The sequence below is a fragment of the Podarcis bocagei genome, assembly GCF_964188305.1.
Source record: "Podarcis bocagei genome assembly, chromosome: 6".
Classification (NCBI taxonomy): Eukaryota; Metazoa; Chordata; class Lepidosauria; order Squamata; family Lacertidae; genus Podarcis; species Podarcis bocagei.
The window spans coordinates 43,437,245-43,509,333 of NC_138130.1; the positions used below are offsets into that span (position 1 = coordinate 43,437,245).

General features: G+C 41.7%; 2 protein-coding genes and 2 long non-coding RNA genes across 9 annotated transcripts in view; 3 read left to right on the forward strand and 1 right to left on the reverse strand.

Moving 5' to 3' along the window:
* Window positions 1-5,223, forward strand: part of PTCHD1 (patched domain containing 1) — a 55,286-nt gene extending 50,063 nt beyond the window's left edge. Inside the window, exon 3 of the mRNA XM_081199420.1 lies at window positions 1,227-5,223. Within this exon, the coding sequence (XP_081055546.1) occupies window positions 1,227-2,881 (1,655 nt within the window). The 3' untranslated portion in view covers window positions 2,882-5,223. The remainder of the gene's footprint in view (window positions 1-1,226) is intronic.
* Window positions 5,224-14,675: 9,452 nt separating this feature from the next.
* On the forward strand, window positions 14,676-44,403 carry LOC308589909. 2 transcript variants are annotated; one of them, XR_014009536.1, is made up of 5 exons: window positions 14,676-15,561; window positions 16,072-16,141; window positions 17,044-17,162; window positions 21,495-21,551; window positions 44,210-44,403. It is a non-coding gene; the product is annotated as an uncharacterized lncRNA (long non-coding RNA). The 2 variants fall into 2 exon arrangements; XR_014009537.1 differs by having other exon boundaries at window positions 14,693-15,561; window positions 17,062-17,199; window positions 44,210-44,398.
* Window positions 44,404-61,797: 17,394 nt separating this feature from the next.
* On the reverse strand, window positions 61,798-68,784 carry LOC308589911. 2 transcript variants are annotated; one of them, XR_014009538.1, is made up of 4 exons: window positions 68,363-68,784; window positions 66,227-66,379; window positions 62,869-63,021; window positions 61,798-62,552 (listed from the first exon to the last, which is right to left on the reverse strand). It is a non-coding gene; the product is annotated as an uncharacterized lncRNA (long non-coding RNA). The 2 variants fall into 2 exon arrangements; XR_014009539.1 differs by having other exon boundaries at window positions 67,942-68,784.
* A 147-nt stretch (window positions 68,785-68,931) lies between these two features.
* PRDX4 (peroxiredoxin 4) overlaps window positions 68,932-72,089 on the forward strand; it is a 6,964-nt gene continuing 3,806 nt past the window's right edge. For 2 of the 4 annotated variants that reach the window (XR_014009535.1, XM_081199472.1), the window contains exons 1-2: window positions 68,932-69,330; window positions 71,364-71,481. Coding sequence is in view for 3 of the 4 variants with exons in the window: in XM_081199472.1 (XP_081055598.1) it covers window positions 69,063-69,330; window positions 71,364-71,481 (386 nt within the window). In the remaining variant the exon portion in view is untranslated. The remainder of the gene's footprint in view (window positions 69,331-71,363; window positions 71,482-72,089) is intronic. The other 2 variants (XM_081199471.1, XM_081199470.1) reach the window with 2 other exon arrangements.

The following is a 72,089-nucleotide window of genomic DNA, read 5'->3' on the forward strand; positions in this document are numbered from 1 at the left end:
ATTACTGCTGTTTTTGGATTTCCTCTGTTTTGTCTTACATTATTTTTAACTGTATTGTACCTAGATACTTTTTATGTTTAAATTGCTTGTGTGAGCTGTTATGAAAGGGGTTTGCCCTGAAAGGTAGCACATATACAGGAAGGAAGGAAGAAAGGAAACATTTAATTTTATTGATATGAAAAAAGCATTTGATAGAGTTGAATAAGAAGCTTCCAAATCTTTTCATTTTCATATCTAGATAAGAATGATATATAAGTCACTAGCTGCCAGAATTTTGATCAGTAATAGGCTTTTAGATGGCTGTCTTCTTCTCTGTTTATTATTAAAGTTTGCTGTAGAAAATTTCTGCAATAGCTGGCAAATAAAAGATTTAATGAGGATTAAGACTTAACAGTAAATTGTCAAACATAGCCATCCATGCTGTCTGCCACTTTACAAATGATAGCAGTATCTCAAGTTACAAAATGAGAGTGTCAAGCAATTTTTTTAAAAATCCCCTGCCCCACAAAATGTGTGTGTGTGTGTGTGACTGTCATACTCCCATAGTGTTATTCATTGGAAATATGACAAGGGTTAGGAACTTGCTTTAAAGACACCCACAGGTAGCTTAAATTCTCGAGACTACATGGACTTTGCTATTCACTACAAAAGCAGGGAAAGAACCATCTGCATTCCAACTGCACACACAGAGCTTTCTCTGATAATACTTAAAATTAAGCAGATTTGCAGGGCTTGTATTGATTTGCATAATTTAGTCTGACCACAATATTGGAGTTTCCCTGCCACAAGCAAACAATGGGGGAGGAAAGGAAATCATCTTCTGTGCCATTACACACACCCTGTGTTGTGTCTTTTATAAAATAGACTTCATAGGTAAGCTCAGTGTTTTACTTCCATATCAGTTAAAGTTCCCTTAACTTTGATAACTCATGAAGACATGGCATGAAAAATGCATAAATTAGTTTTTATTTGAATAACTGTCCTCACTAACATAATTCTTCCTGGTGACAACTGTGGCTTCCTCCTGGCACAGCACATTACCAGCCCTGATTGATATAGTTCCATTGTGTGTGTGTGATTATTATTTCTAAAAACCCTTGATGAAAACCACACCCATATGCACATATAAATGAATGCCACCTTGGGACACATTCCCATTTACTGGTTTGTCCTCCCTTCCTGACATTATGATGGCATTTGAACTGTCGCTTTCTCCTTTATTTCAGGGCATGGATTATATGGAACTTTTGAAATGTTGTCCTCCTGGAGGAAAACGAGGGAAGACCAACACGTGAAAGAGAGAACTGCCGCCGTGTTTGCAGACTCCATGCTCTCCTTTTCTCTCACCACTGCCATGTACCTGGTCACTTTTGGGATAGGTGCCAGCCCCTTCACTAACATTGAAGCAGCCAGGCTCTTCTGCTGCAATTCCTGTATTGCAATTTTCTTCAACTACCTCTATGTACTCTCCTTTTATGGTTCCAGCCTCGTGTTTACTGGCTACATAGAAAACAACTACCAGCATAGTATCTTCTGCAGAAAGGTACCAAAGCCAGACGTCTTGCAAGAGAAGCCTGCCTGGTATAGGTTTCTTCTGACAGCCAAATTCAGTGAGGACACGGCAGAGTCAGAGGAGACAAACAGCTACGAAAGCCACCTCTTGGTGTGTTTCCTCAAGCGTTATTACTGTGACTGGATAACGAACACGTATGTCAAGCCTTTTGTAGTTCTCTTTTACCTTATTTATATTTCCTTTGCCTTAATGGGCTACCTGCAGGTCAACGAAGAGTCAGACATTAGTAACATTGTAGCAACTGCGACACGAACCATGGAGTATACTGCTGCTCAGCAGAAATACTTCAGTAATTACAGTCCAGTCATTGGGTTTTATATCTATGAATCCATCGAATACTGGAACATGACCGTCCAAGATGACATGCTAGAGTACACCAAGGGGTTTGTGAGGATATCGTGGTTTGAGAGCTACTTAAATTACCTTAGAAAACTCAACATATCGACGGGTTTACCCAAAAAGAATTTCACAGATATGCTGAGGAACTCCTTTCTGAAAGCTCCCCCGTTTGCCCATTTTTCAGAGGATATCATTTTCTCCAAGAAGTACAACAATGAAGTCGACATTGTGGCCTCTCGAATGTTCTTGGTGGCCAAGACCATGGATACCAAACGGGAAGAGCTTTACCATCTCTTGGAAACCTTAAGAAAGCTCTCCCTCAAATCCAAGGTCAAGTTCATTGTCTTCAACCCTTCGTTTGTCTACATGGATCGTTACGCCTCGTACATGGGGGCCCCCTTGCAGAACTCCTGTATCAGTGCTTTATTCCTCCTCTTCTTCTCTGCGTTCCTGGTGGCAGACTCTCTCATCAATGTGTGGCTCACGCTCACCGTTGCCTCAGTCGAATTTGGAGTTATAGGTTTTATGACCTTGTGGAAAGTAGAGCTGGACTGCATTTCTGTGCTGTGCTTAATTTATGGGATTAATTACACTGTTGACAACTGTGCACCTCTCTTGTCAACGTTCATCCTGGGCAAAGATGTCACGAGAACTAAATGGGTGAAGAATGCCCTGGAGGTGCATGGGGTAGCTATTTTACAGAGCTACCTCTGCTACATTGTTGGTCTGATTCCTCTCGCAGCTGTGCCTTCAAATCTGACCCGTACACTGTTCAGGTGCTTGTTTTTGATAGCATTAGTCACCTTCTTTCATTGCTTTGCCATTTTACCTGTGATACTGACTTTTCTGCCACCATCCAAGAAAAAGAGGAAAGACAAGAAAACTCCTGAGAACCGGGAGGAAATCGAATGTGTTGAAATGGTGGATATGGATAGCACCCGAGTGGTTGACCAAATTACAACAGTCTGACTTAGTTGGTTTGTTTTTCTTTTTAAAAACAAAACAAAAAAAAGCCACCCTAGATCTTACCAAGAGAAGAAAATCATATTGATTATATAAAGAATGGTGTTTGGATGTCTGTTTTCAAATTAAAACCAGGAGCATCCAAAGCAGTGTGTGAAGGGGGGGGGGAATAGCTATACATTGATTGGCCTTCACATAAAAAGTACAGTGAAATTTACATTCACCCAATACAAAGAGAGTGTCAGTTTGGGCTGCTGCCTGAGATAAGAGAGTAGAAGAGTTGGGTTGGTGACTAAATAGCAAACTGCTTGTGTTTGTCCTCCAGATGTTCCTGCCCTTGTGGCAAAATCCCAGCACATTGAAAGGTCAACTGTCAAGGCTGAAGGAGCCGTTAAGTGTACGTTTTGGACATCAAGGCTATAGGAAACTTTCAATACAGCAATAACTCAAGTCAGTGAGTCAGCTATTATGGATCTTAGCCATCACATCTAACTTCCCTTTTTGTTGCTTCCTTCCCCCCCCCTCCCTCCGCCGCCTTTTCTGAATGGAAATGCATATGCAAGTTTGTTAAACAACAACAACCACAAAAGGCCAAGAAGATTTTTTTTAAAAAAAATACATACGCAAGGGTAAAATACAGCAATCACTGTCAATGTAGGGTCATGTTGCAGTTGCCTTCTTTTCTGAATCAAGAGATGTTTTAAAATGTAATCAACCCCCAGTATATTTTTTAAGATAACATGATTTTGTAGCATTTCTTTTTTTTTTTCTTTTTAAAGAAAACAGGGAAATAATGATATGTATACAACACAGAGACAATTCTTGTTCTCTGATCCAGCTCCGCTTTCTGAATGTGTTTGTCTCATTTAGGAGACCTGGTTTACTGATGCTAGATTTTGTAGCACTCTCTTAAATATGCTAGGGGGTCTAGTGGCAGAATAGATAAGGGATATATTAAGACCTTCACCACCAAAATCCATGAAATAAGCCTCCGATGCCTAAATTTCATCAAGCAAATGTGAATGTTAGGGCTCTTTTTCAAATAAGAGCCTTCGCTCCAGGCCATTCACTAGTAATACACACGATGAGGTTCAATGAGCACCTTTACGCAACGTGTAATGTGGGCTACGACCCTCTGTCAGTAATTTCCATTTCAGTAATCTCGACTGTAGACCATGAGTCACGGAAATTAGTGGGGCTACTTTCAAAGAAGTGGCTTTTTTGAACTCTCAGTATTGCATCAAGTTTATGTTAAGAGCAGATGTCCTGATAATAATGGAAAACAATGGATGCCACCCCTGCCCTTAATAAATAAAGAAATAAATTTGATACAGAAAACAAGAGACAGGTAGAAACCAATTTAACAGACAAGTTATTAACATTATTGCAATGATCTATGCCAGAGGAGTTTTTAAGATATTTGTGTCTCTTTCCCTATCTTAGCTAAAGCAATGCTACTGCCCCTTACAAGCTTTAATGAAAGTGTTAGAAACCAAATCTTAGGATGCTGCTTTAGCTTCCATGGCACAGGGAAATATCCTGTGGATAGTAACCTGCAAGCCCCACCCACCCACCCACCCAGTCATCAACATTATTGCACTGGGATTGGGCAGGCAGCACCGGGCAGCCAACCTTCCAGTCTTACCCTATGATCTTCTTATAGATCTGTTTCTTAGCCCTGCACCTGCCCTGAAAAAACAACAATACCTTTTGGTCATTGGAGCTGTGCAAAAGCTGTGCTAGAACCCTTATGCGACGGTACCAGTGCAGATCCAACACCGAGAATGAGTTTTGACCTCAAGATCAGGGCAAGGAGTGTATTTGCCCTCTTCTGTTGGCACTGGGTCATTTAGGCCAGTTCCTATGGGCTAGTGTAGAGAATGGATTGGGCTATTAATGCCACAGCCAAGAAAGTGAACCAATGGTCTGGCTTCCACAAATAATCTTTCAATAATAAAGAATATTTTTGTTAGAGGGAAAAGTTAGAATGAGCTTCTGTGTTCAGATATTATATACAGTATATAAGCATTCTGATTTCCCCCATGGAATCTGTCAAGGACTTAAAAGAGTGCACAAATTATCTCCCATACGTCTAGCTAACAAAAGTGGTCTCTCCTCAATCACAGATGTTTCCGATTGCCTGCAGTTTGGACAAACTTGGAGGATAAGCACACGAAGCATTTGCTGAAACAAACTAGTGATTTGGTGAAGTCTCTTTTGTTCATTTCCAGATATCCATCCAAGCCATTCTTGCTGCTCCGCTTTGATGGAGGAGCTTCTTTTGTTGCTGTTCAGCTGTTGGGTATCTGTATGTATGCGCAAGTTAAGATGTTTTGTTTCAGTGTAAAGTATTTTGTCATTCTTGCCAGCTTGAGAGGTGCTCAAGCAGGAGACATTTGCATCCCTGCCAAACCTTTTTCCTTCCTAAAATGGAAATCACACACAGGCACACAAAGTACCATAATGCCCAGGTTTGGCAAGCTGCTGTGAGCACAAACACTCTGATTAATATACAGTAGAAACTGGAAGTTGCAATGTACCTTCCTTCTTGCTATGTACCTGCAATGTACCTTCCTTCTATGATTCATCAGCTGCATACAGCAGTGGTTTTCAACCAGTGTGCCGTAGCACCCCAGGGTGCCTTTAATGATGGTCAGGGGTGTCATGGGCAACACTGGCCTCTGTCCCTCTTTCTTTCCTTCCTTCCCTCCTCTGATGCCCTCTCGTGTCACCGCCTCCCAAAAGCTCACACAGCTGCTTGTTGCAGCAGCCCTGGCTACTAGCTCCCCAGGCAAATGGTGCCTCAGGGGCTGGCCAGGAGGTGCGTCCCAAGCCCCTGTGATGAGGTGTGAGGAGACACCTCTCTTTGGGGCAGAGGGGGCAACTCCTCTGAGGGACGGCAGCAGTGACTGCCCGGAGGACTGTCAAGGAGAGGGGAGAGGAGAGGAGGCTGAGGAAACATTCCACAAGGGAGGGTGTCCGAAAAAGAGTGAGAGGCTGCCAGCTCTGCAGGAAAGGGGTGACATAACTCCTGAGTCCCACAGGGTTGCCACAGAAAGAATGTACTTGGTCAAGGGAGCCATGGACTCAAAAAGGTTGAAAATCTTTGGCATGCAGTTTAATCCTGAGCTGCAGGTGTGTGTGTGTGTGTGTGTGTGTGTGTGTGTGTGTGTAGTCTGCATAATTTGGACAGGGAATTATAAACCATGGAGGTCAGTGGGGAATGAAATGCAGAAAAGTACAAGCAGTACGGCGCTAATTCACAAAATAGATATTAATACTACATACATTGTGGCTTCGTTATAAGTATGTGCTGAAAATTCTTTGTCTTGGATTAGTCCACAAGTGAGCGCATTAACCCTCATGAAGTAGTGAACTTTGACGGTTTCACATTGCAGTCCCCCTTTGAAGGTTGTTTGTTCCAGGCTAGACACTGAAAGTCACTTACTGAAGTCCTAGGAGGTTGAAATGTTCCCCTGCTGGCTTTTGAACTTATCATTTCTGATGTCAGATTTGTATCCTTTGATTCTTTTGCATAGCGACCAGAGTATTTGTCTTATTTAGAATGCAGAAGGGCATGGCTGATAGATGATGTCATATATAATACTGAAGATGAGCAGTTGAATGAACCCCTGATGTTATGGATGGCGTTATTAGGTCCTGTAATACCCTTGTCTGAGTAGGCATGGAGACAAAGCTGACATCTGGGTCTGCCATGCGTTAGTCCCTTTGTCGGTGTCTGTATCTTTCCTTTGTGACCTGTTGCTGTTGGTGGATCTACTTTGGAGCATAGAAGCTACTTTAAAGAGGCAAGCAAATTCTTCGTTCACAAATTCACCCCAACAGAAACTGAAGCCCTATGGCACAATTTAATTTACAGTAAGATAAATATATTTCTTTTGCTGAAAATTTTAAATTATTTCCATCGCATAGAAAGTGATTTTGTTCTTCCTACCCCAGGTTATGGTCTAGCAGAATCTTTTATCTGAAAATCTGTACACTTGTTTCAATTATTTTTCCATACTTGCTTTTAAGCTGGATTCTAAATTTGCCTTCCAGATACGCAGCAGAATAAATCCATTTCAAAGACATGGACATTTAAATCTCACTGGAATTAATGAGGCTTTAAAGTAGCAACTCTGTGTTGGATTGTGGCCACTGATCTTAGATCTTCTATGGCACATCATTACATTTTCAAAATATCACCCACTTACCCTAAGTGCTAATCACTTAAAAGGCAGTTACAGTAAGCTTTTAAGTTTACTCTATTATAATTCCTTTAACCAAAAAACTCATTTAAAAACATTACAACACCCATTTAATAACTGATTGGTCAGAGCAGATTTTACTCCAGGGTGGCAGAATTACCGGTAGCTTAATTTACTTGGCCTAGCAAGTTCATTCACACTGGTATTCCTGGAGATATTATTCCCTATAGTGGCTTTGTGCAAATTCATTCTCAATTTACAAGTGATCTGAGTCTAGGGAGAAATGAAGGAAGAAAAACTGGAGCAATTGGAACAATTTCACTGCAAATGATCCATATCCAAAACTTACGCCCAGCATTTTATTGGAAACAATGCAAATTAGATGAAGACTAGAGTTCAAAAACCTGAAGAAGATCTATCCAGCAAAGAAAAACCCTAAATGCCAACCACCTTATTAAATGAGGCCAGGCCTGTAAAAGCTTAAGGACTACTAAATGGTTTGATGTTACACGGAAAGGTGCCAATGTCTCTTAGCATCCTATGAGGCTTCATATGACAGTGCTTGGTGCAGCAGCAGTAGGGTTTTTTAAGTGCTGTTTTCTGTTCTTCTGCATGCTTATTCTCCTGCCAATAGATAACCCCTGCTGAAGTCAATGACTTGTTTCCATCGTGAAAGCAGAGACAAAACTAGTTTTGTTTTGGCTGGGGAATTCAGGGAAGTCAGAATTCACTTAGGAAACCCATCTTCAAACAACAAAAACTAAGCACCATGTTCAACCATATTTGGGGGGAGGATCATAGCTCAGTGGTAGATCAACTGCTTTGCTTGCTGAAGGTCCCAGGTTCAAGCCTCAGCATCTCCAGATAGGACTGGGAGAGAATGCTGCCTGAAATCCTGGAGACCAACTAGACAGTGCTGAGCTAGATGGATCAATGGTCTGACTCAGTTTAAGGCAGCTTCCTACGTTCCTGCATTAAAATTAAATACTATGGGAGGGGGATCCTGGAGGTAGCATACTCACTGCTCTCTAAAAGAAACTATTATTTCCCTGTATATGTGGAAGGTGGAAGGCCATACTGATTATTTATGTTACATGGGAGTGGCTGCCAAGAATGCAAGGTGAGCATCACTTTAGGGTATGGCTGCATAGTGTTTATTGATGGGTTGATTCATTGCTGGAATATATGACCATATCATCCTCTACATAAGCTTGATACAACTTATAGTAGGGATAGCCTCAAAGCCACAAATAACTTCTCCCTGTATCTTTATTTAAAACTTTTCTTTTTCAGTCTTCCAATGCATCTGCATTGCTCCGAGTGGCTTGCAGCAGCTAAAATACAACAAACCCATAATAAAACAACAAGGTATAGCCATGTGTTGGGATTTAGGGGGGGGCAGTGATTTCTATGTTTTTTTGTCATCAGTGCTGTTTCCATTCTGCTGCAGTTTGGCTTCTGCTAAAACCTACGTTGTTCATTTAACCATCTGCTATGACCGAAACTAACATAATGAATTATGTAATTAATTTGAATGATTTTCAATGGAATGAAAACACCTAAAACAATGCAGTAAATAATTTAATTATGACCAACAAGCATTCAAATTTCTGCACCTGTTTCCATTTCTGATCTGACAGAATTTTCCAGCATTCCTAGCCATGCATCAGTAGAATATGAACACAAAGACCACAAAATCATTTCATCAGCAGACTGCCTTTTGACTTCAGACGTACACATCTTATAGAAACCATTTTAAAACTACAAAATGCTTTTCTAAACAGAAATGCCTTGTGCTATTTTCAAAGCTATTTGAGGCTGTGGCACAGAGAATTCCAGAGGACTCAAGCCACTTCTGGGACTGGCCTTATGATTGCACACACACACCCCAGTCTTCTCAAGCATTGGGGAATTTGACCACCTGCCAGATTCACTCTCTCCTCTTTTAAATAGGGGTCACAGCCCAGCCCTGAGCTTCAAAGTTCCCTCACGGGGCCTTCTCTTCCCACCCAAAATGTTGTACCAACAGAGCCAGGCACTTATCCCCCATTATGTTCCAGCTTGGAAGGAGCAAGAGTCTCCAAGATACTCTCTAGATTCTGAAGCTGTGGCTTGGAATTTGAAGCACCAGAAGGTGCGTCTTCCAGGACCTCAACTCAACTTCTCCAACCTGTCCTTTGTTGTAAAAAGCTGTGCTCAGCCCCTGGCAATACTAACTAATGAGAGCACAGTTGAGAAAACTGCAGTGGTATTGCTGATCCCTCAAGCAGAAACTAAAGGTTAACCTTGCGAATTCCATTATTGACTGGAATACATAAGCTCTATATTCATACAACTATTGTTAATTCTGAGCAGTGAAGAAAACGAATCTCGGCTGCAGGAGTAATGAACCAGCAAGTAGGAAACATCAGCAAAACTTTGATGGGGTTTCCAAAAAGAAAAGGTATCATTTAGAGGCCACAGAGCATGAAAGCAGAAAACAACTGCCAGGTAAATTGAGAGGAGGAAAGTGATCATGTTATTTTCTAAGGGGAGGTGTTGTTTTTCCAGGACTTAGAGCAGAAACATTTCCACCTCTAGCATTGCCCATCATCTTCCATTATGTCAGTCTAGCTAGTCAACATAGCATGCTAATTTCTCATTATTTTTAAATAGCCATATTGGCTGCAAGTTCATCTCATCTCTAGTGACTGTACTAAAGCATTCGGGTTGGAAATGATGCCTACAATCCAGGCAAAGTTGTTGGAATAGAATTAAAGTAGTTAGTCCCAACACCACCAGTTTCTTTTTGCCTTTCATTCATGCGAAGGAAGTTGCATAAAATGAAGTTGTTCAGTAACGTGCCTGCCTTTTGCAATTGGGTTTTGTTCAGCCTGTTGTTTAGGGTGAAAATGTGTTTTCGTTTAGAAACAGATCCTTTTTAATTCAATGTCTCTGCAGGACAGGTTCCAGGGAACCTTGGGCAAGATGCCCTCTGGGGTCCCCCGCCTCATTTTCCACACTATCAGAGGGAGTAGCAATTCTGCATCCACTTCCTTCCCCACCTCATTCTGGCAGAATGCAGGTGGCAGCTACTGCTGCTCCCCTCCACCACTGCTAGCTGCTCACCTGGTGATCCAGCAGCAATGACTGGTAGGAATACCGCCAGCTGCTGTTGCCCAGAAACAGAGAGCAGACAGCATTGGCGGCTGCTACCCACTGCTGCCAATCATTCACCTGCTCAAATGGATGCAGTGGTACTGGAAACTAGAAGATGCAAGATCCACTTGCCTACCTATTCCTCCTTTCCACACAACTGCGGCTGCTGGCCCATCACTGGCTCATCCAATCAGTCTTCAGTTCTTGCTTGGCCAACTAGATTGGTGGGTGAATGATGGGTATCTCTCCAGGGAGGAAAAGGGACCACTGGTCCTATTTCTCTTATGTTGAGAGAAGAGGAAAGAAACCACAGTAACCAAGCAATTGGTGGCATGGCACAGCACTAACAGCAGTGTGTTCCCCAAGAGGACTTGATCCAATCACTCCAGGCAGTGACAAGCAAAAGCCAGTACAGACAACAAGAGGGGGGTGGGCACACCTTCTTCTGTGTGAAGGAGGTGACCACCACCACTGTTCCAGGTGGCAGTGCTAAGGATGGAGAACCATAACCAACCAGAAGGACCTAGTCCCACTGCTCAAGAGAAAAAGCATCTGCACCACAGTGGTCATGGGTTGACAGTGGGCCCTCCTTAAATGCTAAGGCCTCAGTATCTGCCGAGTGATGCAGACCCCTTGGTGTTAGTCCTGCTCCTCTCTTGCAGTGAAGTAGCAGGAAACAAATATGAAAATAATATTTAATTTTAAGGTCTAGATTTCAGAAGGGTTGACTGATAGCATTGTTTGTAGCGGACTGGCCTTCCATTTGCTCAGTCAAGTGTAGAAGTAATCACAGGAAGCTCTCAGTTTTCAGTATGACTAGAAATGGAAGACAACGACAGTGGTACCTCAGTTTATGAACTAAATTTATTCTGGAAGTCCATTCTTAAACCAAAACCATTCTTAAATCGAGGTGCACTTTCCCTAATGAGGCCTCCTGCCACCGGTGCCCTTCCACCGTTCAGATTCTGTTCTTAGACTGAGGTAAAGTTTGCAAACCGGGACACTACCGGTTTTGCAGAGTTCGTAAACCGAATCGTTCATAAACAGGGCTGTTCTTAAACCAAGGTCACTATAAATTGTTGAACACATGAAGCCCTTTTACAGCGATGTGGTGTGAACTTGACAAAGAAGAACTGAATGCAACATACAGTATGTTCCACTAATAAATCTAGTTTTGCCCTTCAGAAGGGAATGAAGGCTGGCTATTTTTAAACTTTGGCTTCAACCATAATAGAATATTCTAGTCAAACATATGTAGGAAAGTATTTTCATTGTAGTCATGTACTAGAGTCTCTTCATTTCCTCCTACATCCCTGATCACTTCCTTCTAATATCTAAAAAGAATGGCACCAAGATTGAGTCTACTGGGGAACCATACCAATAGCTATGGAAGTCCTACTCCTTTGTCTTAAGTGTGCAGTGACAGACTGCACTTGGTCAGTGATGAGAGACAGGCATGTTCTTGCTTTCCTCTAAGGCTTCTAGGATTCTTCCATAAGGTAGAATTCTGCCATCAGTGCAAGTGTTTCTCTTTACCAGATGGAACTATCTCCCTTTTCCTGCCCCCGCGCACTGTTATGGGGTTCTCCAGACCCTCCCAGGCAGATTTGGGGAGGGCGTGGGGACACATGGGGCAGGGAGAGGCAGAAAATCCTGTTGTTTCAGTGGGGCTCTTTGCACCAGTTTCCACTACCACAACAGCTTAGTTGAATCCAGCCTTGATGACTCAAAACAGTGCAAGACTGAGCCCTGATCACTTATCCAGGAAGTAACAGTGTTTGGGTAATGGAAGCATAGGTGCAGCCCTCCAGTCAACCATGCAAATAACAGACATGGGTGTAAATCAGAAGCGTTTGTTAATTGTATCAACAGAGTGGCCATGGAGCTGTACACTCCAGCTCCATCCTTTCCATCTCCAACCTTCCCATGTGGCCCTGAGTGGGGGGGGGGGAGGACTATAACTGTTTTGACAAACCGCCATGCAATCTCTCATCAGATCTTTCCATTCAACATGGGGAGGTGGGGTGGAAGGTGCAGGGTTTGCCTGCAGAGCCCTGCCACAGATACAGTTAAACAAATATCTGAATAGGGCTCTGGAATCTCTGCAAAGGGGTGTCGTTCTTGGAAAACACTCGTTTTCAAGGTGTTGGAGAGGACCTGAGCCCTGATAACAATTAAGCCCTGCCTTTCTTTTGGACAAGTTTGGCTCTTCGGGGTTTCCTTGGGCATTGTTTTTTTTAACAAGCTAGAGACATGATTCATCAGCGATTGTCTTTTGTGTGTTTTTAGGTGGTTTGTGAGACTGTGACAAAAATAATACATTAACGATCCAAGGTTTCACAGAAGCTTCCATCACAGGCACTTCCATGGTGCAAGTTGTTGCATTCATGACCCTCCTATGTGGGAGAACTTTTGATCTTACCTCCAATGTGTAATCAGTTGTGATTAGAGTAATTTATGAATTGATGATGAATCACATAAGTCAGTAATGAGCTACAGGTAGCGTGCAGAGTCCTGGTAATGTTCACCCACTTCCAACATTGCTTTCCCTTTGCCTTCACCCTGTGAATGCCTTCACTGGTCACAGCACACCAATAGTGGGCGGCATGGTGGGGCACCTCTGGTCACCTAGTCAACAGCTGTGTCATTGCTGCTTACCAACATGTAAAGGGCAAAGTGGCAGTGAGGTTGGCAAAGAGCAAACGCACTGGCAGGACCATCAGATTGGCTCCCACAGCGCATTCGTACCATGCTGGCCTTGCTGCCTCATCTCTTCCCCTTTGCCTTCCAGTAAGTAGCACTGATGTGACTGACCAATGATCAGGGGAGCAGGGGCACCTCACCACACCATCTGCTACTGTAGTACACAGTGTGTGAACTGATTTTAATTGAGAAACTTTTCAAAAACCACCATAGAAGAAGAACCATGGTCCTTTGTTACAAAAAGTTTTTTAAAAAGCTTAAACTGTGGAACATGGCATCACCAGCCAGCCACAATTCATAGTCCAAACATTGATTGCCTGACACATGTTGCCTGTAGTTAATTATGATACCAGTCTAGAACTTGACACTGAATTGACCTGAATAGGTTGTCTTTATTTACTGCAATCCTCAACAGCTTACTCTGATTAGTCATACGATTCTGATACATAGGTGTGTTTTTGGTGTGTGTGTGTCTTTTGAAGGTGATAGGCTTCTAAAAGAAGAGGTGAAATCCCACAGATGAGCTGGTCAGAAACGAGGAGCTCTTACTTGAAAAGAAAACTAGTTTATTAAATGGCCAGATTTGGTGAATCCAGTTTATTTTAAATCAAAGTACACTTTTAGAACCTTGACAGTTGACCTTCCATGGGTAAGAATGTTGAACTGTTTGGGGAATCATGGGCTCCTTTTAGTGGCTGATTGTATCCCTCCTCCTCATGCTCTGTGAAACTAAAACCCAACAGCATATTCAGATGTGGGCTGCCCTAGCATAGAGCACCTGGTCCATGTTTGTGGACATGGTGACAATGACCAAATAGTGTATAGTTAAATTTGCTTTGCAAAGCTCAGACTGAACCTAGCAACTATCATGTGCTCTCTTTGCTAAATTCATACCCATGAGTAGCTCTGGATGCTATTACGTTGGGCAGATCCAGGAATGCAGTTTTAACATGTGATTCAAGTACATGTGCAATGTATGTGCATCAAATATATACATTGCCAAGCTTTCTATGAGCATGAAGGGGAGGAAGGGAATCTCAGGTGACTAAGCAATGTAATGAAATGAGTTGTTGTTATCGCTGTTATTTTATTTTGCTTTGAAAGTTTTGTGGGTTTCTCAGCCACTGAGGAGGAAATCGTCTTCTAAGAAAGAAATGTGTTTGTAAGCCTGGTGTTGATTTTATCTCTTGAAAGAAAAACTCTCTTCTCTCTTTCTCTCTCTTCCTCTCTTTGTTTTCCTTGCAAAATTCCCAGAGTTCAGCCACTATGGTTTAATGGCTCCCCTAACACTCTTTTGCAATTGTAAGCACTCAGGGGTTTCACTGAAAAGGGTGGCTGGATGCAGCTTCAGGACTAATTGTATCCTACAAAGTTATGTAATTATGCACCAACAGCTGAAGGGACACAATTTTAAGTCAACCTATTGTGACAGACACTGTGTAATGTCATACAATCAAATGCAATGTTTAGTAAACATAAACCTCTTTGTCATTTTGTATTTATTTATACAGGTTTAAAAAAAATAAAGCACACATTTAAAAAAATGTGTTTTTTTGGTATATTTGTATTGGTTTATATCAATTTTATACGAAGAACTGTACAACTGTAGGAAATTGTTGCAGTCCCACTGGACAGCCCATTTAAGCACACATCAATGGGAATAAATAGGTTTATGCCCAAGAATAACATACAGCTTTTTCTGCTGTGCCGTTCCCCCAGCTTCATTCCTTTATTGGCCCATGTACCAAGTATGGATTTTCTAGCATGGATTTTTGCTGGCATCTCCATTCAGACTTTGGGAGGGGGGCAGATTTCATCTTCCCATCCCTCTGTCCCCTGTTGATTTTCAGGGTGTTTAGTCATTTAGAACATTTATTCAATACCTTTCTTTAAAAGCCAATCATTTTGGATTTTTAATACTGGGGGGGGGGGCACTTTCAGAGTGAAGGGGCTTCATGATTGCCAATCAGCACTATGTACAGCCAGCGATGAAGCTTTATTATCATAGTATGAGCCAACCAACATTTTACAGTCAGCTTCTCTGTATACAGGAAGGGATTTCTGCTCCCATTTCTGCTTGATCTAACATAAACCAAGCTTGATTGAATTTCTAGATGTTCATAGGCACTAGAGGTTCATAGCAGACTCATCTATAAGATGTGTAACATCTGAGCCAAGTTCTGGAATTTCAGCTCACCCAAAGGTTTCACCAGAAGTGGTGACACCAGATTGGCGCTGCCCACGCCATATCAGCCTTGCTGTCTCCTCACTCCTCCACCAAGGAGGCTAGCATTGAAATTCCATCCTACAGGCCCGGACACTTCTGAACTTAATTGTTCTGCCCTCGTAGCAATTCGTAATAATAATATTCAAGATATTCCCTGCCTTACAGGTACCTAAGATGCTGTTGTTTCTTGCTCCTGCCAAGTACCTGCTCTATGGTACACTATGGATGGAATTGTAGGTTTTGAAAGAAGCAAAAGACCATCAGGTTCAAAGCTTTGCCATTGTGCAGAGAAAACCATCTATCCAATTCAGCCCTGTCCCAAGCAACCTTTTCAATGGAAGATGAAGTATAATAGAAGCTGGACACAGCTGCTTCAGATACAAATGTGATCCAAAGCCACACGCTGCAAGGTAAGATTGTGCTTTTTGTGTGTGTGTTTACCATCAACTAGACCTAGAAATAAATTCCAAACGTTACATTCAGATCATAAGTGTAAGCAAAACCCATGCCACTCAAATCTTTTTTCTAGAGGCACTGGATGTCTAGAGAAATGGGAAGAATTCTGAAGAGCATATATGTGGAAATTTACTGGCCCAGAGAAACCTCTCTTCAGCAGTAATTCTTTCTGAAATTGCTTCTCCTTGACAATTCTCTGGTGATATTTTTTTCCGTGGGGGGGTGTGTGGTCTGGGAAGAGTCATCCTGACCTGTAAGCAATGATACCCCTCAAATCTAAGGAAGGTTTCTCTGAAAATCCAAGCTCAAAGCTGAAAGTATATGTCTTTCCTCCACTCACATTTCACTTGGTGTGCAGCACTAAAGCCACATGTTTTTACTGGGTTGATTGATCTGTTAATATTTGGGGACCGGGGAATTCTCTCTCAGAATTTAATGTTTATAATCATGGAACTTTCTTCCAGCCAACCCATTCAATGTTTCCTTGATATGTCCAACTGGCATGGTTTTCAGGAAGTCTATTAGAAGACAAAGGTAAGAACTGGCTTCTTAAATCAGATCATAATTATACAATTGGATAAGAACAATTGGGCAATTTTATTTTTTTTAAGTGGGGAGGGAAGACATCCTGAAGAGATGAATTATGATACTGTACCTATTTTTAATATGGAACTATTGTTCTGGCACACCAAGATAGAAAGCAAAAAAACAACAACAGGAGATCTGGGTGATTTATTTGGTTCTTAAAAGTTAATTCAGCACACTTCTTTCTTGTGGGCTTATGAAAGTCCTCTCTGCGGGCACAAAATGGTTTGAGGGAGAATTTTAGGATTTGTGCGGATGGACCTAAGAAACAGCTGCTGTAGCAGCATGGTCTCTACCAGCCCTTGCTTATTTGTAGGACAAAATCTGCATGAGGCTAATGCATTTCTAGGCTGTTAAACCTCCTACCTATGCCTTCTATGCTATCAAAAATTAAGTGATAACCATGTTTTGGTCTATCACAATGCTCTCAGAAAAGATGGATATGTGAGTGTTCTTAATGCAAACATGCATAGCAGAAAAACCTATCAGGCAGTGCCACATCCCAAGATGTTGGACTATACTTCTCACCCTCCCTGACCATTGGCATGCTGGCTAGGGAGGATGGGAGCTGGAGTCCAGCAGCCTCTGGAGGACCACAGGCTCTCCATTCCTGTCTTGGACATGTGGGAAACAGTTCCAAGCTCACTTACAGGAGGAAGGTAGCAATGTCTCCCCTTGCCCAGTTTTCTGCTGAAGCATCCCTATGGCATTAGAATTTGCATTTCTCAGAGGCAACAGGGACTTCTTTTCAGAAAGTGCAACATGCATAAGTTGTATCTTAAGAATTACCAGTCAGTGTCAACAGTGACCATGTCCCTGAAACAAATCATAACAACCTGTTATTCTGACAGGCATTTGTCTTTTAAAAGGAGGATAGCATTGAAAGAGCAACATAATCAGAGTGGTGTTTCCAGCTACCCCACCCTTTGCTTTTGGGAGCCTTATAAGAAGCTGCTGCAGGAGAGAGACGGTGAGCAACATCATGGGTGGGTGCTTCTAGGGCTAAGGTAAAACTGTAACGTCCCCTTGTTATTTTTGCTATTGGGTGCTGTATGGTGTTTAAATAATCTTGGTATATTCATAGTATTGAAATGTGACTTTTTGTATGTTGTTATATTTTTATTTTTCTGTGTAATTATGAATTTTTTACTATGTTATTATTTCGTTATGTTATTACGAAATTGTTCTTCTGGTGTTTCTTTGTTTTAAGCTGCTTTGAGCATGATTTGTTTTGTGGAACAGTGGCATACAAATGAAATGAATGAATGAACTGAAAGACGACACGAATATCTGTGAAATGGAGACCCTTGATATTGCCAGTCATTCATCAACAAGTAATTTTTATGACATTACCAAAGGGATTTAAGGGCTCTAAATACAAACTGAGCAGCAAACCGAATACACATTTTCCCGCTGCCTTATAAAATTCCCTCCATGTTGCCGCTTTCTGCTGCTGCAATATTAGTAGCAGAATCCAGCAACAGCCTATCTGTATTTTTCGGGAGACTGTCAGAATGGGAAGAGATTGGAGGTCAGTGTCAGGAGTATATGAGATTGGAAGAGTGCTGCATTTTGCAAGCCTTTTCTGGTGGTAGCATTCTCTCGGTTTCTGTCAATGCGGAGTTCTGCAGTGTATTTTAATAAGCAGTGCTTATCCTCTACTGCAGGCTTGTCGTGTGCATGTGATACGCCAGCCATTTACTCTCACCCACTGGGTGCCTGATAAGCACCCATTTGTGGTGGCTGCAAATCATCAAGCACGTGGGAGCTCCCCTGCCGGCAAACAACAAGAATGAAAGCATCCGTTTTCCTCCTTCAGGGATGCTTAACAGATAACATGTAAATAAAGTCCTCTTTTATTTCTTTTTGATACAATTCTGTAGCTTTACACTCCCATTCTTGAGGAAAGCCCAGAACAGGGTGCACAGGGACACAGAGGGAGAGGAGAGGGAGGCAAAGTTCTGTTGCGCAAGCAGAAATCCTTGCACCAGCAGAAGCACTTAGCTGGATATCATCCGTTAAAACCAATGGACTTAACTTACTTAAGTTCATTGAATGCAGTTAGTCTACTCTGAATATGATTAAGGTTGCATATCACCCAATAATAATAAAACAGTAAAAAAATAAATACAACAAGAGTCACATACGTTTTTTAAAAAACTCTGTCAGGTAAGATGTCTGCCTGAGTAACAAAGATATAATAATAAAACCCAAGAGCATAGGTACAAACATTTTTTCAGTGCAACTTCTGTGAAGACTCTCACATGCTTCCCAGCTAGTATTGCCTTGGCCCCCTGCCATTAATAAATGGAGAAGAGCTTCCCTAAATGGATCTTATGGAGTAGATAGGCTGGTCTGGAAGGAGAAGCTCCTAAAGAGCTGAGGTCATTGTTCTTGGCACAAACTTTCATATTTTGGGGGGCTTTATAGCAAAAGCCTAACATTAATCAACAACAGAATACACACGCACACCCAAAAGAATTTCTCCGCGTTTAGCCAGTTCATAATCTGATCTTCACACCTTCATATTTCATGTATCATTGATAGTTGGGGTACAGCAACAATGATTACAACCATAATTCTGTTGTTATCTATATAACTAAGCAGGTTAATGAGTTCCACCCAGCTATGCAGACTGAATGTGCACTTTGTCAATTTGGCAGTCAGCATCAGTTTCCCACTGACAGGTGACTTCTAGTTTGAGACTAACTGTTTCCATTAGAAAATAACTAGGGCCAAAATCCAATGCATATCTAATCCCATTGAAACCAACACACCGAACTCTGCGTAGATTGCCTGGATTGTGGCATAATATAATATTTAGAAAAATACAGTTCAAAGAAGAAGAAGAATTGTTCACTGGATGGATGTGCATTAGCAATAGTTTCTCTCATGTCTTCCATGCAAGCAAATCTGTGAGTTTATAATAAATTCCATCAGAGCCGAACAAATAATTCATTCTGAATAATTCATCTGATGAGTTTATCCTTTTTTCCTTTGTAAAATATCTACAAGCAGATCTGTTTCCCCCAATTGTATTTATTGCTCCAAATTAGTCATCTTTTTCTGATTCCAGAAAACATATTACAATTTAATTGTAATTATTCTCTGCAAGCTTTTCGTATTCATTTGGCATAAACATCCATTACAGTGCAAAGGATTTGAGTCAAACTTTGGCAATCATATGAATTTGGGCTACCAAGTTCAGCAGCTATTTAAATCAATGTTGGGTGGGGAGAGAAATCAACCAACTATTTGGAAATTTTAATTTACTGTTGTTGAGAACTGCCAGCCAAGACTGAGAATATCCCAGTCGTAAACACATCCCAGCTATGACTCAAAGAACTGCTCTTGGATCTTGATCCATAATCACCTGTACTTCTTTGATCTTGACCCAGACTCACCCCTGCCAAGGGGAAATGCACAAATCTCCCCTGTGGTGAGATAAATCACCTGTCTAGCAATTCATCTCCTTGCAGGGCAAATGCATCAACTCCCAATTTACACAAGAGATGGAGGAGAGCTTTGTTCGATCCATATTTTTACGTGAACCAACCTAATTCACCAACCTAATTCACATCTTTAGGACAAAAATACATGGATTAGAATTAAAGGATCAAAAATCCTTTAGGTTTTGCACTTCTTCAGATTCGTAAGGCAGTTCTCGGCTCAAAGAACATACTAAAATGCGTTAAAAATATGGGCAGTTGGGTCAAAATGTGTTTGGAAATGCATATATTGAGATAAAATTCATACTTAATTGATACACATAATTTTCATGTGGACTTTTTATTTTTAAAAAGTAGGTTAATACAGAAATGGCCTAGAATTAAATTAGAAATTGGCAGAGACCAGACCATTCATGCCTACATTGGTTCATATAAACCCATGAAATTTCATTGATTGATTGATGAGGCTGTTTGTATCCCACCTTGCGACCTAGGATCTCTGGGCAATTCACAATAAAATCACTAAAAAAAATGTATCATATTCCACTGATTTTTCCCCTAGAAAAAATACAATTAAAAAAACATATCAGTATCAGTGGTACAAATATCCAAAGACCTGAACCAAAAGCCAGATTTGTACCTGGCATCAGAACACCAGTACTATTGGTACTAACAAAAAATAATAATTGTTGGGGGATTAGTGAAGACGGTTATTCGTTTTCCTTATTTTAAAAGGAAAATAAATAAATAAATAAATAAATAAATAACCCTATTATGGCCTACTGAAATATTTTAAATTTCAGTAGGCCATAATAGGGTTCTTATTTATTTATTTATTTATTCATTCATTCATTCATTATTTATTTATTTATTTATTTATTATTTGAAATATAAATACATAAATAAATAAATAAATAAATAAATAAGAACCCTATTATGGCCTACTGAAATTTAAAATATTTCAGTAGGCCATAATAGGGTTCTTATTTTATTTATTTATTTATGCATGCATGCATGCATGTATTTATATTTCAAATAATTTTTTATGCCTCTTTTATATGGAAAACACATATTTCTCTCAAAGTGGTTTACAACTTAAAATATCAAATATGGCATTACAAAGTATCAAAATAGTACATTGCAGATGAAAGTCAGATACAAAATACACATGCAAAGCACCATAATTAAAAAGAAAACAAAATACAGTGGTAACTCGGGTTACATACGCTTCAGGTTACATACGCTTCAGGTTACATACGCTTCAGGTTACAGACTCCGCTAACCCAGAAACAGTACCTCGGGTTAAGAACTTTGCTTCAGGATGAGAACAGAAATAGTGCACCGGCGGCATGGCAGCAGCAGGAGGCCCCATTAGCTAAAGTGGTGCTTCAGGTTAAGAACAGTTTCAGGTTAAGAACGGACCTCCAGAACGAATTAAGTTCTTAACCCGAGGTACCACTGTATTCTCTTAAATGCAAAAAGCACGATCGATAAAACTCATATGCAAAAATATAATAAAACTCTACAACATTGTTAGCAACTAATCAAATTAACTGAAATAGAAGTTGCACCCACACTTTCTCTTCCCCCCCCCCCCATAGCCATTCCCAAATACAGCCTTAGCAGTTCTCCACGTGCAAAGCATTCCCACCAAGCATACAGGTAAGCCTCAGCCAACATGGTGTTCCAAATGGGGAATAGTTTTCCATTTTTGACATTTGTATACAGAAACTTACCTGTGCATAGGAGCTTACCTATGTTCCTAACAGAGCATGGTTCCCCTTTTAAATTTTTGTAAACAGAAACTTACATGATCTTGCTCCTCCATTAACTCACGTCTCTCTTTGGCACAGGAGAATTAACAGCAGACAATCTGTGGGTGTGCAAGGAACACTCAACACAACTGCACTGTAAGTTTCCTCTCAAATGCTTTTATTCTTTCATGTTATTCTATAACTTGTCGCTTTACTGCAGTTTTTTCGGTGTATTCATTGCACATGGTTTGATTTGTATATGCGCCCTTCATAAAATAACAAAAATACACATTTTGTGTAAATATATATGATGACAGTCCTCTGGAAGCCTTGCAATTTTATTTATTTAGATATTTCTATACAACCCTTCACCATATGGTCACAGGGAGGATGTGTCTAACATATTAAAACACACCTATACTTCCCCTGCCCCTAAATCCAGTTAAAACATCAGTACAAAGTAAACACAGCATAAAATAAAATAATAGCTTAAGACAGCAACAGGTGCAATACAAACTGAGCTCCACATACTATCCCTCCCCACTTCCTGGCAGAATTGTTATATCTTCTCACTATTCCTAAAGGATTGTAACGCTGAAGTGAGAGGCACCTATGTAGAGCAATTGTCCCAAAGTTTCAAAGCCACCACTGAAAGGTGCTAATACGGCTTTGACAGTCCTCTGTACAGTAGGACACGTGGTCTCCTAAGCAGACACCTTCTCCTGAACAGGATGGGTTTTTTAAAAGGAAGCAGGACCCTTCAAATACAGACACTGTAGAATCAGAGCCCATTTGGCTTCGCATCATGGCTAATTCAGCCCTTCACAGGACAGTTCACTGAGCATACAAACAAAATTTAGACAAAGTTCGGCATAACGATACTGAATTAACCAAAGGCCATTACAAAGCCTTTTGTGACTGACACACTCTCAGCAAGCAGTTTTAGTCATGTGTCTTGGCCATTGTAGTGTGCTTTGGTTTTTCACCGCAAAATAAGGCCTAGTTCACAGGGAATTGTAAATAGGAATTATAATTAATGTTTGAGAAGTGCTTCGAAATCTTAGATGAAAAGTGCTAAACCTGAATAAAATATGAAGCAATTCTACGAGCTTTTTAAAATGCACAGCGTATTTCCCCCCCAAGAGGACAATAAAAACTAGTTTGATTTAGGTCCTTTTGGAAATAGCTATTTACACAGAATAGTTGATCATCCTGGGCTAAGAATTGCGATATGGAAGACTAAAAGAAAAAAAGAACCATCAGATCCTATGGGTCTGTTTCAGCTGTAGTGGCACAAACAGAGGGTGTTTTTCCCCACCCGCAATGCTGTGGCTGAAGCAGCAATACAAAACATGGCAGGCAACCCAAGGGAAACCTATTTATTATTTTTTTAAAAAAGAAAATGCTACTTCCAGAGGCAACCCCAGCTAACATAAGGCAAGATGAAGCAGCATTCAGAGCTGGCAGACTATGAGTATCATTTAGGGCAGCACCATCAAACGTAGACACCAACTCTGGGCTTGTCTACACTTCCACTTGTCCCGTCTGTAGAAAGCATGGGTCTGAGTGGCTTTCTGGGCACACTTCCAAGTGGTTTTGCCTTTGCCCCACAGTTTTCCCCTGAATAAACTTGCTCTTTAGCACTAAGTCGGAGTAAACGTCAATCCAGAAAAAAGACGGGTTTTCCAGGGGGGAAAGGCAGGGCAAGCAGAGGTGTGGATTAGCCATCTGACTCGGGAAGCACAATCTACTGTCATATTCTCATGCAAGCCACCCCACTGAAAATAATACAAGGAAAGCTGAGGGGAAAGTGCTTGCATATTTTCCTTTCACTTCAGTTAGGCCTGTGTGGGACACCTTCCCAGAGGTTTATGGTCCTTTGGTGTCAAAAAGGTCACTAATTCAGGCCTAGTTGACAAAATCGGGAGGTTTTACTTGTAGTAACCTGCTCTGGCTACACCAATTGAATTCAGCCCAGGGAGCCTTGAAGCTCCTTGGCCAGGGAGCACTCTCCAGTGGTGACTGGTGATACTTTGCTGCAAAATTCCTACCCTGCAGTGCTAGGGCTTTAAATAGTCTTGCTGTACCATTAATTTGAACACTAATTCCTTGAACTTGTCAGAGTGCTTTCTATGGAATATTTTCTTGGGGGGAAATGTAGCTGTCCCAGGAAAATATCACCCTTGAAAGGTGGCCAGACCCCATTGCCTAGAACAGTTCAACTGGCCTTTTACAAGGAAGAGGCAGTGCTGCCAGTCTCTCAGGTGCCACCTTGCTGCCATGTTTACATTTGTCTCAGGGCACCACAAACCTCAAGGGAGCAACAGCCGCTGTGTGCAAGGGGAAAGGCATGGTCTGAGGTCAAGCTTGAGGGCTGCCCTAGGGTAAAATGGATGACTGCCTGCGGCTGAGCTATGATTCTACTGCTACTGCGGTAAGCCATGCTGGCCTCATTGAAAACAATGGCTTGTATCCAACATTAGTCATACACAAAGAAGAACCACTGAAATTTAAAGATGTGACTAGCTTAGGTCCTGTAATGTAGGTGGGTCTACTGTGAGTAGAACTGTTGGGCACAATCCAATGGGTTTAATTACCGGTAATCTCTACTATGTGTTGAGTTCAGCAGTGAGCAGCAAAGTGGTTCACTAGCAAAATTGCCAGTCACTACTGAGTCCCTTGGACTTGCCGATCAGAAGGTTGGCGGTTCAAATCCCCGCGATGGGGTGAGCTCCCATTGCTCGGTCCCTGCTCCTGCCAACATAGCAGTTCGAAAGCACGTCAAAGTGCAAGTAGATAAATAGGTATCAGGTGGGAAGGTAAACGGTGTTTCCGTGCGCTGCTCTGGTTCGCCAGAAGCGGCTTAGTCATGCTGGCCACATTACCTGGAAGCTGTACGCTGGCTCCCTCGGCCAGTAAAGCGAGATGAGCGGCGCAACCCCAGAGTCGTCCGTGACTGGACCTAACAGTCAGGGGTCCCTTTACCTTTATCTTTACTATGAAGCAACCAAGGACACAAAAGAACACCAACTCACTCCTTCATACAAGTACAAGGGTGCTGACTGGCTAGCTCCCCTGGCTCAGGCACAGGCTGTTAACATCCACTGGGGCAACTATCCAGTCAACAAATAGACACCTGTATGCAGTGCCTCTTGCCTCTAGGGCTACCTCCCAATATGTGAAGAAATTACCCTCCCTCTTGATCACCACAGAGAATGCTCTGGCAGGCCACCTCAGCAGTAACCACCAGCTGGAATGTGACTGTTGTCTTTTCTCGGTACAATTAAAATTCCTGACGTGCTTCTGTAGGTGTGCTGCGAGTTAATTATATTCAAACCTAAATGCAACTGAGACAGAGTAGGGTTCTCTCACCACCGCCCCTGCCATACACACATCAATAAAAAAATAATGTTTGAGAGTTAATTCATAGGTAACATGGATTTCACTGAGGGCTCAGGTCTGTCTGATCCATTCACCCATGCAATAAAAGCATTTAGAAGTAACAGGGATGATGCTGTTGTTAGCAGCCAATATGTTCTTTGCTGTGCAGTTTTAACAAAATCACCTTACCCTGAATAAGACTGATGAGTAATTTGGGTTGGCTCTGCACCTAAAGAGGCATTACATGGTTTTATATTTGCTTAGTCATTTTGCCCTTCATTTCTCATTTAAGGACTTGCTTTAGTCTCTTGTAAAACCAGGAAGGAAAATGTATGAAAAGAAGCTGACACATTCTACAATGCTTGTGTTTTTCTTAACTGCTAGAAAAGCAGCGCTCAAACCCGGTCATTCTGAATAGTCATTTAAAATATTACAACCTTGATCACCAACAGCAGAGTTGGGTAACCTGTGCCTTTTCAAATGATGGACTGCAACAGCCTTTTCCAGCCTATTGCCCTCAGACACTGCTGAACTCCAGCTCCCATTAGTCCAAGCTGGTAATGCAAAGAATAAGTGATGATAGGATTGTAGTCCAATAATATCTGAAAGCCACCAGGCTGGGAAAGGCTGAAAGCTCCTCTCCCAAGTAGATCATGTGGTGACAATCAGCACATGTATACTCCTGCCAGGCAGCAGATCCACTACGCCTACAGAGAATCCTGGGTTCTCAGCACCCTTAATAAACTACATTTCCCAGGATTCATTGGGGGAAGCCATGACTCTTAAAGTGGTAAAAGGGTGCTTTATAAATGTATGGTGTAGGTGTGACCCAAGAGTAAGAGGAAGGACAACTCACACCTCCTCTCCTCATCACTTGTTCAGAACAGGCTGGCCCAATCATTAGGCAGAGTGAGATGGCCATCTCTAGCAGCTGTTTTGGGGTGTCATGAAAGGGCAGCAAATTATTAGTTATTTAATTTGCCATTTTTGTCTTTTGCTCCCAGAGAAGGATTTTCTGTCCGAGGTGCCATCATAGCCAGGCACACTTAAATACCATGCACCTTGGCTTGAGGAAGGGGAACGCCATGTGTGGCTCCACCTCGAACAGCAACATTTCTTAGGAGCAAGCAATGGTATTCTCAACGACACCCTCTTGTCACCTTCATTAAAATTAATAAGGCTCTAGGGGCTTATTTTAGAGATCACAATGGTCACACAGAGCACAGAATATTTAGCTGTAGCAAAAAGAAATGTAAAAAGTAATACTTTATCAGAAGACAACTGACTGGTGTTCAAGAGATGGCTTTGCATATTCAGGTCTGAGATATTTATTCATGAATTCTAGATGAATTGTTATGCTACCGAAAAGCACTTTCTGTCATTTAACAGAGCCTCCAGAATCTTATCACTCATTCTTTCAAAGTCAGAAATCCTGATGTTTGTTTATTTTAGTGGGGTTTTCTTTTTCTTTTTTCAAACTTATTTATGTAATAAGTTCGCCAGACATAAAATGAAAAGAGCACTTAACGCGAAAGATAAGAAATTACACTGGTAGACAGAATTCAGTGCATAACAACATAACGGCACCTAAGCAATCACTGTGGCCAACTTGGTTATAATTAGACTTTGCATTTAAGAAAACTTTTTTTTTTTAATTTAGTAGTCTTTCCATGTGATGTTTAGTACCTCATAATGTCATTTTTTAAATGTGGTTTATAAAATCAAATCACTATTATTGAGAGGGTTGGGTTTTTTTTCAGTAAGCAAACTTATTTTTTATTTATTGCAAGCAGCCCTTGTTGTGAGTACAAAGACGCTCAGCTTTCAGTTCTTCACAGTCTTAAGGATGATCTCTGATGGCTCTTTAATTAGTGTGCTCTTTTGATGCACAGGTGTGAGAGATTGTAATGGCACTAATGTGTTTTTGTCATAGTCTAGAACAGAGCTAGCCCAAGGCATTTTGTTGTCTGAGGCAGGCATAGGCAAACTCGGCCCTCCAGATGTTTTGGGACTACAACTCCCATCATCCCTGACCACTGGTCCTGTTAGCTAGGGATGATGGAAGTTGTAGGCCAAAAACATCTGGAGGGCCGACTTTGCCTATGCCTGGTCTGAGGTGAAGGACAATGCAACAAACCCACATGCACACATACTATGAGCAGAAGTTGAACAGGCTAACTGGCAAACTTATTTCAAATGTGGCTGTAAACACACTATACTTTCAAAGCACATTTCACCCCTCAAAGATCTCTGGTCATTGTCATTTGTTAAGTGCTGCAGAGAATTGTAACTCCATGAGTGTGGCTCTCTATAGAGCAGGTTGAATGGCACATCAAGTTGTCCAACACCTCACTTCTGCTGCTCCCCATCTCCCAGCACCTGCTGCAGAAAAGTAGGGCCATCACACATACGTGGGATTTTCATAGCAGCTTATCATAGCAGACATTCTCGCTACAGATGCCCAAGCTTCACAAATCATAGTGGAAGACAGGTAATCAGAGGTTTGAATTGGTCAATCCAGTTGTAGGGAGTTCCAAAAGTGGAACTGGTACAACAGGGGTTTACTATGTGTATAACAACTGTTTGTTTATGTCAGTGTTTCCCAACCTTTTTTGGGCAAAGGCACACTTGTTTGATGAAAGAAATCTCGAGGCACACCACCATTACAGCCCCGTGACGTCAGCGCGCAGCGTCACGCCGGGAGGGACGCACGAAAGTGTAAGTTTCAATTTTTTTCCCTCCCCCTTGCCGGGGAACCTCCAAGCTTTGGGGGTGGGGGGGAGGAGGCAGCAAAGCGAGGCAGGAAGGAGAGCGCGGCTTGGCTGGGTGAGCTTTGGCAGGGGCAGGGAATGAGAGCCGCGAGGCGGGCGCTGCGGACGGAGGCGCTGCCCGCCGAGCTCGCAGGCAGCCAGGCAGGCAGACGGCGAGAGCCCCGCACTGGGCGGCCTCTCCTCGCCGCCGCCGCCCCGCCTCTCGCCGCCCGACTCGCCCGCCTCCCTCCAGGCAACATCTCGCGGCACACTAGTGTGCCGCGGAACAGTGGTTGGGAAACACTGGTTTATGTCTCTTGATGCTGCACTTGCTTTTGCAGCTAAGGTTACCTAAAAATGGGGGATTGATGTTAGGATTTTTATCTCACCAGCTGCTCAGCGAGTAGCACAATGGTTGTTTATATCATGTGAGTGTCTGAGCGTGAGACAGGAAGTCTCAGCACAGTCTCAGTACTGTGGAAAGTTGCTTTCACTTCTGTGTGAGATGTGTTCTTCTGTACTGCTGCTCAGAGAGAGCAGACATGCTGATGGAGTCTCTGTATATAGACTGTAAATAAAGTAGTTTAGAGCTACTGATTGTCTTTTTCTTCTGCAATGAGATGCCAGAAGACGAGTGTGCTCCTCTCAGGTGAGAGGGGTCGCTTATCACCGGTCTCTCTGGACTGAGGAAAATTTACAGCCAGAGGGTGACCATCAGAGAGATGCTTGGGAAGGTGGCAGCCTTTCTGGGCGTTTTTCCAACAGACCACATGGGTAAAAAAATTGAGTAGAACTGCCAACTAGATTTTTGGCATCTTGGTTTACTATAAACAGAGCTGGCCCATCTAGTAGGCAGAGTGAGGATGCACCCAAAATTGACACCAATGGCAGCGCCAAATGCAGCAGAGCAGGTGGTAGCAGGAGCAGATAGGTGGGGGTAACAGCAATGGCAGCAGAAGGAACAAGCAACTCTTCCCGTTTTGCCTCAAGCGGTGAACTGTAATGTGCTGCCCCTGACTATACAATATTGATTCTGCATACTGATGAAGTACTTAAGGTTAAGTCTCACTTCTTGTTCACGCTGCCTGCTATGCCCTGATGTCGGAATTCTGCAGATCAATGAAACTCTGATGTGCCAAGTTACAGCAGACAAGCTAGATGTTTAACATCACACCAAAGTTAGTCCCCCTCCCCCTTCCAATTTCCTTCTGTCGCTGCAGTTGTTTACATTAGAAATATTTTGCTGAAATTGGATTTTTATGAGAAATCTTACTGTGCTACTAATCTTTCATTGCTATCAGATTGGTTTCATGGACATTTCATGGGCATCCAGTGAGTCACACTCTTTACTAGACAGCCGGCCATCTCCATATCATTGCTGGGTTTGATTTAAGGTATAGTTCCATGCAGAACATATTGCAGAAGTCAAATGGTGAGGTGATAAAAAGTATGAATGATGACAGCAATCCTGCATCCTAAAGTACGATCTGCAGTCTTTGTGCCAGGAAAGAAACGCCTTGTCGGACACAAATGAAATGCGCTTCCTCATATCTCAAGTGACTAAGGAGGCCCAGCTTCCTGAGACTGTCCAAAAGTCGCAAACCTAAGATATTTTCTTCCAGAAACCCTATAATTTCAAAAATAATATGAACTCGCAACTGAAAAAGTTGCCACACGTACAGTAAAGAGTGAAACTTCCTTTCTTTTTTTCTCTTCTTTTGTGCCAATGACATAATATTGTAATTAGGCCCTGCTCCAATTCCTTACCCGGTTGAGCTCTTGTAAGATTATGAACACAAAACAAGTCTAGATTTCAAAGCCACATTTTAGCCACAAACATACTCCACATATTGGCACAGTTTGCCACACAAAAAGCTATGCCAAACCATGACTTAGAAGAAATGAGTGGGCTCCTGAAGAAGAGGCTGTGGGTCTTTTGCTCCATCCCTGTCATTCTGCTGCTATGCTGAGCTAATCCATCCACATGGTGTGAGGATAAATAAGGTAAAAAATGGAATGGTGCTGTCCAACTGGAAAAAGGAAGGAGTGAGAAACCTGAATGGTTTGGGTTCAATTCCTGCTCACAAGACAAAAAGCTCAGTTGAGAACTCTGTCCCAGCTATGTCTCTGTCCTAACAACTGCCACACAGTTCCTTTGTGGTTTTCTTACACCATTCTAATTCAACATTGGGCAAACAAGGCAGTCATTTTATAACAGGAACTAGTCAGAACCCTTGTTCAGTCTGACAATCAACAGTTGTATCAATTATCCCTGTCATTTATTCATCTCCAGCTATGAATGATTAAAGACAGAACAATATTCCAGGGCCAAAATAATGCATGACTAAAACTGTGAATATAAATAAGTAAAACCTATTCATCTCTTCATGAACACAAATCTCTCAGAGAGGACTACAAATTAAAAGGATGTCCTTGAATGTCAAAATGTGTGTGCTTATTTCAGAGTTAAATAAAAGAACAAGAACGCATAGAATTAACTTGGTTCTTGGGGCATCATTTCACTTTTTAACTTACACTGCTGTAATCCCAGTAGAGCTGGTGGGGCTCTCCCATCTGCTTCAATGGTCAGTGAGTGCCATATTAAGTCACTATTCAAACATTTAATTAAATTCATTTTACAGGCATGGGCAAAGTCGGCCCTCCAGATGTTTTTGGCCTACAACTCCCATGATCCCTAGCTAACAGGACCAGTGGTCAGGGATGATGGGAGTTGTAGTCCCAAAACATCTGGAGGGCCGAGTTTGCCTATGCCTGATTTAGCATTTCCTATTTTGAGGTGGAATAAAAACAACACAGCAACACTTCCAAGTATCATCTGCACCTACTTTACTGATATCTTGCACAGATCATAGTAACAGATGAAGCTGCCTTATAGCAACTCAGACCATTAGTTCATCTGGCTCAGTACTGTTAACACTGACTGACAGCAGCTCTCCAGTTTTGAGAGATGAGCCTTTCCTAGCCTTCATGGCTGGGTGGGTTTGGACCCTCATCTCCCAGGTCCTAGTTCAACACACTCTAACCACTACATCACACTGACTCTCTCTAAACATTTCTGCAAGCAATTTCTGTAGTATTATACAACTTTTGAAGGATCGTTGTGTTTCAGTTCATGTATTGGTTCAAGGAGTGTGAATTAGTTCGTTCCTCATTAAAATGCAAGCAAAATTGAATTTCTCCCCATCCCTAGATTGTACCTGAGACTTTCTGCATGCAAAGCACACACTCAACCAGTTGTTCCCCTAGGATGGCACAGGGAAATTGGGAAGCGGCAGCCAAGGAGCTAGACACAGTTAAAACCTCTTCCCAAGCCAGAGTTATTGCAGCAGACAATTGCGCCTAGCCTTCAATTCACACCATCTCAGTTCCTGAACAGGGAGTTGTAATAAAAGGCATTTTTCTCTTTTCTGGGCAAGAAAAGTCACAGCTATCGCATTTATTGTGCTTTCACAAGGGGCAAATGAAAGCTTTCCATCACAGTGATTCAATTTCAGAACAAACACTTTCTGTTCTTTGACAGTATTTCTTAACCCTTTCTTGGGTTTTCAGATCTAAGGAGAGATCAATAAAGGTAAGCAACAAGTCATCTGTCACATATAAATACAGAGACAGAACACAAACAAAACATGTCCTTCCTGAAGGCTTCCCATAGAGAGGAGGGTGTTGGGCTCATATACCTGTAAGCTATAGCAGATCACAGCAATGTTTACATGTGTGTAAGCATAAAAGCTGTAGTACACAATAAAATCACAGTATGAAATGGGCATCATTTTTAATGTATTTTTAATCTTTTGTTGGAATCTGCCCAGAGTGGCTAGGGAAACCCAGCCAGATGGCCAGGGTATAAATAATAAATTCGTTGTTGTTGTTGTTGTTGTTGTTGTTGTTGTTGTTATTCCCCTATGCAAGTACTAGTGGCACCACATGGAAGTATCCCCACAGGTCTCAATATTTCTCCACCACCAATATGGCAGGTGCATGTGAAAGGAATGTACTACGAGACTGGCTAGGTCTATACACAGCCCCCTCTACTTTATTAAGACCTCCACCTTAGTGGTTTCAAGCCATTCAAGAACCTGGTGAAAGACATGCGAAGTCCTCTCTTCCCCATAATGCCATGGTGTGCAGCTTGCTTGCTGTAGTACAGTGGTACCTCAGGTTACAGACGCTTCAGGTTACAGACTCCGCTAACACAGAAATAGTACCTCAGGTTGAGAACTTTGCTTCAGGATGAGAACAGAAATTGCGCGGCAGCAGTGGGAAGCCCCATTAGCTAAAATGGTACCTCAGGTTAAGATCGGTTTCAGCTTAAGAACGGACCTCTGGAACGAATTAAGTTCTTAACCCGAGGTACCACTGTAGAGGGAAAGATGAGAACTGTTGAGTCCGGTAGGGATGCCTTTGCTTACAGGCCCTGTACCTTTATGTGGGAAAAGATGAAGCTCAAAGCAGTAGCGGACAGCGTGTTTGAGCACCACCACTCCCCTGACCTCTAGTCAATTGCATCATTGCTACTTACCGGGAGCTAAAGAAGGATATTGTGAGCAGCAGCAAGGTTGGCATGGTGCAAACACACCGGAGAAGCCAGCCTGGTGCAGTTGCACCATGCCAACCACACTGCTACCTCCCCTCTCTTTACCTCTCAGTAAACAGCAGAGACATGACTGATCCAAGGGTCAAGTGAATGGCACATCCTACCATGTCGTCTGCTGCTAGTTCCATGTGTTTCTTTTTAACTTCCTCTCAAATACACACATAGGTATGTGTCCTTCAGACTCATTGTTTAACAGCTAAAGTCTAGCTCTGTACTGTAACTGGTATGAGGCCCAATCATAGGCGCCAGCTCCTAGGAGCTGAGGCACTGTCTCCCCCCCCCCCAATGCTTTTTTGGGGGGGTTGGGCCTCCTCAATGTTCACAGGGCATTCAGCTCCAGTCCCTGGCTCCTCCCAATATTATGCGTGTCTGACGTCAGGGCATCATGTCAGGCCCCCTCAATCATCTTGAGAAGATGGCACCTCTGGCCCCAATGTGCTAAGGTTGCTGGGCTTTCACCTAGAAATGCTGTTTTCCTATTAATGCAGCCAAATCACATAAATACTAAATTAGGATAAATAGAGCGTTGCATTTTTAAAAATGTAATATAAAAGCAAATGGACGAGGCAGGAGGAATTAACCTTATAGAACTTGGTAATCTGCTATTTGAATACATTGTTTCAGTCCAAAGATGAAATACATTCACATTTGGGGGTGGAAAGGAGAGCCCTGTTTTTATTCAGAACCAAAGGAAGCAGTTTTATACTGAGTCGGGCTATTGGTCAACTGAGTTTCAATCCTGTTCCAGGTCAGCAGTATGTGCAGACGGTGGAGAACAATACTCCAAGATCATCATACTGGAGCAATTTGGTTCCAAAATTGTGGGTAACATGCATTGAATAGCTGGATCGGGCTACTGAATTGCAGAGCAGAGGATCCACAGGTGCAGGGACAGATGTGATGTAAAGAGATGTTGTGCTAACAGACTACAAGTACAGCCTTAAATTCTCAAATCACAGTTCACAAGCTGATGGGAGAAGGGAGCTTTAAAAAGGAAATGCTCTCTCTTAGAGCCTTGTGCTGTCATGCCACTGAGTTTCCTTGAGCTGTCTCCTTCACTGGTCTTTGGTGAGGTAAGAAGAAGTTCAGACTGACCATTAGAAAGCTCTGAAATTATGGGATCAAATTATGAGATCCAGCTACATGTTCTCTTATCTCAAGAAAATCCATATATTGTTTTCCCTCAGACTGAGTTAATAAATGGTGAGGCCTCAAGGCTTCCTCTACCTTGAGATCACTGTAAGCTGGATCTCACCCCAGATCAAAAACCAAATACATCTACAATAAAATACCTGCATTTCCAAGGCTGATACATAAAAACTCCATAGAGAGAGATGTAATCTGTTGCATTCAAAATGGTGCTTTCTGTAGTTCACCATCACAGAACTTGTGGGAACAAAGGTATATAACTTCTTATTGAGGAAAATGCTATAAATGACATAAAAACAGAATCCGTGATATTTATGACTTCACATTTTCAAAAAGTTTATTATTATGGCATTTATATCCCACCATTCCTTCAAGAAGTTCAAGGTGGCATAGATGGTTCTCCCTCTCTACATTTTCTCACAACAGCCTTGAGAGGTAAGTTAGGCTGAGAGATCGTGACTGGCCCAAAGTCATCCGGTGAACTTAATAGCTCAGTTAGTATTTGAAGTCTGGTCTTCCTAGGTACTAGTCCAAGAAGACAATTGACTGAATATTCTACCTTTTTAATAAATAATAATATAAGCTAGCTAGTAACAGGAAAAAAGTGTTAACAAATTTAAATTAACTGCAGCCCATAGTATTTCTTAAAAAATATTGGTAGATGATGGAGTAGTTTAATACCACATAAATGTGACATTAATATGAATGCCAATGTAATGTCCTCCAATTTCTGCTGTTCTAATGGTTTTATTTATTAATTTTTAAAAATACTCCTGTCCTGCTTTTTTCATTAAGTGAACTCAAGAAGGCTTGAGTTACAAAACATGACCTTAGAGTAACTTAAAACTCAGCAGCTTAAACCACATAAAACAAACTGTACAAGGAACAGGATTATTATTATTTTTAAATATATATATTACCACATTAATTAAATTGCACCTAGAAAAACAGCGCAAGCTTGTGTTAAGCCTACAGTGTTGGCCCTAGTAGCCTTAGTTTCTAAATTCTTATTTCATAAGCGTTTTCTTCCTGACAGACTTCAGGAATATATAACGTGGCTTAACCCTGTCAGCTCTTGAAAAAGAAAACCAATACAGTATTTTGATAATAGTATTTTCTTCACATGCCAACACATAGAGAGCACAGTTGCCCTAAATGTTTCACATGTGTAGGGGACACCTGCCAGTGCAGAAATGACTTATAATAGGTTGTAAAGTAATGCAGCAAGTATTTCAGAACCTCTGCCCTTTTCCAAAAGTATCGGAAAACATGTTAGATAATGTTAGGCTGAGTAGACAACACATTGCCTCCCTCCATCCAACTCTCTCTCACTCTTGCATGCTCTGTTTGCTTCTCATAGTGGTGCAGTCACTTTCCAAATAAAGGAGCTGTTTCCATGACACTAAACCCTTAATTTGCAGCAGCATATAAACAGGCTGGTAGAAGAACAATGTGCCTCTGCATTGTTAATCCACCTCCTCTTCCTTACATTGAGCTTTGGGCAGACAGAGAAAACCTTCACAAAAATCAAATGTGAAAAATTGTTCCTCGTAACTAGAAAGCGTCACCATCTTGACTTTTGTTTCCTTATTACATCTCTGGACATGTTTAATATGTCTTAGCTACAGGAAACAGGATCATTGCAATTAATTAAACCAGCTTCTGTATATGCCTTTAAAACAACAACATTTTTTCAGTCAAATTAGTCCCTCTGGTTTAAGCAATTTGTTCTTTATCAGACATAAGCTCGTTTCATTCTCTACTCTGCTCTTTCTTTGTAATCTCTTCTGAAGGTGCCAGTTTTTTTAATTTCTAGCACACAGAGAAAGAATACAAAACAATAAGTCCTAAGACATAATTGTTTAGGTTTCCCTCCCACCCCCCACCCCCACCCCCGCTACAAAAAAAAAGGAATTAAAAGTCCGTCTCTGGCTGGCAGCTGCAGTTACGGTTTCATCTGAAAGGTCTGGTGGCTATCAAGGAAATGGCCTTACTAATTCTTATGTGGATCACACATTAAACCCATCCTGTCAAAGCGATCGTGTTATTTTTAAATCCCATTCTCCTTTAAGTAAAGCTAATCGCAATATAATTATTTTTAGCAAAAGATATGCTCCATATTTTCTTTTAAGATAGTGCTATAAATGAAGATTAAGAAGCGACGGAAGAGAAAGCCGAGGATGGGGACTGGATCGCCTGCACACGCCGGCTGCTTGCTCTCAAATAACTACAGAGACAAATGAATACGGCTCTCAGAGGCATCACGCAGCAGCAGCAGTCAAATATTATTCATGTCCTTAGCTTCATTAGCAAGCCCAAGACGCCTCCACTACAGACGCCCACACAGTAAACTGCTAGAGAGGAGGGGGGAGGGGGAGAATTATTTCCAGACTACATTGCCCTAAATTGTTTGGCGCAACAGAGATGCTTGAACACAGGCTGTACAAGCTCTGGAGCCTTCCTGTTCACGTCCCTGAAAATAACATTTGATATATATAGTCGATCTATTCTGAGCATCGCAGATTATGATTCACAGAGGGATTAAATTTCAGACCATGCACGGGGCATTTAGAAAATGAAAGTGGCCTTTTTTCCCTCCTCACTGTTACTGTGTGTTAGCTGCTTAACAGGTAACTAGTTTACGAGAGGGTTTGAATTCTTGAAGGCACAGAGGGGTGACATAACTGTTGGAAACTACCATGTGTGAACGTAAAGGGCAAGCTTACAGAGAGTTTATCTGGGTCTTGAGGGCAGTTATTCAGCATTTACGTGTATAAGCCAAATAGAATTGGTACATAGCCTGAAAAAAATGTGTTGGTCCACACAGAAGGTACATGATTTTTTAAAAGTGTGTGTGCACAGGTATAAAAGCACACACACACTGATGATTTGTGCATTATGGCAACTGGGTCACAGTACTCCCCCACCCCAAAAAAATCTCAAATCTCAAATTTTTGATTTGTTTTGAAGAAAGTTCTGCAAGTAAAGTTGTAATTAAACTTATGGGCCTTGACAATGTTTTCTTTCCAAAAATGGGTTAGTCCACATGTATCCAGTCATATAAAACACTGCAATATTAATATGTGCAATAGCAGCATGTTCTGAGAACCAGGCAGAAAGCCCTGTAGATTCTTAGGGCAACTTCAGACAACCATTTACCAAAGACTGACTGACTGACAGTACCGAGCAGGCAGCTACATGGGAAGCTAGCATCCACTCACACATGTAGGAGAATTGCAGCTGCTTATTTAGATTTAGATTCTGATCACATGTAGAAACTGTAGGCAGTTGGCACAAATGACTGGCTTTTCCATGTGTTTGTTACTTCATCACCAATACATTACCATCTGATAGTGACTACATTAAAAGCCTATTTATCCCAATGCTCATTTTCAATTTTAATTTTCCATATCCTAAGGCTGATGACATAAAAAACAACAAACAAACAAAACCCTACCTCAGTAGCAATTTACTGACCCCACAACTAACTGGCTGGAGATGTTTTACATGTAATGGGATACTCTCCTATTGGAGGTGGGGGGAGATGGCTCATGACCCCAGAACAACTTAGGCCCAGGTCCTGAGATCATCTGCAGGAGTGTCATTGGTTATATTCCAAGTTGGACCAGCTTGGAGTGGCTGTTATCTATTGTCAGGGAACTGACATCAGAGCGAGAGGCAAAGGGGAGGCTCTCTGATGATGTGGAAGAAGGACCCAGCAACAGGGGGAGAAACAGCCCAGTAGAGGGGGAAGCAATTCAGCGCAACACCAGGGATAGAGGGGGGCTGATGGGGGAATCGGAGAGAGGGCTCCAGGATTCTTCACTGGGCATCAGTGAGGAGAGCCCAGGTCCTCCGCTGCCCATGCCCTCCCTGCGCAGGAGGCTCCTGCGCAGTGAGAGAAGGCGGAGACTGGGCGTCAAACAACTTTTATGCTGGAAGAGGTTCAAGAAACGCCCACTGACGGATTCTGCCAGCGATTGAGGCAGCCACTATGAGAAGGGGCTGCGCAGTCAGAAAGGTTTAACAAGGCAAATTAGCCTAGAGAGGCACCAGTTTATGCCGAGTAACTCATACCCATTACATCTATGATGGAAAAAACTTTAAAGCTTGAAAGGCAGTCCTCTGACCATCTCATAAAAGTATTTGAGTGTATATACTGTTTTAAAAAGGTCCCCACCTGTGAAATTGCTCCAGACTGTTCTATCCCTCCCTCCCTCATAGCTGAGGCCCAGTGCGCACTGCATTTGAAGAGATGGTTGATGTGAGAGAGCTTCCATGGGGCACATTAGCTGTTTTCTGGAATGTGACTAATCCAGCATGTTGCCATGGCAATCTTGGGGCAATCACAGTTTCCCTTTCTGTCTGGGGTATCAAAATGAATCTCAAAGCCAGTGTGGTGCAGCTGTTACCATGTTAGACTGAGACCGGGGAGACCCAAATTCAAACCTCCATTCAGCCATGAAGCTCAATGGGTGACCTTGGGCCAGTCACTGTTTCTCAGCCTGACCTGCCTCACAAGCCTGTTGTCCCAATACAAGGAAGGTAGGAAAACCATTTATGCCCCCTTGAGCTCCTTGGAGGAAATACAAAATATAAATGGAACAACTAAATAATAAAAAAGAGAAGCTATAGGCAGGGATGCTGTTACCAGGGTAAATGAAATGCATTCTAGGCACAAGAATCCGTGTTTTATTTAGTTAAAGAATTTTGAGCAGTACAAAAAAGCCCTCAGCCTGAGATATTGAAGAGCATACCAATCACAGTAGAGTAGACCCTGCAGGGTTGTTTATGGAAGGGCCTGCATAGGCCCAAGTCCTATATGCATAACCTACATCTACCAGGAGCAGCATAAATCGCTAGGGATGGAGGAAAATTCTATTCCATTCTCATTTACAGGTGAACGTCTCACTTTCTTAAACGACAAGAACTGGAATGCAGCCATCCTTTGAAATTCACTCTTCTCTGAATTTTGCAGTGCAGTCCTCAAGCCAGGAATTGTGTACAAAAATGCATATACTAGGATAGTGTAGGCGTGCATGGCAAACACCACATAGGGGGAAAAATGCATTGTATCAGGATGCAATGCTCTGGAAAAAAATGTACATATTTGGCAAAACTGCAAACAAAAATGCTGATGAATTTGCATTAAAATTTTTTATAACAAAAAAATTATATCACAGACTGATATATGGAAATGTGAGAAACTGAGAGAAACCAAAATTGACCTATTTGCCTACCCCTATAAATAACAGTGAGGGGCACATCTCTTAAGAAGGGCAGGAAGTGGGGGTGTTGGATATCCAGCGAACAGGTTGCAGAAAGAAAACAGTAGTAGGGTCATTAAATGTCTTCCTCTTGATCACCTTACTATTTACCACACCTGCCTCTCAATGACAACAGCCCATGTATGTGTCAATGCTGAGTGATAACTGAGAGGATGGTGTCAAAGAAAGTGAGTTAACTTAGTCAGTGTTCTCATCTTGGCTTCCTTTCTTGCTCATCAATGGAACCCCTGAGTCCCATTTTCTGCAAACAAAGTGCAGTGTAACATGCCAAGTCAGCTACACTGGAACAAGTGTCTTTCTCCATTCTCGACCTACAGTTCAAACAGCGGTTGCTCAGTTTTTCAATGACAACACACGTGTATTGACTTTTGTTTATAGAGACTGTGGTCTTTTGCCCAAGGTTGTGGATTACTTCTCTGGAACGCAGCTGTGACAAAGAAAGCCAGACACAGTATTAAAAGGAGTGGGAATTGGACTGTGGCGGATGCTAGATTAAGAATAATCACTGTCAATTATCCTCAAAATGAGATAATCAATTTCCTGCACACAAGGGAGAATCAAGTGAAAAGAGATCAAAATGGGAAGAGTTCCCTCCTGTGTGAAAAATGCTTCGGCAGCAAAGTTTGCAGTGACAAGAAGATGGGCACCATGAGGGCCTCATGACAAAGAACAGCTTCTGATTTTAGTGGCTGAAGCCACATACTCTGTATTTGCACATTGAATCAATGCCTGACAGTGTTAGAAACTGAGATATGAAAGCTAGGAGCTAAAAGGCACCTTAAACCTAGGTTATGGGCACAACAACAGAATGTCTAGGTGCACTTTTTTATAACAAGAATACAAAGCTGAAAATGAATGAACTGCTGCCAAAATATTATGTTCATTTTTCACTTGGTCTAGTCCTTTCCCTGCCCACCCCCTAATATTCTTAAGAGGGTCTCTTCTCCAGTCTTCAGAGAGTAGCTGGAAGTGGGGAGGCGGAAAAGGGTCCTCCTTTCCTTCCACTCTGCAGTTTTAATCTGAAATCTTCAGTGCAGTACTGCACTCAGAGCTCAGAAACTGCTCACGCTAATGAAATTCCCTGTCGCAAAATGGGCCTAGAACAATGGGAGTTTCAAACACTGATGCCTGAAATGCAGACTTCACTTTCCCATGGGATTCAATTCATTCAAACTTCCTGTATTGGGCATATCATTATAATTCAAAGCCACTCATTAAAATAATAATGATACATGATATCCAACTAACTCATACAGTACACGTAAGTCAAACACGGCATATCACCTCATAATAACAATGATGATGATGATAGCTTTTTTCTTAGTGACATACTTTTAACTTCAAAGAAATGTTTTGTGATATTTATTAATAGCCATTATCATCATGATTAATAAATATATTAGCGGCCTTTTCATAAAACACCACACTCAAAGCAACTTACAGAGATACAAAAAAAGAAGAGCAATATTCTTTAAAACCAAGAGTGTATATGATTTCGCTGGTGTGAATAAAACCCAGCAAGACATGCTGGAATGTTAATCAAAAAGCCACACTTCCATCACTGGTTAAGTCCAGTCAAAGGCAACTATGAGGTTGCGGCGCTCATCTCACTTTCAGGCTGAGGGAGGTGGTGTTTGTCCACAGACAGCTTTCGGGGTCATGTGGCCAGCATGACTAAACCACTTCTGGTGCAACGGGACACCATGACAGAAACCAGAGCGCACAGAAACACCATTTACCTTCCGACTGCAGCAGTACCTATTTATCTACTTGTGCTGGTGTGCTTTGAACTGCTAGGTTGGCAGGAGCTGGGACAGAGCAAGCCAAGAGGCTCAGTGGTTTAGACCACAGCACCACCCGCATCCCTTCACACAACAGGTATTGCAGTGTGAAAGGAACATTAGAAAATGAGACAGAAGTGCTAGCATTATAATTTGGAAAACTAATGCAATATTCCCCATAGCTGAATGTACCCCAAGTCTCTTCACAGCCTGCGATCTGCCTACCTCGGAAATTTGTTTTGTCTGAATGATTTATTGCATGATTGTTTCAGGTTTTTTGGAAACAGATGTAACATCTCAAGTGTACGAAATGCTTTACAATCCTTTCTGAGATCCACCATTTAAAGCAGATGGTTTTCAGTAAGTTGAAGAACTGCAGTGAGGTCCAGTGATGTTGTCCTAAGCTTCCTAAGAAAACTCTAAGATGAGCAGGAATTTGTCCCCAGAAGTCCAAGATCCAAAGCCCAAACTTCTAGTGACAAGGCTTCACTGGTTTTTACATATGACACAAAAAGTTGTATGTAATACAAATTATTTCAATACAGTTATTTTGCATAGCACTGTTCAGAGATGCTGAGAACTTCTATTTTGGTTTAACCAACCTCAGGGGAATAAAATTGAATAACCCTCTATGTACAACATCAGGAGCTGCTTAAGGAAAAAACTGGGCATAGATATTACATATATAAGGAAATAAATATCAGATGTGGCCTTTGACTGTTCAGTCTAAAAATAAAGCCTTCCTTATCAATCTTTCTTTCTTTAATTTTGGAAACAAAATCTGTGACCCTTTCTACTTTTCCTTCTATGGGGGGGGGGGACAGGAATAAGATAAATGTCAACTGAATTTGTAAAGAGTGATGGTATTTCATTTATATCATTCATCCTGGTGGACCTTTTCTGTTGCTACAGACTGATGGCTCCATTAACTCTACAAAATTCCCCAGGAACAGTTTCCTCCACAGCAGTAACGCATCTGGTAGAGAGAAGGCAATGGGAAATTGTTTTTTCTCCCCAAGCTCTGTGTCACTGGCACCTGTCTTTCCCTTACAATATTGTTTCTGTAGTGCCCTCCCTACCATGACAAGTCACTAACAACTGTGGCTGGTAGGAGGGAAGGAAGATGAACAAAGAACCAATGACTGAAAAACACTGGAGGTTTTTAGTTTAGAAAAAAGACGAATAAGGAGAAGACATGATAGAGGTGTATAAAATCATGCTGTAATTTTAAAGATTTATTTAAAATTAATGTTTCAAGCTATAAAATGTTAAATAATTTAAAGTAAGAACTCAATAGGTACACTTTCAGATACTTCACGAAAATGTTTTCTTCTCAGTCAGCTGTACTTGAAAGTTAACAGAAGAGAATAACTATACCCTTTGCTGTTGAGTCTGCAGTAAAATATCAATTGTTTGCGTTCTGCATTCCAATATACTGTTAACCTTTTCTGGATTCAGGAGTGCTCCAGAAGGAGCACAACGTGCCCCCCACCAGAGGTACTACCCCTCCACATACACCCTATTACACTGAATATATCTTTAAAATTATCATTCAAAATCAGTATGCAGTTTTGGGACTGCTTTTGAATGGTCAGTATTAATTCTTCCCTTGGATAGGCAAGGGCATCTGTTTTGCTGCCAATATATTTGGTAAAGAAATAATGCCTATGTTTTGACAAAGTGCAGCTTCCTGTTCACATCACGCATCACATATTATATATATTTAAAAACAAGTTTCCAGTGCTCATGGTAAGTTTAAAAACCTTAAATTTAAAACAAATCTAATTCCTTTTTTTAATGTGCAAACTTTCTTTACCCCATCCATCGTTAATTTGAAGGTGCTTAGATCTGTCTACCCTGAAAACCCATAATATAAAGCAGAAGATTTTCTTAGCGGTAATGCCAAAGATTCTTATATGTACAAATCATGTGCACAGAACTCAATCAGCAGCATAAGGAGGATGCTGAACATCCACCCACCCCACCATCTGCTTTTCTAGCAAAACTATTTCTCAATGCCCTGACATTTTTTAGAGTACTGATTCAATTTTTTCACTTTTAGGGATGAAGCTCGAATCAGTATAAATATCAACCCTTTGCCATTTACGACCCACAAATATAAGCCACAAACCACATATGGCAGTTTACCAGTGGCTCAGTGACCCCTGTGTTTTTGCAGCCTGCTAAAAGGATCAGGGTCGTGAAGCACCCAGCAAGCCACAACTGAGGGCAGATGGGTTGCATTCAGTGGTGGGTCACAATTTGTGCAAGCCCAAACCATAATGGGATGTAAATTACTTGCTGTGTACAAATGAAATAAAGAGTCTGTGATATATAAAGCAAATGAAATTTAAAGTGTGTGACTGTTGAGGGGGAAAAGACATGGGACTCCAGAGCTTCTCCATATTCTCTGCTAAAAGACCAGCTCCCATCAGGCTGCTCCCTCAACATTCACCAGCAGCTATTCCAGCAGGCTATATTATTATTAATTACATTTATATCCCACCTTTCTCCAAGGACCTCAAAGTAGAATGCATGGTTCTCCCATTTCCCCATTTTATCTTCACAACAATCCCGTCAGATAGGTCAGGCTGAGAGACGGTATCTGGCCCAATGAGCTTCGTGGCTGAGTGGGGATTTGAAGCCTGGTGTCCCAGGTCTTAATCCAACACCCTAGCCGCTATGCCACAAATAGGAGTGGTGTCTAACCATATGCATGAAGCCAACCCAACACAAAGATTGTGAAGTAGTTAAACCCAACCCAACTCATGTTGGTGCGACAAGACCCAAGCAGATGTCTAGTTAAGCATCACACTGAGAGGTACTCAAACTGTTTGGATCCTTGGGTGGCAATCACAAGGACTCACATCTTAATTCATAATGCTCATTCATGGTGAACATTCACAACGTATGAGTTAGGTCTTAGTTTGATTGTCCAAACCAGGGATGGGGAACTTTCTCCCCTCCAGATGACACTGGACTACAACTCCCATCAGCCCCAAGCAGCCTGGCCAATGGTTGGGAATAGAGGGAGTTGTAGTCCAACAACAACTGCAGGGGGTCAGGTTCTCCATTCCTGGCATAAACAAACTCAATGTCTTCTCCCAGCATTTAAAAAGAACATTATCTGTTTTAAGATATCACTGCCAAGCCTGCACTAATACTCAACACTAGTCAAGCAAAAAGCCTCCTGAACAAGGAGATCTGTGTGTAGAAATAGACTTTTGACTACAGAACGACAAACAGCAGCACTATAGCAACCTCTGTAGAAGTTCCTATGCGAACAGAATTTCAATTCAGCTCTGTCTCCCAGGGATGATGCCATTCCAGTCACATTTTTTTCTAACGGGCTTTGTTTCAAAGAGAAAGTAATTGTTATTTGGATGCTAAAGGAAGATGCAGGGTATTCAAGTAAAACAGGAATTTTGCAAGCGTCATCTTAGGTGGCTAGTGGGGGTGGGGGAGGAATAGACAAAAGCAAAGGATAAAGTTATTGGCAGCTCTGTCTTTAAAACAGCTGGTCACATAACACATTAAATATTTCCAGTCATAGAAAAGGTTATTGAATGAAAAGAAGGGTAAATGAACTTGATGTGGAAATGCTAGCAGGTAGCTATATTGCTACAGAGAATTCTCTGGAAAGATTTTTAAGTGCAAGTCTGATACAAGAAATGGTAATTTGATAAGCAAGGGCTATGTTTTTCCTCCATTCCCCCTTTTGCTATTATATCAATCTCTGTTACTAGGATGCACCTTAAAAAGAAAACAAATTACATTATGTATTTTCTGGCTTGTATAACCTTGAAAAGTATGTCACCTTTTCTTTCTTTTCTTTTCTCATTCTTTCCAGATCACCGAGATATAACGCCAGTGTACCAATGAAAGCATGCAAGAGATTAGACTGATACAGAACATTGGCGAAACACATTGCGTGACCTTTTCTTTCAGAACAGAACAGGTTTGCGACCTCATCTGAATGAGACTCAAGGACAGAACAAATGTCAACAGGGAAGCAAAGGGGCTTAGAAATAAATAAAGAAATATAAATATTCTGAACTGTAACGTTTGAACTGTTCTGAGCAACTAATGGGAGAAGCCAATATTGGCATGTCGGTTTGGGGCAAAAGAATAATGTGTCTTCAAATGCAGGTTTTAGTGCCTTCTGCTTGGCTCTCTCTCTTCTTTGCTCTTGGGCCCCCGGACTGACTTGCTTGGCCCAGAGAGAAACTACGTTAGGAAATTAAAATGGCAACTAGATCAAGGTTCCAGATACTGCTCAGATATCTTAAAACAGATAATGTCCAGATACTGGGATAAAAGGGGGTGGTGAAATTAAAAATGTGTCATTGGCTAGTCCTGTGCAAAGGCCCTGGCAACTGCCCAAATAAGCCAGGTGCTGAGGCCAGGCCTGTTGGGATGGCAGGCCTAGATATATGATGCTTCTTGCTGTCACTTCTGCATCAGAGCCTGACCTTAGAAGAAGCCCTGCTGAATGTCATTTTCAACTATTTGAGCTCACCATGCTATCTTCTGCTATTGGGTCTAGTTATTGCCTTAGCCACAGGTTCACTCTGCAATCAACTCTTGTTTCTTGCTGCCAGGATCTCCCTTAACTTACCTGCCTACCTACTTGATCTAGTTTGGCTGGTTCTTTCCATCTACCTCTTCTACTGTTCCAGCAGTTGGCGAGATCTTTGCCCTTATATACATGCCTTCTATTTTATCATCTTCAAAGGAGCCTGAATGTACTGCCATATCCATTTCTTTGGCAAGCTCAAATAAGCAGGGAGAAAAGGGCTGTGCCTTTAACGTGGTATAATGGACCATACATAAGTGAATGGCTCACCACTTCCGTGGGGGGGGGGGTGGATGGAAGGTTGTAGTCCCTCACACTCCACCTTCTTCCCAAGCAGCCAAAGCATGTTCGCTCGCCCGGCTGTTGCTGGGGAATTCCCCTCAGCCGGTATTTGAGGGGAGGTCTCCCTTCTCACCAAAGAGGGCAACAATAAATAGGCCGATCAGAGGCCTCACTTTGAGGGCAGTGCCTTGCTGGCTGGCCAGGCATGGGCTACTGGTCCACCCCACCAGGCAGTGAGGCTTAAAAGGGCAGCTGCTTCAGGATCTCACAGCACAGCCAGGTCTTGTATTTGCAATCTGCAGTTTAAAACAAGATGAATCAGCAGGCGCTGTGTTTCTGAGCCTAGAGAGATGCTGCCAGTCAGAGAACATGACACTAGGCTGCATAAATAAACAAATCTGACTTTGTAAAGACAGCTTTCTATAATCCTCATCCTCCTGGGATCAACACTGGTAAATATGTAGTTAAAATGTGAGATGCTTTTCCTTTACTCACTCCAGGAATCCTTTACTAATTTGAAAGGAATTGCTGAGAAACAATCTCTTAAAAAATATTAAAGGATTCCTGCAGTGAGTAGAAAAAAGTGCCTCACATGTTAACTATATGTATACCAGCATTGATTTTAAAAATGCACGACCACACATCACATAAAGGCTTCAAAAGAACAATGACACGATTTTATTAACAGGCTTTACAAATTCCAACATCATAACAAAAAGGCTTTAGATTTCTTCCAGTGAGAGACCACTGATGACTTATGTGGGTCTTTGTAATACTGGTTTTAGGGCTAATCTATAGGTTATGGTCATCTTGCTTTTTGAAAAGTGTGCTTCACACGGCCCTTCAATTTGGAAGGACAAGGTGTCACTGGACCCCCAATTGACACCACACTGCTCATTCAAAATTGTCAGTGTCTGTTTCTGGGCAATATACTGATTACCTAGATCAGGGATACGGATAGGCAAGTCTGTCAATTTTGGTTTCTCTCAGTTTCTAACCTTTTCAGTCTAGTCTTCCACATTTCCACATCTGTTTGCCTTTCTTCTTCTTTTTTCATAAATCCTCATAAAAATCCACTTTAGTGCAAATTTCTCCAAATGTGCACAGTTTGGGAAGCGATTTTGCCTAATACGCACCTTTTTGCAAAGCACATTGTTCCCTGATAGTTATAATTTCCCTGATGGAATGCATTTTTGTTTGCTACTTTCACTAATACATGCATTTTTTTATGCACACTTCCTCTGAGGGTGTGCATTTTTGTACACATTACCAGTACTTGGCTGGAGAAGTGCACTGCAAAATACAGAGAAGTGAAAATGTTGACGGATGCCTGTGTGTCAGTCTGCATAGTGTTTCGGAAATGGTAAATTGGCTAGAAACACCCAAAGCCAGAGGTAGTCAGCAGGGGGGCCCTCAAGATGATGGTGGACTCCACCTGCCACTGCCCTCAGCCAGCATGGCCAACGGTAACACAAAGTGGCTCACTTATTTCTAAATAAATATGCATGAGATCAGAGTATTAGCTCACAGTGGTACCTCGGGTTAAGTACTTAATTCGTTCCGGAAGTCCGTACTTAACCTGAAACTGTTCTTAACCTGAAGCACCACTTTAGCTAATGGGGCCTCCTGCTGCGGCTGTGCTGCCGGAGCACGATTTCTGTTTTCATCCTGAAGCAAAGTTCTTAACCCAAGGTACTATTTCTGGGTTAGTGGAGTCTGTAACCTGAAGCGTATGTAACCTGAAGCGTATGTAACCCGAGGTACCACTGTACACTCTTAAACACTATTCCAAGGGAGGATGCCCCATTCCATTCAGTGGAGTTTATCTCTGAGTAAACATACCTGAGTTTTTTCCTTTTAGTTCTATAGACCTCAAGTGAGAGACTGGGTTCTGTGGGGGGGCATGAGCAATCAAACTGCTAGCAGGAAGAAGAAACTCAGCTTCACTGCCAAACACACTTGCTATGAGTAAAACCCATTTAATTGAGTGGGAACTCCAAGGGAACATGCTTAGAACTCTGCCATATGTCTCATTTGGTAAGTCTCCTATAAAAGGTGGTTGTTGTCACTGTCATCAGAAACACCATCATCATCCTGGGGTTTTCAGCCTGGGGCCCCCCAAAGTAATAACAGCATTTTACTTGTCTAATTTGTTTTGAGATTTCTGTACTGCCCTTCACTAGAAATGGCCACAGGGAAGTTTGCTGGAGGATAAAGCAATATAAATCCTAATACATTACAGTGACAAACATGAAAAATGATCCTTATAAAATACGTTTCGAAATGGCTTAACCCAAAACTACAACACAAACAGCAAATAAGTAAGAATTCAAATCTTCCGATCAAAAAAAAGGTACAGAAACAGCAAAATGAGAGAGTCAGAGGATTAAAACACCTTCAGTGTACAGAGCATACACACCCACGCAATAGAACAGAATGTGCCCATTTACTTCCTTGCACAAATACAGAGAGAGAGCTTTCCATTCCCATCATTGTTTCAAAATAAGTGAAGGCTTGTTGTTTGCCATTGTTAATCTTTATCTGGTTGCTTTGTATATATTTTAATGTATCATTACTCCTCTAGGTCTAGGCATGGGGCTAAGAATAGCAACATGATCACACTCCTTTGCTCTTCTGTTTTGTTAGATTGTTAAGGATGGAGGAAACAGAGCTGAAAATAGTTTCATCACTATGGCGTTTCCAGTAAAAACTCCTGTTGCCCCGTTACTATTGTGTAAATGAAGCAGGCAGCCAAATCAGTTCTATAAGCACACAGTGGTTCAGGTTAAACAGTTGGCTCTCAAGAAAGCTTTGTGCCTTGTTGGTTTTCAAAGAATTCCACATGCTTAATTATCTATTGTTAATCATCATCTTACTATATTTGCATGACACTTTTATGCCATTGGCTTTTACTAAGGTCAGAGCATGAGTGTTACATGTGGAATATTCTTCTTCTTTTTGTTGATGTGAGCACAAAGCACCATCTTATGTACTGATCACTTCGAAAGAAAAGCTTCTTTAAACATTCAGAGCATGGAGAGGCCACTATCCAGAATACACAATCAAGACTAGGCCTATTCTATGCATCTTTCTTCTAAATTAAATTCAATAATCTTACTCCCATTTAACTGTGCATTGACTCACTCCAGACAAGCCCAGGTTTGTTCTTGGTTTACCACTCATGAGCCCAGGTTCAGATGCAATGCTAAACAAAAACCATGGCTTTGTCCCTGGTAGCACAGCAGCAACAGAACTGAGGTGGAGCTCTGCATTCTGGGAAGCTACACATTTGCTCATTCACACTAAACAGTGGTTTGGCTTAGTGTTACATACAGACTGAGTCATTATGGAAATAATCTCTACTGGGGGATGCTAGGGACAACAGTTCTTGGGCAAACAGCGTGAGCAGGAGAAGAGATTCAGTTCCCTGCTTCCTATGCTTTCAATCACCCCTGTCCCATTTTATTTTTATTTTTTAATAATATTTTTTATTGCTTTTTTTCCAAGGTCAGAATACATCGTCAATAACACAACAAAAGCGATTTTACAAAAAGAAAGAAGAAATTAAATAAAAGAAAATTCACTTTTCCAAATCTTTTTTCATAATCAACTGGACTTCCCCACATCTTCCATCCCCTGCTTTCTTTACAATAAAAAATAAACAGCAAATTGATACCTTGTTTCATGTGTTTTTGTACTTTCATCTAATTATATACTCTAAAATTTAAACTTTTCACAGTCATAACTTAATTTCCATCATTTTCAGATCTCAATACTGAAGCATGTTTTTCCCAAAACTTAGCAAATTCTCAACATTCATATAACTTATAATGTTTTTGTAGATAGTCCTTAAATTTTTTCCAATCCTCTTCCACTACCTCTTCTCCCAGGTCTCGGATTCTGCCAGTCATTTCGGCTAGTTCCATGTAGTCCATCAGTTGCGTATGCCACTCTTCCAGCGTGGGTAGCTCCTGTGCCTTCCAATATAAGGATTCTTGCTGCTGTAGTTGCATATAAAAAGAAAGTTCTATCCTTCTTTGACACTCTCTGGCCTACAATGCCCAGGAGGAAGGCCTCTGGTTTCTTATGGAAGGTATACTTAAATACCTTTTTCAACTCGTTATAAATCATTTCCCAAAAGGCCTTCACCCTCGGGCATGTCCACCAGAGGTGGAAGAATGTTCCTTCAGCCTCCTTACATTTCCAACATTTATTATCAGACAGATGGTATATCTTTGCAAGTTTGACTGGGGTCATGTACCACCTGTACATCATTTTCATAATGTTTTCTTTTAAGGCACTACATGCCGTAAATTTCATACCGGTGGTCCATAACCTTTCCCAGTCTTCAAACATAATGTTGTACCCAATGTCTTGTGCCCATCACCCCTGTCCCATTTTAAATGCATTCAGTAGGAGTCAAGCTGCATGTGTCATCACATCTAGTCTGACAGTACATTTTCAGATTTCAGATAGACCTGGCACTATTATACAGAAAACACAATCCATTCAAAATAAACATTTTTCTCTTATTGAGTTACGAACCTGGATAACATTTCTCACACTGAAACAGGATTTTAAAGTACTTCACTGTATCAAATGGGGCCAGTGTATTCTCCTTCTGTTGTACATTATGTTAACCTACAGTAACTCCCATTTTAAAAGTGGCAGATATAAGCCTTGATCTTCGGAAGTTCTTCCCTACTTGCAATATACCTAGTTGCTCATGATGGGCAGACGACCTTTCAATAACCTATAGAAGATAAAATGTAACAGCAACCCTATGCACACTTATTTGCAGTGAACTTCCAATTCCATACGAACAATCAAAGGATTGCACGGCACAATTCTTAATAGCAATATAGAAAATCATACCAATCCCTCTTTCAGTGAAGGTTCAGCACTGTGGAGAGAGATTTATGGTTTACAGCGGGAAGCAAATAGATTGCAAATCCAAAGTGCGTGCACCACAAAATTCTGGTCATTCTAATGTGCGTTACAAAGAGCATTGCTTTCAAAATTTGATAAGCAAAGGAATAATTCTCAGCATGGATGTAGTGTTCATGATGGATTTGTTCCTAGGATGGTTCAAGGAGATTGACTGCAGACCAATCCATACCAGGTATTCAGCCAAAGTAGTAAGCTAGAGAGTACTTCAGAGAGAAAAGGCTGTGGACCTATATCGTATTCAGAGATGAGAAATGTCCAGCATTTGCTGACTGCTTCAGGCTTCAAGCCTGGGTATCTCTTATTTCTGAAGACCACAGGGCACAGCAAGAATGCAGCTGCAGTTCAGTTTCCTGATCACATGGAATAATATATGGGTGCATAGGGTTTCCTTTTCCCAAACTTGTGGACCCCCTTCTCCTGCTTCACACATTCTCTGAATACATGAAAGAAAGGACTGAAGGGGATCACCTCTCGTCCCATAAGTCTCATCTTTGTTTTTGATCTATATTGACTTTTAATTACATTTTCTCCAAGACTTGATTCTTTTCCTTGAGTGAAGGTGTCATTAGATAGAAGTGTTGTGTCTTCTTGTCTTAGCTTGCTTCATGTGTAATGTTTCTCTCACTTACTTTTAGACAGCTATGTTCAATTTTTCAAAGACTATGTCCTCTATGACCCGGCTGCAGTGATGTTACGTGGAAAATATTCCCAGTGCTTTTCTTTTATCCGCGAAAATGTTTTTGTTTCATAAGGTTGCTAGTAATGATGAAAGGGATGCTAATTGCAAATACTATATTAAGCAAGCTCAGCAATTTTGAAGGTTGGTTTACACAGCTCTTTCCGCCTCCACTTTCAAGCTGATAGGACACACGGCTAAGCCTTAGTCTGTGTTTTTGCATAAGAGTATCTACATATCCACTTACTTTAGAATCAATCACAGAAAGGATGTTTACTTTCATAGATGCCAAACTGTCCATCAAAAAATTGTTTTACATCACCCCGATTTTTTCCTAAACTGAGACTCTAGTCATTTTACTTGTCCAATACAGTGGTACCTCGGGTTAAGAACTTTATTCATTCTGGAGGTCCGTTCTTAACCTGAAACTGTTCTTAACCTGAAGCACCACTTTAGCTAATGGGGCCTCCCGCTGCCACCGCACTGCCGCTGCGCAATTTCTGTTCTCATCCTGAAGCAAAGTTCTTAGCCCAAGGTACTATTTCTGGGTTAGCGGAGTCTGTAACCTGAAGCGTCTGTAACCTGAGGTACCACTGTAAATGGTTTCTGCTCTGTCTCCCCCTTGATCTTTACATTCTGACCTAGTTCTCTTGACATGGACGTCCATTGTTGATCTTTCTAGATATGATATAAAAGTTATTCTGCCTTCAAGAGCAGGATCTCTTAACTTGCCACAAGCCATAATGTTTAATCACAGAAGAACCAGATTCTTCCTCATAGAGATCCTACTTTATATGCTCAGGACTTAACATCTGAACACGTGATCCCATGCATACATCCTCTCTCTCTCTCTCATTGGTATTTCAAGCATACAGTATTGTGTCCTTCAGTACTTCCTATTCTGTTTACATATTTATCTCAAATATCACAAATTAGTTACGGAGCCCATTTAAAGCATTCTGGGGCAATGCTTAAAGTGAGCAGAACTGTAAACCCACACTTTAAATATCTTTCCTAAACTCCTTGGTATAATATAAAACACTAAATAGCCTCATGTTCAAGATAATTCATAGGCCTTAACAAATGTTGCTTGTCTTGTTAAAATGCTAAAATGTAAAGCTCTCTGCATGCATGTGTTTCTCTTTCTCAATTAAATAGCAACCTCTTACCCATTTAGATGGTTCCTTCCGTGCTGTTAATGTCATTAAGAAATATTAGCACCATGTGAGTCAAACCATTTTCAGCTGCTAAGAAATGATTTTACATATGATCCCCAAAACCATGTGGCAGGTTCCAGCTGGGTAGTGGGACTCTGTTTTCCTAAGAGCAGCTGTGCACACTACTTGATCAGCTACTTTTGAAACTCCAGGAAGTTTTGAAAGTGATTTGTGATGCAATGTAGCTATTGCTGGGGGGGGGGGTGATAAGTGACAGAACAGAAGCTGTACACCCCTCTGTGCAATGCAGAAAACTTGGTTTACACCTATGGGGGCTCTCTAAACTGCAGTCACACTCTTTATTTTATGCCTTTATTCATCTACAAAGTTTAATAAATAAAATAAAATAAAATAAAAATCATATTTATTTATACCCCGCCCTCCCCAGCCAGGACCGGGCTCAGGGCGGCTAACATCAAAGTATGATACATAAAAACATAAATCAAACAATCAATTAAAATACATCTTAAAATCAATAAAATCAGACGGCAACCCACGGATTATAACTATAGGGGATGGGGAACATTGAGGGCTCACCAAGCCCAACTGTTTGTGCTGGTCTTATATGAGCTGGTGGAAAGGGTTAGGGAGGCCACTTACACACTGGGTCTTATAACAAAAAAGAAGAGGGGGCATCAGCCTGGGGCCCGACCAAAGGCCTGTTGGAACAGCTCTGTCTTGCAGTCCCTGCAGAAAGATGTCAAATCCCGCAGGGCGCTGGTCTCTTGCGACAGAGCATTCCACCAGGCCGGGGCCACAGCCGAAAAGGCCTTGGCCCTGGTTGAGGCCAGTCTAATCTCCTTGAGGCCTGGGACCTCCAAGATGTTATTGTTTATGGACTGTAAGGTCCTCTGTGGGGCATACCAGGAGAGGCGGTCCCATAAGTAAGAGGGTCCTAGGCTGTTTTTGCGTTAACTATAAATATCTTGCTGTTGCTCCCATCAGTTGGTATTCAGAGGCATGCCTGATATTGGAAAGTAGTGTACAGCCATTATTAGTAGTTATTGATACTTTTATTTGTTTAATCCCACTTAAAGCCATTTAAGATAATGGTTATCACCATATATTGTGACAGCAAATTCCACAATTATGTGCTATGTGTGTGGGGGGTACTTATTCTGAATCCTGAATCTTAAACAATTTTGCTTCATTAAAATTACTTTTAAATTGAATTTAATTAGCATTTGTAGGCCCTTAAAGATCACAGTGGTTTACGCTGCAGATAAAGCCATAAGATACAATTATATTGATACAATATTTAAATAAGAACATACATTAAATTTCCATATTACAAGACATAACCACAACACAGAAGCAAATGGCTCAGCACCTGACATTAATGGTCTTCAAAAGCCAGAGTGAATAAATACATCTAAAGCTGATCCCCCAAAAAGGTGAATACCAAAGGCACCTGGCACACCTTCAAAGGTACGGAGTTCCACAAACATGGCGCCACAACAGAGAAGTTTATGCCTGGGGTCCTAGCTATCCAGACATACCTTGCAATATCCATTGGCAGGACCACCAAAGGGGGCTGTGAGCTCCACTCCAGCGCCCACCATAATTGTGTGGTTTTGCTTAGCCATAATTTGGCTTACCATACCATGCAAACCAGCTCATTGTGTAGCTAAATGAATTAGAAACACCTCACATACCTGTGATAGCAGGTACTCCAAACTTCAAGTATCTAACCTCACCGTTCTTTGACTAATGTAAGACTGAGATCCTCCATGACATTGCTTTGATTACGACAGCAGGCCATTCAACAGATTTATTCTAGAAATATTTAAGGAGCTTGCTAACATCTGTTCTAAAATCACTGAGTGTTTCTCTCTTATTTATTTCATTATATGCTCCTTTGTCTGGCCATCTGTGCTGCTTTGATAATAGTAACTCAAGCTGATGTTATGTAGTTCAGTAAATCTTCCACTCTGCAGACTTTCCCCTTATGCTAGGTACATTAAACAATCCGCCGTCTTCTTCTAGTCATGACTCATTCTCTATTGTCTAAGGACTCTGATCATTTTCTTTACTTTTTGCGCAGACACTGTATAACGTGGCGAATTAATTTTAATTCTCCTCGTAATAAAAGCATCTTAAAAGCTGAGCGGCAAACAAAACGTTTACACGGTATTAAACAGATCCCTAGTGATAGAGATGGAACCGTCTTCTGTAATGTTGTCCACAAAGAGAGGTACCATTCAGTTTATACTCTGGAAAGTTCTGTGGGGGGTGGGGGGGTGTTTCAGCACATAACTATTTTTCCCTCTTGAAACCTATATTTTCAGGAGCATCTTCTTATCCATCTTATAGAACTTGGTTTTTACAAATCAGATCAATCCATGGAGCTTAATTCGTCTACCTTTTCTCATCCTCTATTTCTAACTGACTCAAAGGGTGGGGGGAGGAAACTGAACTACTGCACTGCAAGTACCTTTGTAAGTGGTTCTTAAGGATTATTTCCATTATTATCTGGCATGAGATATGAATAGGCTGAGATGGTTTCTTTTAAAAGTGACAAAAGCGTAACAAATGATGGATCAAGGTTGATTACTTAGAAGGGTCAGTTCACTAAAAATGGCTCGTGTGTCTCAGTGTGACGAGAGAGACATGCTTTTATTTTATTGTAGTTCTCTTTTTTTTCTGCTTAGGAGTCAGACTGCTCTCCACACAACCTTTCTGGAAGGACATTCAGTCTGTACCTCTGATTCGTACCTCAGGAAAACAGCAGAACAGTCCGTCACCTGAAGTTTGGGTGGTGCCGCTGAGGCGGCTGCAACCTTCCCGTCTTGCACATCACATTGAATACCAAGGACCTAACCCTTAGGGACAGGACAATTTATAAACAAAAACGCATACCTTTGTCATTGACTGTTCGATGAAGAAAAATGAACTGAGCTACATATTTCTGTCTAAGGTAGACTGGCATGTTGTCGCTGTTTTATTGGTACATTCTGCAACATGTTGTGGCTGTAATAATTATGTGCTGGTGGTGGGTTTAGACTGAACTATCCACGTGCCATTCTACTTTGTTAGTTGTTCTGCGATGCTTACCCAGTGTATGCATAATATTACTATCTGGAGGGGCATTCTTGCACTCCCAAGCAACAAAAGCAGCAACAACAAACAAATTACAGGGTTTCAGCAGGAAGCAACAGGACATACAAAAATTAGGAACAGAGCCATGGGACTGTCATAAATAGTATGGAAAACAAGATCATCCTGGACCTTCATTTTTTTATGAGGCAGTGCACATCCTTTTTTCTACCATTCTTTTAACTGCATTATGGGACACTAATAAAGAAAAGCTATTTCCAGATTTATTATCACTATTCAGTTATACAACAAATGCTTAGTAAAGCTTGCATAAGCAAAGTTTAATATGCTCATTCAGTTGAACTGCTTTCCCATTAGAAATTCAAATCTTTATGTCTTTACCTCCTTTAAGCAGATTGAATCAAGAAATATTACTACCCAGGATTTCACTTCGCAAAACACATCATTCCAAATCAATGAATACCATTCTGAATATTAGAACGCTGCTCAAACAGGACTATTAAGGGCACTTAGAACTAGATCAAATTGTATGCTTTTATAATGTACAGGCATGTTAGTAATGCAAATGTTTTCACCACTTTTCAGAATCAGCACTTTTCCAATAATTTGGTGATAGCAAGAGGGCACATTATTTGGCCAAAAAGTAGTATTTAGAATGGATGGAAGAACACATTGGCTTTGTCCAGAAAAAGAAGCTGTGAATTAATTTTCCTGTCACGTTACAGTAACATAATTACACAAATATAAAATAATCAGGAATCTTTTGGCTTTCTTAGACTATGAACATTGGCACCTGCGATCATTGTTTTGAGTAAATACTTGCACTTTGACTTGCAGCATTGCACCAGTCCACCAAGGAGGATCCTTCATTTTGTTGGAAGGCACTGGATTTTGCTTGATGTGGCTATTTTCCTGTTCTCCTCTGCCATGTACACTGAGGGGTGAGGAACTTTAAGTGCCTGAAGGCCACTTTCCCTCACAGGTGACCATCTGAAAGCTGCCTGCCTGTGGTGGTGCCAGAAGCAAAAAGTGGGTGGGGCTGGAGGCAAAATGGGTGGAGCAATTATTATCATTATTTATTAAATGTAATGGTTGCTTTTTTGCCATTGCAGCTCAAAGCAACTTTCAGTATCTTAAGCAAAAAACAAATGCATACATACAGTTAAACCAGTATTTTTACTTTAAAAAACCCTCTAAAAGACAATTCTATTACTGTATTTAAAAAACTAGGTAAAAACATCGCACTCATTCAAAAGGCCATAGATAATTAAAAGCCAAAGGCCTGGTGGAAAAGGAGGATTTTTGCCTTGTGCCTGAAGATATCTAACAATGGTGCCTGGTAAGCCTCCCTGGGGAGAGTATTCCACAAGTGGGGAACCACCACTGAAAAGGCCCATTCTCGTGTTACCACCCTCCATAGTTCCCATGGAGGGGGCAAATGAAGAAATGCAATAAATGTGATGCCTTCCTAGCTTGGCCCTGTGTAGAGGCAGGTCACGTGACATGAGTGCCACACACTATGATTTCAATGTATAATAATGCTTCCTCTAGTAGCTACTACTAAGACTTTCTTCAAGCGAGGGTAAGAAATTCAGTGTCAGAGTAGACTTTCTTTTGAATCCCAACCATTCTGTTTATTTATTTTATAATTTAGAAACTGCTTAATACGATAGTTTCTAAGTAGAGTATAATAGGGATACAGGCAGGTCACGTGACATGAGTGCCACACACTATGATTTGAATGTATAATAAAACTTCCTCTAGTAGCTACTACTGAGACTTTCTTCGAGGGAGAGTAAGAAATTCAGTGTCAGAGTAGACTTTCTTTTGAATCCCAACCATTCTGTTTATTTATTTTATAATTTAAGGTAAAGGGACCCCTGACCACTAGGTCCAGTCGCGGGCGACTCTGGGGTTGCGGTGCTTATCTCGCTTTACTGGCCGAGGGAGCCGGCGTACAGCTTCCAGGTCATGTGGCCAGCATGACTAAGCCGCTTCTGGCGAACCAGAGCAGCGCATGGAAACACCGTTTACCTTCCCGCTGGAGCGGTACCTATTTATCTACTTGCACTTTGACATGCTTTCGAACTGCTAGGTTGGCAGGAGCAGGGACCGAGCAATGGGCGCTCACCCCGTCGCGGGGATTCGAACCGCCGACCTTCTGATCAGCAAGCCCTAGGCTCTGTGGTTTAGACCACAGCACCACCCGCATCCCATTTTATAATTTAGAAAACTGCTTAATATGATGGTTTCTAAGTAGTGTATAATAGGGATACAGCATACATCACAAAATCATTTAAAATAAAGCTGTCTAGTGTTTGACTGGCTTGTATGTTCCATACAGTCAAAACAAGGCATAGACTGTAGTTCTATGAATATTTATATGGGGGTTACCCTGAATGAAATCAATGGGATTTACATCTGAGTAAATTAGGAGGATTTACATCTTACATATGCAGGATGACATTTTTAAGAATATGTGCTATATTTGTGGATAGTTAGGCTTAAGTCTAGATTCATCTTTTTCTTATGTATCTTGTTCTTTTCAGTCTCATGTACTTTTGACCAGATATTTTTGTTTTTTCCTGATGTTTTCAGAAAGTGGAAGTATTGCTGGAGATCAGTGTTCCTCACTGTATATGTAGACTTGGTTTCCTTCAGGCTTTTTTAAAAATCCATTCTAAAAGTCCAGGATAATTTCTGTAGCAAGGCAAAGTCTGAGTGTTACTGTCTGCTGAGACAAGATAAGGGTAAGTAATGGGTAGCTCTCTCTATCTTGTAAAGCTTTGGGTAAAACCTACATTTCATTTCCCTTCTGGAAATACAAACAGAGGTTTCCGCTTTTTCAGGCAAATTAATTTGGTTTGAAACAGTGGCGCCTTACCCACTCAATGCAGTTGACTAAAAACTCTGGCAAAGGTAATAACAGAAGGTAGTCCACTGCACTATTTTAATGCCAAATTTATACTACAGTCATAAACATTTCAGTTTGATGCAAAGGCTTTGCTCATTTGTCATGGTTCAGGATACATTATTCACACATTGAAGTCTGCTAACAGACTGGCTATACAGCTAAAGAATATAAATGATTATCAAATGCATGAATAATCATGTTCACTTGCCACTGTTGTCACTTGCCAGCATTCTCACATGAAGGGGAAAGTTGCCATTAGTCCTTCACAGCAAAAGGGCCATGTGTGTTCACTTATCCATTACCTCCACAATCCTAGTCACCAGGAGAATGTATGGAAACTTACCAAAAAAAAAAAAAAAAAAACCAACAACAGCCACTTTACAAGTGTTCTCACAGTTTTTGGGTTGCTCCCTTCCCTAGATGCTTCAAGTGTGGGAGATTAGCAGCCAAACCTAACAAATGCATATTCTTGCTAATTAACGTGAGAAGGGTCTAAGTCAGGGGTCTGCAACCCGCGGCTCCGGAGCCGCATGTGGCTCTTTTACTTTAAAAAAAAAAAAAATTAAATTTCACAATAAAAAAGCATACAAAGACAAAGAGAATACAAAGTCACAAAAAACAATACAATACAAAAATGGGAACATTAAACACATCAAAAGAAAAAAAGAAAAAACAGAAAAAACACATATAGTAACAAAAAACAAAAATTTCCCTCTTTCTTAATTTCTCATCTTCAATTAACTTATTTTCCCGACTTCCTCACGTCTCCCGTTCTTGTATCTCTTTTTTAGAAATTAATTCAGCAGATTCATATCCTTTTTGATTTATCTATTGTTAATCCAATCTTACATTTTACTTTGTTGCTAAAGCCCCTGCAATTCATTTCAATGTCTTTAACATTCATAAATTTTACAATATTTCTGCAAATAAATTTTAAATTTCTTCCAATCTTCCTCCACCATCTCCTCTCCCTGGTCTCGGATTCTGCCAGTCATTTCCGCCATCTCCATGTAATCCATTAGTTGCATCTGCCAATCTTCCAAGGTGGGTAGATCTTGTGTCTTCCAATGCTCGCATGTGGCTCTTTTACACCTTTGTCGCGGCTCCGGGGCGGATACTAGCGAGGGGAGGAGGCGCATTGTGCGCCCCGACACTCCCCACTGTGGCGGGCGCTGTACTGGCTGTGACGTCGCATGGGGGCGGTGCGTGCGTTAGTCACGCACCGTCCCAACGTCACCTTCCCGCCCGCCCGCCCGCCCGCTACATTGTAAGGGGCATGTACGCTGGTCACTGCATTGAAAGGGGGCATGTACACTGGTCACTGTTTTGAAGGGGAGTGAAGAACACACACACACACAATTTAACGTTTCTATGAGGAGAAGTAATTCTGAGGGGTCAAACAAAGAAATAACAAAAAAGTGATAAAAAATTATTTTTATCATGACGAGTTTTGCGGCTCTGTTTTTTTTTTCTTCAGAAACGGGTCCAAGTGGCTCTTTTTGTCTTAAAGGTTGTAGACCCCTGGTCTAAGTCCACAGAGCTGATAGGCCATAGAAAGACAATTGGTAGAGAGGGTTCTGTGTGGTGTCATTTCCCCTCCTCTTCTGGAGAGGAAGTAGCATATAGTACTTCCTGTTCCTCTCTCTCTCTTCCTGTGACCTGACATGGGGGCAGATGTGCTCTGAAGCTGGTTATATTGTAAATGTAAGTATTTTGCCTGCGTAGTTTTTATTGCTGCCTTTGATGTGAACCAATGCAAGATTATAGTAAATAGATTATATTTTTATACTTACTTCCCAGGTTGTTGACTGAATCTTTATTAAGTGGGGTAAGAAAGGGGAGCCAGCTTACTTCATAGCTGGACTTGCTCAAAACAAGACTTTACAGCCTAATTCTTATTCTTTTCATTTTGCTGCCAAGAATGGGATTTTGTAACTCTGTTTAACCAACACACGTGGGCACCTGGAGGGATAAATTGCAATTAATATATCCTCTCCTGACCAATTAAAACGCATCCCACGCCAAGCACTTAACATTTAAAATGCCCCAGATGGTGGCTTTTGGTTTGTCTCCATTGGTTCCCTTTCTTTCTTTTCTGGCCACCTTTGCCTCTCTGCCTGTTCTAGGAAATACACAATTTTAACTCTTTTTCCTTCTTCAGATTCCACATACCCCTAATCTAGTCCCACCCTTCTGAAATAATCATTGGATAATCACATAACACAGATAGATCAAAGTACTGCTTTAGCTTGCCCTGGGGTTGGGGCATGCCCAATGCAATTTTTCAACTACTTTTCTTTGGCCTTCGATATTTTCTGCCACCCTATGCCACATTACTTTAGAAAGTCTCCTTAGGCTGTATGTAGACATGCTGCAAAAGAAGACTGGAATGTGATGGAAGAGTTTGAAGGCGGTAGAATGAATTATAATCACATTTTTAAATGTTTCCAAGGTAAAAACAACTCCGTTAGTAAAAAAAAAAGTTCTCAGCAGAGAAAGTGTTTGGCTAGAGCCATTCTTCCGGGTATGCAATGTTTTTATTTTATTTTATTTGCAGGGAGTTTTTATATCAGGGGTGTGAAAACTGTGCCTCTCCAGATGTTGTTGGAGTCCCACTCCCATCACCCATGGCTATTAGCTCTACTGGCTGGAACTGATGGGTGCTGGAGGGCCAAAGGTTTCCCACTCCCATCATATCTTGGAAAGCATTATAAAAATGGTGCCTGAAGCGGTGCGGTTGATTTTATCACCTCATCCTCCCGCCTCCTCATTCTGCTGCATTTGCAACTGTGTCTCATGTTGCAAAAGAAGTTTGCTATGTTGCATATGGCAGGGGCAGGGATGGGAGAGAAATTTAGTTCAGTTTACACTTCAAGGCAAGCCTGCTTAATCCACACTTCCCAAAACTATTTGCAAACCAAAACAAAGGCATCCTTCTAAAGTTACACATCTTTGAATTTTGTAATATCTTTCTCCAGTCAAGTGCTGTGTACATAGATGTATATACTATATACTAAGATAAAGTCTACATAAAAATGTTAGATTAGTGAAAATAGCATACAAAAAGCAATAAGAGGAAATTGCTTGCTTGTATATACAGTGGTACCTCAGGTTAAGTACTTAATTCGTTCTGGAGAACCATACTTAACCTGAAACTGTTCTTAACCTGAAGCACCACTTTAGCTAATGGGGCCTCCCGTTGCCGCCGCGCCGCCGGAGCACGATTTCTGTTCTCATCCTGAAGCAAAGTTCTTAACCTGAGGTACTATTTCTGGGTTAGTGGAGTCTGTAACCTGAAGTGGCTATAACCCGAGGTACCACTGTAAAGCTATTTTTCATACAAAAAATGAGTATGAGAAGAAATTTGCACTAAAATATGGATAAATTTTCATGAGAACTTTTAACAAATTGAAAATTGATTTGACAATGTGGAAAACTGCACTTAAGACCATTTGTACATGTTTTTTTTAACCATGAGTGGCAATGGCTCGCTGTCCAGAGTTTCAGGCAGGACTCTTTCCCACCTCTACCTGAAGATGCCTGGGAATGAACTTGGGCCTTCTGCATGCCAGGCCAAAGCTCTACCCCTGAGTTACAACCATTCCCTCATATACTGTATGAAAGGAGAACCTTTGGCCTTCCAGATGTTGCTAAACTACAACTCCTATCAGCTTCAGCAAGCATGGCCAAAAGGACCAAAAGTCCACACTCCCTGCTGTATGAGAAACACACACACACACACACACACACACACACACACACACCATTAAGAGTGCAGAAGTCATTCATTTATTTCATTTATTCATATAGCCATATCCTTCTTTTTACTCCAAATGGAGTCCCCAAAACAGGTTGTAAACAGAACAAAACAATAGCATCAATTTAAAACCACAAGTAATTTGTTTAAAAACAAAACTATATAAAAGGCATTTCTAAACAAGGCTGTTTCCCTGAAGGTTAGGAGGGAAGGGATGAACAAACCTCTTGAGGAAGATTCCAGACCTTAGGATCCACCACTGAGAAGACTTGTCCCCCATAACCAACAAGCACACCTCAGGCAGCATTGAGGTGTGGTCCAGAGTCTCCTCATAAGAGCTTAATAGATAGACAGAGCCATGTAGGAGCAACCAGACCTTTAAATGCAAATCATTTAGCTTTGCAATGGCTCCTTCTGTGTTTCTGAGCGGAATTCAAAGTACCACTTGTTGTCTTTAAACTTTAAAGACAACCAGTAGCACTTTGATTTGGGCTGAGAAACGCACCAGGACGCAAAGCAGATTAAATAGCAATGGAGTCAAATGCTCTAAATAACAACACACGCACCACATATCAACAGTCTGGCAGCGGCATTCTGAACCAGCTATAGTTTTCAGATCTTCAAAGGCAGCTCCACCTAGAGCATATTGTAACAGAACAACACAGTTGTTATGTGGTAGTTTGGATCCAGGCCATTATCTTCATGGGGTTTTTTTCTGCTGTGAAATCTGCCATCAAAGTATGAAAGTAGGAGAACACTGCCACCTATTGAAAAAATTAATAGCGATCTGGTTATTGAGGTATCTACATCTTTCCAAAAACAACTCTAACCCACTCCTAAGCCCAAGGGACTTTCAAATAGTTACACTGATCCTTGCTTATGTAACATATGTTATTTGACGTTCTAACCAATCACTGCATGTTCCTAGGTGTAAAGCAGGTGTCTAAGATTAAATAAGTCCCTGTTGTAAAATCCCACCGCTACCAGGAACTCACTTGGTGTCTTTAGGCAAGGTGTGCTCTCTTTGCTTATGCCCTGACCCTCTTCATATGCAAGACAGGAATAATAATATTGTCCTACCTCTTTGGTTTGTTGCAAGGTTTAGAAACAGGATAATATATGTGGAGTGCCTGCTTAGAAACTCAAAAGCATTGTGCAAATGCTATTATCTGAGATTTCCAAATGGAGTCAAGAGCATGTCCAATGCACACACAAGCCCACAGGTGGGCATTTCTTAAATGAAAGAGATATTTTCAGACACATGCATACACATGCATGTGCTATGAATTCAGTTCAGAATTATAAGACTCAGAGCTGATTTTGACAGATTAATTTGACAAGCATTGGGAAGTGGCAGTCAAATATTGGGAGGTCTGTTAAATCCACTCTGCAAAAACTATAGCTATAGATAGATTTTGTTGATGTTTGGTCGTGTCCGACTCTTCGTGACCCCATGGACCAGAGCACGCCAGGCACTCCTGTCTTCCACTGCCTCCTGCAGTTTGGTCAAACTTATGTTCGTAGCTTCGAGAACACCGTCCAACCATCTCGTCCTCTGTCATCCCCTTCTCCTTGTGCCCTCCATGTTTCCCAACTTCAGGGTCTTTTCCAAGGAGTCTTCTCTTCTCATGAGGTGGCCAAAGTATTGGAGCCTCAGCTTCAGGATCTGTCCTTCCAGTGAGCACTCAGGGCTGATTTCCTTCAGAATGGATAGGTTTGATCTTCTTGCAGTCCATGAGACTCTCAAGAGTCTCCTCCAGCACCAGAATTCAAAAGCATCCATTCTTCGGCGATCAGCCTTCTTTATGGATACACACAGACAAATGCCACACTGGCAGTTTAGCAAGGAATTGCCTTTTTTCCACTCCCCTTTTATGGAGAAACCAGATACTATTACTCCTAGATGTTTGCACTCTGAAGTTTCTATTTCCCCCACCAAACGTGATTTGTGGGGACTTTCCCTTCTTAATCTGATACTGCATTGTTTTACTTTGAACTGGTGTTCCATTTAAATAATTTTTTTAATTATGATTATATTTTTACCAATTTCTTCTCGTCATTTTTTTACTTTTCATTTTTATATAGTGAAATAGTACTCTTTTGCTTTATAAATTCAGAAAGAAAAAGTGCACTCTGGAAACAGTACAGTGGTACCTCGGGTTAAGTACTTAATTCGTTCTGGAGGTCCGTACTTAACCTGAAACTATTCTTAACCTGAAGCACCACTTTAGCTAATGGGGCCTCCTGCTGCTGCCGCGCCACCAGAGCACAATTTCTGTTCTCATCCTGAAGCAAAGTTCTTAACCCGAGGTAATATTTCTGGTTTAGCGGAGTCTGTAACCTGAAGCATATGCAACCTGAAGCGTATGTAACCTGAGGTACCACTGTAACTGATATTAATAGGCAATGAAGGTGACTGTTCCAGATGTAATTAACAGGCTATTCATCAGTAACCTAAAAGCCACACAGAACAGGAAGCAATAAAAGGGATAGGGAGCTTTTAATTAACATTGAAAAGAACCTTAACTGAAGAGGACAGACTTCTGAGTAAGCATTATAGAAGGATCTTAGCCATGGAGAAGGATCGCTTGATATGTGTGGAACCACTACTTCAATGCCATCTCCAACTGATTGCAGGAAACAATACCTCAGCAGTGCTAAAGAGATACACAGTGGTACCTCGCGTTAAGAACTTAATTCATTCTGGAGGTCTGTTCTTAACTTGAAACTGTTCTTAACCTGAAGCACCACTTTAGCTAATGGGGCCTCCTGCTGCCGCTGCACCGCCGGAGCACGATTTCTGTTCTCATCCTGAAGCAAAGTTCTTAACCCGAGGTAATATTTCTGGTTTAGCAGAGTCTGTAACCTGAAGCGTCTGTAACCCGAGGTACCACTGTATTATGGAACTGTGGTTTTAAAATAACTACTTAATGCTCATTTTCCCCCAAGGTGTATTGAACAGGTACATCATAAGTCTGATAAACTAAACACCTTTGTGAATCATATTCAGCTGAATCATAACCAGACTTATACTGTATAGAAAAGTACATTTACTTTCATCACCCAAAAGATGGAAAGCAGTCACCAGAACAAGAATGTCTAAGCAGATGATAATAACCTGTCACCATTGTTCAATCAGCCCATGTTTGCATTGGTTTAGCTAATTGATATTGCCAGAAGTTGCTTCCAGGCAGGACTGTAAAAGCAAAAGCTGCTCAGGAAGCCAAATCTTTATGTGTGCAGAATTCCTTTCTAGAGGCACTTTGCAGTCCCTGCACATGACTCTACCCACCAGTCTGTCTTAGTGAGAGCCAGAACATTTCACTTTTCCAATTAGTAATTTTCATCATGTTCATTCTACTGAGCATAACACCACTTTGGAACCACATTTCTTTTTATTCCCTGGTAGAAAATCCCCTCTCCCTCTGCTTTATAGATTTTCTCTCATATATGACAGCCAGTGCCATATATTTGTTGAAATGCCCTTTTCAGTTTGAGAAGATGAAAGGAGCTAGCTAGCAATTTCAGCAGAATATTGTTAAATATCAGTAAGTGCCTCCAAAAAGTGGCAATGAATGCCATGTTGCAGTCTGGATATTACATTTGGCATAATATTTTCCATACTGAAAAAAAAAAGATATTGGAAATGTTCCATTGTATATTGCACTTAAAACACACTTAAAATGTTGTTTTTGCATATATAACTGAGTCCTTTGTCTACACACATTAGGGAGATGCACATATGCAGGAGGAAAAGTGGTCAGGTCATTAGTTCAGTCACTGTGTACAAGGCAGATTACATATATATTATACTTGTACCAGAGGGAATTAGCAATCACAGTGTCAAGGAAGGTATATTACAAAAATGGAAGATTGATTGCTATGCAGTTTGTCAAAGAAACTGGCAGTATTTAAATTTGACCTTTGGATAGCGCTAAGAAGACCCTAATGCCAGTTACAGAGAGGAGAAGGCAATTACCACAAAACTGGCATGCACAGAGCTGTATTAGGTTAAAGAGGGAAGTTCAATGCAAATACTCCTATCTGTGGGCTTGGGGTACTGGGTTCTGAGACCAGAAAGGGGAACCATCTGTAAGACTTGGGTATTTGCTGCTTATGCCCACATCTGGTCAGGTGAAGTGATATGTCCTAGACAAAGTGACATACGCTGCTTTGTGTATAAGGAATGTAGGCACATTTGTTTGGGCGCAGACAAGCAATTGCCTTGCTTTGGTGTCCATCCTGCATCTATAAAGGCTGGGAAGCCTAGCAGGCCGCTTTGCTGCTAAGTCTACATCTTCTTTTAATAAAGCAGTAGAATTGGCCATTCTGATGTTTTTGACATCCTTCTTTGGTATCCCTGTACCCAACCCCTCCCCCGAGCCCTGCTTTGGGCCTGCAGTTCAGAACAGAGAGCAAGTGAAGTGAAAATTAATACCTTGACTGTTCCAAGATGGGAAAAGTGGAGAAGCTCTTCTTCAGAGCGTAGCAGTAAATCAGTAAGCTGTCTTTGTGTTAGGACACTGGGGGTTTCGCCATTCCTCACAAATCCTTGGCAATCAGACACTCTGGCTCTTAAAGATAGCTCTTGCTCTCAACAAACAACCACAGAAAAGGCAATGATAGGAGGCAAAGGATAGAATGAGCCCTCATAGGTTTCCTTGAGCCCAACATTGCATGAAACTGATCTTGCAATGAATTAATATTTGTTGCTCTTGAGCCTCAACAGAAGCCCTGAGTATAAAAATAACAGATGGAAAGGAAGGTAGAAGACACTGAGGACAGAGGTAACGAAAGGGAGCCAAAATGACTAGAACCGGAGCAATCTAAGCTAGGAAAGATACCATGAAAACTAATGTTTTGAATTTTGATTCTAAGCCACATAAGAATAGTTTAGCACATACAGTGGTACCTCAGGTTAAGTACTTAATTCGTTCTGGAGGTCCGTACTTAACCTGAAACTGTTCTTAACCTGAAGCACCACTTTAGCTAATGGGGCCTCCTGCTGTTGCTGCTGCGCCGCCGGAGCATGATTTCTGTTCTCATCCTGAAGCAAAGTTCTTAACCCGAGGTAAAATTTCTGGTTTAGCGGAGTCTGTAACCTGAAGCATATGTAACCTGAAGCGTATGTAACCCAAGGTACCACTGTACTTGAAAGCAAGTTGCACTGAAGCATTGAGACTTGCTTCCATGCCAACATGTTTAGTATCTAATGGATAATTTTATTTCATGCATGTGCATTTTAATTTGTTTTAATTTTGATATGGCAACCTTCCCTTTCAGTTAATGAACATATCACCATTATTTTCCTGCCTGAAATGTCACGTGCCTTCAGAAGGCATCTCTCCACATTCCTCTCCTAAATACCAGCCAGACTGCCCTATATGTGCCTGCAATACTGCTAGTTCCTTCATGGTTTCCTCCTACTCCCCTATTCTCCTGTGAAATTGACACAGTCAGGGAGAAATGATATCAGATTCACTTGTGCCTCTAGTTTCTTGGTTGATAAAAGTATTCCTGTGTGCAACTAGACTGGTGTGCTGTGCATACATAATTTTTGAAGTAGGAAAAAAACTGCCTGCTCTGCTGAGCAGTAACAGTAACAGCAGCAGAGAAGTGAGATGGACATGTGATGCTCTCACAGCCTCCATGAAAGTGCTAAGGTTTCCGCCTCAACATTGTTAGTTTCACAAGAGAGGGAAGAAGGGACATGGTAAAGGGAAATCTGCCTCTATAAAACTCACTTCCATAAAGAGGAAAACATTCCCAAATACATACACTGTAGTTCAATACAAGAAAAATGGTGGGTGGACTATAAATTGAGATTCAGATACATAACATGTTCACAAGTGGCATAATAGAATCATAGAATCATAGAGTTGGAAGAGACCACAAGGGCCATCGAGTCCAACCCCCTGCCAAGCAGGAAACACCATCAGAGCACTCCTGAAATATGGTTGTCAAGCCTCTGCTTAAAGACCTCCAAAGAAGGAGACTCCACCACACTCCTTGGCAGCAATAATGCAAGAAGCATGAAATGTGGCTATAAATGCCTTCCTGCACAGTCACTAATCACTTTAAAAATCAAATACTGTACAAGTACATTTAAAATTGCTTTTCTGTCTTTCACACAACATAAGGAAAAAGCAGCACCTCTACAACAGGGGTGGGTCACCTTTTCCAGATTCTGACCTCTCCCACCACCACCCCTCAGACCATTTTGGCAGGTGCACAGGGCCCACATAGCAACCAGCTGATGCCATTGAGTGAGGTGACAACTTCAAAAGGGCTTCCAGTCAGCAAAGTTGTATGTAGAGAAAAACTCTGTGTGCAGACACAGTTTGACTCCAAACTTCAGTTTGGTCTGCATGAGCTGCATTGGGCATGGCAGAACAGGATTGGCAGCAGTCGAAGTGCACACAGGAGTTGGTGGCTGCTGCTGCTTTTCACTGAATTCCCCTCTGCCCCTATTTTCCAATTGCAAAAAAGTGAAAACGTGTCCTTGATAATTCAGCACAGGGTTACCATGTCCTGGATTTCATTTATTGATAATAAATCACTTTTGATTTAGCACCTGTTTCTGGTCAAGTGAATTAGACACTTTGTTAATGAGAAGCTGGGTCTTTCATTGCTTTCCCTTTACGAGAATGCAAATAGGAGCTGCTGCTGTTGTCCTTGTTATGGTAACACGTTTCTATGCTTCCTTCATGGCCAGCGATTCAGTTCCAAAAAGGAGCAAGCAGCTGTGAATCAGATGCTCTTCAGACATCTGTGTCCTTTCCCAGAGAAAGTTTTGGGGATGCAGCTTTTCAGATTACTCTGGGGGGAAATGCCACACAAAGTGTAACAATTCAGCTGCTGATCGGAATGCGATGCTGTGGTTATGACACATCCGGTGTTGCACTGACACTCGAGTCACCTAAAGCAGGGAATGAGAACCCGTGTCCCTCCAGGCGCTGCTGGGATCCCCTCAGCCCCGGCCAGCATGCCCAACGGTCAGAGGCGCATCCTGGAGGGCGGCCAAGCTTCCTCCCGCGACGAGGCTGCATTCCCCCTCACAGACTAGGGCGCAGTCAGCGGGACATGCGCAACTGCGCCTCAGCGGAGCACAAGCGGGGAACAGCCGCGAGGGGAAGAGGGCGGGCGTGTCAGTGTCGGCCGTCGGGTCCCGCCCCCAGAAGCAGCCCGGGCTCCCGCGCCTGCCTCTTCCTCCCGCCGGGCCTCGGCGCTTCCATTCTCTTTCCTCCCTTCGCCGGGGGCCAGCGAGACGTGCCATGGAGCTGCCGCGCGCCGGGACACCCGCAGAATGCCAGGGGGCGGCGGGGAGCGCGAGGCGCCCGCGACGGTTGGCGACGCGGCCCTTGGCCGTTGGCGTGCTGCTGGTGCTGGCGGCGGTCATGACCGAGGAGGCGGCCACCGCCGAGGCTGCGCAGGGCTCGGGCGACGAGAAGTGCCACTACTACGCGGGGGGCCAAGTGTACCCGGGCGAGGCGTCGCGGGTGCCTGTCCGAGACCACTCGCTGCACCTCAGCAAGGCCAAGAGTAGGTGCCGGAGAGGCCCGGCGAGGCGAGGGAGGGAAGGAGCGAGCGGGAAGGCGGGAGGGAGAGAGACAAGAGGCGGCTGCCTCGTCGCCTCATCCTTGGCGCTGAGGGAGAAGGGGCGGCGGCCAGGAGGAGCCCCTCAGCCCAGCCTTTCCCCCTCCCTGCTCCCTCTGCTTTTTTTACTATTCGTTATTGTTCATCTCGACGTTGGCATTGTGCAAAGCAAAGCAAAACCCCGCACACCCACAGCCCCCGCTCCAGTTTTGTTCCCTTGCGGGGAAGAGAATTTACGGGGGTGGGGGAAACGCGGGTGCTGCTGAGACGCGCAGGACGTGCCGTGTTAGTTAGAGACGCTGCTGGGAAATTGGGGGGACGACGACGGGAAATGATGTCGCTGCCGCAACGTGGCTTCTTGTCGTTGTTGATCTCTTGCAGCAGAAAAGAGGGAGAGAGAGAGGCCTTCAAAGAAGAAAAGTGATTTATGGTGGAATAATTTGTTTCGCAGCACAACACGAAAGCTTATTCCGCAATAGGCAAAACAGAATCAAGTGGCCACAGGCCTCATCCGTGTTTCTTCTTAAGCTCGCCTTCGAAAAAGGAACAGCAGGTTAAAGCAAAAAAAAAAGTGCTCTCTGCCTGCAAATTGGGTAGAGTTTTGAAGGCTTCCCCCCACCCAGCGCAAATGGTAGCGTGAGAATGGGTTAAATTTAAAAGAAGCACCTCCCTCTTGTTTCAAATATTTACTTTCCTTGTCGGTGCACAGTTGATTAGAGGTGGTTTTATTTTGTAAGGACACGTCAGACAAAGGCTATTGCTTTGAAAGTGCAGAGAGGTTTTTAAAAGAAGTAGTTTAAGGCTGCAATCCTACACCTACTTACTTAGGAGTTAGCCCCATTGAACACAGTACTTCAGTGAGTAGCCATGTGTTTTACAGCATTCTGAAATGATAGGGTGGCATTCTGTACTACAGTACAATCAACTTAATATGCTGTTTTTCAAAAAGGTTTCACCTAAGTACCTCTTGGTAAGAAAACTGCAAGATTGAATAATCTGGTGGATTTCTTGTTTGTTTTTTAGACAATTTGCAAAGAAGACAAACTTGTCTATTTTTGTAAATAGTCATCATAAACTGATCTAGTAAGAAGGTGCTTTGCGTATATGTCTTTAGGTTCAATCCTAATTCATATACATACTGTACTTACATTTAATTCAGTAGGGCTTATGTCTGAGTAGATACAGAGAGAGTTTTGTTAATCAATGGACAGTGATTCTTTAGTTTTCATACTTGGGCTGCAGTTGGGCCCATTTTTTATATAGCTCAATTATGATTTTCATCAAGTATCTTCAGTGTCACCAAGCACTGATTACTATGATTTAGACTGCTGCCTTTCACAGTGCCATTGAAGATACTGTCGGATGCAATATATTTTGAATATCAGCTGCTGGGAATCAGAACAGGGAGGGTGCTTAGTCACTCTGGTCCCAATTGCAGACTTCCTATATGTGTCTGTCTGGCTACCACTAGAATAGGATGCTGAAGTAGCATCCTTTGGCCTGAATCCAGCTGGTTTCTTCTGATGATATCATACTCTAACCTTGTGAAGTGTGAGTTAACAAAAGTTTTGTAGAACCTCAAATCCCAATCTTCAGCACTGCACCTATCCCTTTAGCTGCCATTTCTTAGTGCACACCTTAGTACCAACATATTCCATTCACCCATCCTATGAATTTCCAAATTTGTGCTGACATAGTTCCAAACATTTGTGTTGCACACATCACCGGCAAATAAATAAATAAATAAAAATGTGTGCTATGGCATTAGTGTATGTTTGTTGGTACACCAGTTCTCAATAACTTACTGTAAGTCATAAGAACCACAACTGAAATAATTTTTCCAATATTTGAGTTCTTCCAGCATTGTTTCTTTAAAATGAACATTATATATTTTAATCTATTCAAAGAGAAATATTGCACTTATATCCCAGCACAATCAGGCAAAATGAATTAAAGTACAATGTATCCTTCATTTTTAGTTTCCGAACCAGCACCCTATTGGGAAGGAACAGCAGTCATCAATGGAGAGTTTAAAGAGCTGAAATTAACGGATTTCGAAGGAAAATACCTTGTTTTCTTCTTTTATCCACTTGACTTGTAAGCAAAACACATGATATATATGTATATTTTCACAATATAATGCTTGCTGATCATAGCAGTCTTTTCATTTTTAGGCCAAAAAAATTGCTTATTTAACAGGAATAAAGAATTAGAAAATATAAAATTATGAAAGTGGCTATGGAAATCCCACAAATTATAATCCTAAGTGTTTTCTCGGTTTGCTGGGGTAATATGTGTGAAATTCACAATGATCCATGGGTGGGGGCAGGGGGGCAGCTGCCCCCCATCAAGTAAATAAAAAAAAAATAACCTAACTAAGTGACCAATTGCATCGCAGATAACTCAGTTCTGCCCCATCCCCAACATAATTCCTGCCTCCCCTTTCCCCCCCCCTCCTGGCTACTCCCATGCAGTGGTCATCAATCCTTCTAATTCTGAACTTGTGTGGTCTGATTTTTTTGGAGTAGGACAACAGGACAGGGCCTCCTAGAGATATGGTAGTAGTCTCTATGCAAGCTGTTAGTTTGTAAAAGGGATAACAGCCCAGCAAGGACTCATGCTCAGGGCCCTTACTCTCCAGAAATGTCCCACTATACATAGCAGAGCCCTGTAGCACTATGTAGCAAGCAAAAGCAAGCTCACCC